Source organism: Chiloscyllium punctatum, chromosome 17, assembly GCF_047496795.1.
Source record: "Chiloscyllium punctatum isolate Juve2018m chromosome 17, sChiPun1.3, whole genome shotgun sequence".
NCBI lineage: Eukaryota > Metazoa > Chordata > Chondrichthyes > Orectolobiformes > Hemiscylliidae > Chiloscyllium > Chiloscyllium punctatum.
In genome coordinates, this window is record NC_092755.1 from 78455309 (window position 1) to 78527397 (window position 72089).

General features: G+C 40.9%; 2 protein-coding genes across 14 annotated transcripts in view; one reads left to right on the forward strand and one right to left on the reverse strand.

Annotated features, from left to right (window-relative positions):
• The first annotated feature begins 1668 nt into the window (after positions 1 to 1668).
• Positions 1669 to 51944, forward strand: piwil1 (piwi-like RNA-mediated gene silencing 1). Its single transcript, XM_072587655.1, has 21 exons — positions 1669 to 1725; positions 2464 to 2575; positions 9402 to 9510; positions 10308 to 10436; positions 13554 to 13768; positions 15072 to 15193; positions 15817 to 15897; positions 16323 to 16520; positions 17823 to 17934; positions 18074 to 18197; positions 19286 to 19403; positions 20313 to 20427; positions 21275 to 21462; positions 25113 to 25185; positions 29271 to 29471; positions 30842 to 30945; positions 35960 to 36030; positions 46517 to 46667; positions 46744 to 46869; positions 46963 to 47110; positions 48300 to 51944. Exons 2-21 carry the CDS (start codon positions 2495 to 2497, stop codon positions 48414 to 48416), a joined length of 2583 nt encoding a protein of 860 aa, XP_072443756.1. The 5' UTR covers positions 1669 to 1725; positions 2464 to 2494; the 3' UTR covers positions 48417 to 51944.
• Positions 51945 to 65062: 13118 nt separating this feature from the next.
• Positions 65063 to 72089, reverse strand: part of rimbp2b (RIMS binding protein 2b) — a 389940-nt gene continuing 382913 nt past the window's right edge. For 9 of the 13 annotated variants that reach the window (XM_072587667.1, XM_072587660.1, XM_072587658.1 and 6 more), the window contains one exon: positions 70114 to 70700. In XM_072587667.1, the coding sequence (XP_072443768.1) occupies positions 70506 to 70700 (195 nt within the window). In that variant the 3' untranslated portion in view covers positions 70114 to 70505. Of the gene's footprint in view, positions 68404 to 70113; positions 70701 to 71244; positions 71296 to 72089 lie in introns of those variants that run through there. The other 4 variants (XM_072587669.1, XM_072587668.1, XM_072587661.1 and 1 more) reach the window with 2 other exon arrangements.

Genomic DNA, 72089 nt, shown 5'->3' on the forward strand with positions numbered 1-72089 from the left:
TTGCCTCTTCTGAGACTAGAACATTCCACCCATGGTGCTTACATAGGACAAACCCAGAAATTGCCACTTGTAAAAGCGAAGATGCTTTACCAAGAATATGTGTAAAGTAATCTGAACATTCCTTTGATCTCTAACAACCAAATCAACCAAGCTTACTGTCAGGAAGATCAAGAAGAATTAGCCGTTTTCTTTTACTTCTCCACTCTTGAAGGGTGAGAGAGAAAGTCACCAAGAGATTTAGGTGCTTTCTCCGTCAAAGGCTGAATGTCTCTGCTGTGTTGTCCAAATACAAAGCTGTAACCACTCCTTTAAGAACTAATCAAGAAATTGTTACTATGCAGAGCACTCCTGATCATGATTTTAAATTAAGCATCAAAAGACAGTCACAGTGAGTTGAGATGCCTAGCAGGCTGTCTCACTTCAAAAGTAAGGCAGCATTCTGGATTCAACTCTCAACGAGTTCCAGTAAATTTTTAATAACTAACATCTTCTACACAGTTCCTTGGTTTAAAGTATCCCAAAAAAAATATAATTTAACTGCTTAAAATCAGAGTTGTTCTGGTGCAGAGAGGGGCCATTTGGCCCATTGTGTATGTCTGGCTCTCTAAATGACCATTTCATTCAGTACACATTACTGCACCGGAGGTCTAATTAGTGCCTTGTACAAGTTCAGCATCACCTTAACAACTTTGTCAACCTGGCCTGTCACCTTTAACAACTTATGCACATAACCACTCACGTCTCTGCTCTTGTACATCCTTTAGAGTAATATCCCTTATTTTACACTGTCTTGCATGTCTTCACATAAAAATACATGTTCATCAACATCCTTGGGACCACTATTGACCAGACACACCACATAAACACAATGGCTACAAGAGTAGGTCAGAGACTGGGAGTACTGCAGGGAGTAACTCCCCTCCTGACTCCCCAAAAGCCTGTCCACCATCTACAAGCCCCAAGTCAGGAGGGTGAGGGAATACTCCCCACTTGCCTGGATGGGGGAAGCTCCAACAACACTCAAGAAGCTCAACACCAACCAGGATACAGCAGCCCCCTCTTGATTGGCTCCACATCCACAAGCATCCCACCATCGCTCAGTAACAGCAGTGTGTACCATCTACAAGATACACTGCAGAAACTCACCAAAGATCCTCAGAACAGCACCTTCCAAACCCACGGCCACTCCCATCTAGAAGGACAAGAAAAGCTGTCGCATGGGAACACCATCCCCGCAAGTCCAAAAGACAGGTGAATAAATAATTCCTTCACATGAAAATACAATTGAGACAAAATAAACAATAAGTTTAAAATCTTCTCCTGAATTGACGTCGCTTCTCTTGTGCCCACGCGCTGAAACCAGCCTTTTTTCCCGCCTAACACTGCGCATGCGCTCTACTGGTGAAACCGCGCTACTCCTCTAACTTTGCACAAAAATCCTTCCACTGATCACGTGTCAAATAAATCCAGATTGATAAATAACAATTAAATCAAAATATTTATGCTTGGTGCTATAGGTATGTGCGAAGGAAATGCATTAGGATATATATTATTGCTACAAATGTGAATTGAAGCACCAACTGTGAGATCTGTGCGGAGGGATTGCGGTGATGCGGTGGTAGCGCGTGCCTGTGTTGGGGCGTTCAGGGAGAAGGCGGTTAGTCGCCACGCGGGGTGGCTCAGGGAGAGGGTGGGCTTGTTCGATGTTGTTACTATTAGTTCATGGTGAGAGCGATGAATGGTCGTTATATTTAATGATAATTTCGCCAGGGTGTCGGCGAAGACATCTGCGCGGGAAGGGATTATTGGTTGTTATTTGTTGCGAGCTTAAGGTCTGGGTGTATGGAATTGTTGCGGCCTCAGACCCCTCTCGAGTTTCTCTCCAAAGAAGTCTTATGTTTATCTCTCATGCCCTCTCCTTCTATAACTGGTCTCTTTTTGCCTCCCTTCCCCCAAACAAGTTGATCTTTTGATTCTTCTTCCATAATTCCCAAAACTTTTCAAAGTGTTCCTTTTGCTTTCTTCCTTCACTTTCCCAGATGGTCCTCTCTCTCCCTCCCTTCCTTCCTCCCTCCTTCCTTCCTTCATCCCCCAATCTCTTTCCCTTCCTCCCTTCCTTCATCCCCCCAATCTCTTGCCTACCCTCTCCTCCTCCTGTACCCCTGTGCTGGACCTCATTTATGTTCCTTCTCCTCCTCTCTTCATTCTTTGCCCACCTGCCTTACTCCCAAAACTGGCCCCATCTGAAAAGCACCATTCCTCACCTTCTCCCAACAGAGTTAGCTGATCCTTTTTGCTGGAGAGTAAATGCAAGAACTTGACATCTTGCTGTGCCATGGATGCTGACCACCAGATGACTTTCAAGAAATTTGCCTGACCTCTAACTGCGTCTCTTGAGATCTTTAACACCTTAATGCTGATGTGGGGATTTTGAGTTTACATTACTTTTCCCTCCTCAGACAGGAAAAAACTGTAGGACATTGAATTGACAAAAATGAGTGGAAGAGCACGTTCTCGGGCCCGAGGGCGGGCTCGTGTCCCTGAAGCAAGCACCCAGCCTGTTGCTCCAAGGCTGGTAAGTAAATTTGCTTATATGTGTATTTTAAATTTTGCCTAGTAATTCTATAGTTCATACCAAATGTGTTTTGCAAAACTGTTCATTGGAGGCTGTCATTTGTTCCCAGGAAAACTGATCTTTGAGGAAAAGTTTTTGAAATTCTTCAGACTTAGTTTCAGGCTTGGATTTTGCAGTCATTAGCAGTATCAGAACTTACCATTAATGTAGAAGAAAGCTGCCCACAAAAAGCCAATGACTTGGGGTGAGGACATCTTTCTCCTGATGTGGAGATGCTGGTGTTGAACTGGGGTGGACAAAGTCAGAAATCAAAATGACACCAGGTCATAGTCCAACAGTTTATATAAAACCGCAAGCTTTTGGTTTTGCTCTTTTGTCAGGTTATGACAAAGGAGCAGTGCTCTAAAAACTTCATTTCAAATAAACCTGTCGGACTATAACCTGGTGTCGTGTGGCTTCTAATTTTGTTCTCATAGGATCTCTGGATTCCAACAATAGTATGCCTTTATGTAGGCCAAATAGCTAAGCACATTTAAAAAGTTCTCCTTGCAAAGAAGGAAGTAAAAAGTGTCAATTGTCCTTGTTTATGTGACTCTTCATTAAATGTTTTAAAGGCATAAACACTACGACTGGAGGTCAAAAAGGTGATTCAGCAAACGGCAGTAAATCATTTAAAAACTCATTTGCACCTTATTCAACAAACTGTAACTTTAAAAAGTTTTTGAGTGAGACTAATGGTGTTTTAAAAATTTATTTTATCACAAAACAGCTTCCATCAGTTAATTTTGGTAAGAAGATTATCCCTGTTTCACTGCTGTAGTTTTACAACTAAATGATTTGTCTTTTTTTAAATGTGTGGTGAAAGCTTATTTTTATTTCCTCTAGAGTTGTATATTTGTGCTTTATCTTTATAGTTTTCTTTTGTCCTCCTTTGTTCTGGTGAATGAATGTGGCTTGATGTGTTCCAGCTTTTGTTTGGTCCATTGCACCAACTTGAAAACATGTTTCTCCCCCATCCTCCAATTCCGATCCTTAGTGTGTGTTTATTTTGTCATACACCCTTCTGCTTCTCAACACCCAGTCTTGTAGCTGGGATACCAGAAAGTCAAAATTGATTCTAACTTTTTAAGTCCTTGATAGAAGGTTGTGATCAAAATTAATGGACCTGAAGCATTGCTCACTTTTTTCTCCACTGATGCTGCCTGGCTTGTTGAATATTAAATCTACTTCAGATTTCCAGCATCTGCAGTATTTTTCTTTTGCCATCTTAGCATTTTTGCCTGTAATTGCCAGACTGTTATATTTGCAGTACAGTGGTTCTAACAGTTCTTGCAAATGTTAAATGCAAATTTTACTGTATGATAAGGCTTTTTAATCCATGGAATAAAACCCAGTGTAGTCCCCTTAAGTAATGGAATAAGTTCCCTATCTGAAATTGCAGCTTCAAGGCAATGTGTTGTCAAAAGCAAACCACTGTGGGAGATGTAATTCTGAATTAAAACCAAAAAGTGCTGGAGAAACTCTCGTCTGGCAGAATCTCTGAAGTGAGAAAATATTTCAAATCCAGTGTGACCCCCTTTTGGCATTAAAGTACAGGTACTTAAGTTCTGCAAGAGCAAATTACTGCAGATGCTGGAATTAGCACTGAAAACAAGAAATGTTGGAAAACTTAGCAGCTTAGGAGAGAGTGTAAAGAGTGAGGAAACTAATGTTTCAAGTCTAGATAACTGCTGACATGAAGTGTGGAGGGGGTAGCATTTATGCAATAGTGGGTGGAAGTGCTAGGGGCAAAAGGATGTTGATGCTGCAGATTAAGTGATTGGAATGTGAGAACAGTAGAACGATGGTGTGTCTAACTGCCAAATTGGAAAGGACAGATAGTGAGGGAATGGGAGAGAGGATATGGTGACAGAATCCAACAAGTAAAGCGGAAAGAATAGAGAGAGAGTTCACAATCTGAAGGTGTTGAAGTCCATATTAAGTCCAGAAGGTTGTAAAGTGCCTAGTCTGAAGATCTGATGTTCTTCCAGTTCTTGCTGTGATTCGCTGGAGCATTGTAAAACTGCTGAGGGCAGACATTGTGCACGTGACAAGGATGCTGTGTTAAAACGACTGGCTACAGGGAAGTTGGGGTCATGTGCATGAATCACAGGTGTTCTGTAAAGCAACCACCCAGTCTGCATTTGGTTTCTCCAATGTAGAGTAGACCACATTGGGTGCAGCGAATGCAATAGACCAGTCTCCTTGACTTGTCCGACCTGCCTATCTTCTTTTCCACCTATCCACTCCACCCTCTCCTCCCTGACCTATCACCTTCATCTCCTCCCCCACTCACCCATTGAACTCTATGCTACTCTCTCCCCACCCCCACCCTCCTCTAGCTTATCTCTCCATGCTTCAGGCTCACTGCCTTTATTCCTGATGAAGGGCTTTTGCCCGAAACGTTGATTTCGCTGCTCGTTGGATGCTGCCTGAACTGCTGTGCTCTTCCAGCACCACTAATCCAGTATTTGATTTTCAGCATCTGCAGTAATTGATTTTACCTTACCAGATTGGCGGAGGTACAAGTGAAATGCTGCTTCACCTGGAAAGACTGTTTTGGCCCTTGGATGGTGAGCAGGAAAGAGGTGAATGGGCAGGTGTTGCACTTTCTGCGGTTATATGGGAAGGTGGCGGTGGCGTTGGTGTTGACCATTGAGTGCAACTTTTCCTTGGCTAATCTTGCTCCAATTGTGAGCCAATGTTTGAAACCTACACTTGTTTCTTACTCCCATGTCTGTGCCAATAGTTAATCCATTATTAGTAAGAATGTTGAACTGCCTGTTTTGTATACTTTCATGGGTTATGTAATGGAATTTTGGCTTTGTCCAAAGGGTTTGGAATACTCCAATGAGATAATAATGCTTCAGTTGAACCAAGCCTTGGTCAGATTCTATCTGTACATGTTAGCAGCTCTCCTTAATTCAATAATGCCATTTACTCGGTCATGAGTTTCTACAGAGGGTCTGAACTGGCAGGATATCCAATGAGCTAGTGGAATTTGGGTTGCAGGATTTGCTTCTCCCTCTCTGCTGCTTTGGTCAAACATCAAGATTCTTGGACCTGAATAATAAAGCTTGATGGACAATTTATTGCCATTTTTACTGGTAGCAATTTGCTCCTGATCCATGCTACCATACTTTAAGAAGACCTTGTGAATGCTGTTCAAGTATTTTCTTTGACCTGCTTGGAATGCTGGTTATTTTAGGATTGTGAAAGTGGGACCTGGCAGGGTAACTGTTTTAGTCATCAGGACACAATGCTCAGTCCATCCGAGTTGAATGTGCAGGAGTTCTGTCTGACTGCTAGTGGGGATAGCTTTGAGCCTAACGTTAATATTTGTTTGGTCCTGTTGTTGAATCCAGAGAATGAGGTAGCGTCATTGTTAGTGGAATTTATCTAATGCTTTTGTGTGTTGCTAGTGCACAGTCCAGGCCTGTTGCAGCACAGGAGTGTGATAACAACAGCTATTTTGTACACTAGGACACCTGTTCACTTATAGAGGACTTTTTATCAAATACACCTGAACTCCCTCCCATAGGTTTATAGATATCTTTCATCCTGTTGAGTTTGCCTACACCACATGGACTGCAGTAGTTCAAGAAGGCAGTTCTCCATTACCTTCTCAAGAGGAACTAGGAATTGGCAATAAATGCTGGCCCGACCAGTTCCTGCCATATGCTATGATTTTAAGAAAACGTTTGCGATAGTCTGTAGAAAGCTGAGGTAGTACAGATGTTCTACACTACACCGCGTTTTGGGAAAGGCCCTGGAAAGTGGCGAGTGAGACCAGGATAATGAAACTGTGAGAATAAATTACTAGAAATGATGCAAGTCAAACCAATAATCACTTGAAATAGTTTATTTTAATTATCAAAACCCTGTTGGTTTTTCCCTTTTGTGGAATATGGATATTTTTATACAATACAACACAGGAACAGGCCCTGAGGCCCACCAAGCCTGAGCCAATTCCTAGCCCTTATTTAAACCTGCTACTTATTGTCCATGCGTGGTTTCTAACCCTCTGGTTGTCTACAGTCCACATCTATCAAGGCGCCTTAAATATTGCTAACATACCTGCTTCCTCCGCCTCTACTGGTAGTGTGTTCGTGCCCTATGTTTTCACAGGGACATGCCTAATCAACTGCTCTTCAGAAGACTCCGATATCTTAGATGTGGATTTGCCCTCAAGCAGCCACTCCACTCCACATTCTCCAATTCTTGCCTAATTCAGTTATAGTTGGCGTTCTCCAAATTTGACCCCTTCATCCAAGGTCCACTGTTATCCTTATCCACAAGTATCTGAAAACTTACAGAATTATGATCCCTTTTATTGATGTGTTCAGACACATTGATGTGTCTGGAGCAGGTGGGACTTGCACCTTTTGGTCTCAAGGTGGGGACATTTCCACTGTGCCCAAAAGCCTGTTTGTTTTTAAACAGGATAATTAGTGGTGTGCCACAGGGGTTAGTGCTAGGGCAACACTTAAAGCATACAGTAAATCCTCTATATTAATGAAATCATAAATTGTGAATTCACCCATCTGCACCCAAAAATAAATAACAAAAATCAACATCAAGGAAAATTCACATCTGCAATGCTTTTAACCATTTTAATCTATTTTTAATGAGCTCCGCTGTCATGAGTTTCAACATTTGTGGTGGTTCTCTGGAATGGAGCCCTCGTGGATGTAGAGGAATGACTTGCCTAAGGAAAGTGAAAGGTACTAAAGTCAAGTTTGCAGATGAGACTAAAATAACTGAAGATGTGAGGATGAGACAGTCTGCAGAGTTTATCAAATGGGGAAAAAACACGATGGATTATGATGTAGGAAAGTGTGAGGTTATACACTTGGGCAGGACGAATAAAAGCTGAATATTTTTTAAATGAAGAAGATATGAAGAAAACTACAGAACAAAAGGATCTGGGAGTTTATATTTATGAATCTCTCAACCAACAAGTTCAGATAATAGAGAAGGCAATGGAATGTTAACCTTCCATTTCAAGGGAAATGGAGTATAAAAGTAGTGAGCGTTTGCTAAAACCAAACAAAGCATTAATCAGGTTCCACCTGGAATACGGTAAACAGTTTTTTCACCCCTTTAAGGAAAGATATATTGGCATTAGAGGGAGTCTAATCAGTCTGATACCAAGTATGGAGGAACTGTCTTAGAGGTAGAGTACTGTACTTGTTGGCATTTAGATGAATGAAAGACAACTTTATTAAAACATAGAAGATGCTTAGGGGATTTGACAGGTTGGATGTGGAAATGTTTTTTCTTGTTGGACAGTCTTGGACCAACATAATCTCTGAATAAGAGGGGACATGTTTTAAGGATAAGGAATTTCTTTGGAGGCTGGCATTAAGTATATTCAAGATTGAAATATACAGATCAAATATGTGGGGAGTGTTAAGGGTTGTGGGGAGGTTAAGGGTATTAAGGGTTGTGGAGCAAAGGCAGCAAAGTGGAATTGAGGATTATCAGATGAACCACTATTTCATTGGCACAGTATACCACATGAGCTGAATGGCCTACTTATACATCTTATGATGCAGGATTTGAATGTAAATAGTGTAAAGAGCACATGGCACTGCAGGTTAAAACGGACAGCATGTGCTCAGTGGTTAGCACTGCAGCCTCACAGCACCAGGGTCCCAGGTTCGATTCCAGCCTGGGCGATTATCTGTGTGGAGTTTGCACATTCTCCCCGTGTCTGCATGGGTTTCCTCCGGGTGCTCCGGTTTCCTCCCACAGTCCAAAGATGTGCAGGTCGGGTGAATTGGCCATGCTAAATTACCCATAGTGTTAGATGCATCAGTCAGAGGGAAATGGATCTGAGTGGGTTACTCTTTGGAGGGTCGGTGTGGACTGTTTGAGCCGAAGGACCTGTTTCCACACTGTAGGGAATCTAATCTAATCTAAACCACCATTGGTGTATATCCAAGTCTCCATATCATGGTGAAGGATAATGAACATATAATCTACTTTGGTTAAGGGATATTCAGTTACCAGACTAGAGTGAATGAAATATAGTTGTTTGAGCAGGTTGATTAAAATAATGACACACCTCCCAGGCAGGTGGGACTTAAACTTTCCACCACCTGACTTAAACCTCCCAGGCAGGTGGTGGCAGGTTCGCCACCAATGTGCCACGCTTCTCTTTGGAATTGGGTTGATGTCTAAACAGGTTGAATAAAATGGTGACACAAATTTGGAGCAGATGGGACTTGAACTTGGCCTCCGAGGTAAGGCTCTATCATTACTCCACAAGAGCCCTTGAAGTTTATTGTTAGAGGTAGTGCTAGTACAATTCAAAATGAAATCAAGAGGAGCTATTTCTTAAAGTGGTGTAGAAACTTGAATGCCCCTCTTCAAACAGCTGGTTTTGCTGGATCATTTGAAATATCAATAGATTTTTGGCTGTGGAGCAGAGAGAATAATGGGATTAAGGTATGGGTCAGCCTCGATGCCTAAATGTCATGGCAGCACAGGCCCAGCTGGCTGATACTTGTTCAACTTTGTGACTGCAATCCATGTTCAGCTTTCTTCTGTCAAAATTCGCATGTATAGAGAAATGGGCACAAGGGTTGACAGTTTGCCTGAGGTGAAAAGATGATTGAATTCTCTAATATCGTTGAGTACAGCACTTAATATGATATCAGTTCTCCCTAAATCTGAACTTTTAAAACTGATTCCAATCATAAGCATCTAAAGGTTAGTGGGTCTATTGTTACTTAAAGCTGATTGCTTGAGAAATAAGTTGAGGTCTATTTTGTGCTTTTAGGCACCTGCTCCAGAACCAGCTCCAACAAGACCTGTCAGTACAGGGGAGTCCGAATTGCTTGGTCGTGGTCGACAGAGGGGGCCCTCTGGAGCAGTGGGACGCAAAGATGGTGAGGCTATGTTAAAATGTACATCCTAATAGACTAAATTTAATAACTTCTACGTGTAAATCATCTTTGGACAGTTGGTTATGCTTGTGAAAGGAAAATGGAGGCAGTCATGTGTGCAAAATTTGTTCCGAAGTCTCTCCAGTTTCATAGTCAAGACTGAAGTCATGTAAAGTCATACGTGCATGATGATCTGCACTTGAGAAACTTGGCTGGAGCTTTTTGGTTGATGTGAATCTTATTAATCTGTCTCATGACATTATTGCATAACTTATTCTGTTCTTGTCTCAACTAGACCATTAGTGAAGCAATTGTATTCATAAATCTTTTTGTTCCAGATGTTGTATCTTGGTGACCCCAATATTTGCACAACATGTATACCTGGTACATTGCACCTTGAAAGATTAATAAAAAACAAATACCATTTTGCCAGTTTTCTAATTTCAAGTGAAGCCAGCCAATTCCTGTCAATATTCTTTAGAAAAATATTCAGGGCTTAAAAAGAAATGCATATTGATACTTGGAGCACAAGACATTGAACTATTTCTTCTGAAATAATTATGTTGGATGTCCTTGTTTGTCGAATGTCAGAATTGCTGACTCCAGAAATTAATATTGTCGTCTGTTTATAATGAGTTTGTGCCATTCTGAATGAAGGTCGTTAAATATTTCTCTTTTAATTCGTTGAGTAGCATCCGCAACAAATGAAAAGGACTTCAATGAAATTCATCAAGATTAATAAAGTAATTCTTCTGGGTTTTAATTGTTTGACTTAATTTTGTTTCCTGTAAATATTGCAGTTGTTGAGGTGATATCTGCTGGATTTAAAGAGATGTCATTGGCAGAAAGAGGTGGACGTCGGCGAGACTTCCATGATTTTGGAGTGAACACAAGGAAGGCAATGGAGCATGTCAAAGAGTCCAAAACTGGTAAATGCTGGAGTAGAGTAGTTGAATCTTCATTTGAGATTGCTTGTGCTGAGGATCACTTTCTATAGCTAAATCTTTTATCATGTACTAAGTTTTCTTGTAACCCAGATGGAAAAATGATCAAATTTCTTGTTTCTGATCAAAAGTGGAAACAAAGAAAATAGCAGCAATAAGCCACTTAGAACAGTGAAGAAGGCGTTAGTATGCTTGCCTTGATTGGTCAGTACATTGAGTATAGGAGTTGGGAGGTCATGTTGTGGCTGTACAGGTCATTGGTTGGGCCACAATTAGAATACTGCATGCAATTATGGTCTCCCTGTAATGGGAAGGATGTTATGAAACTTGAAAGAGTTCAGAAAAGACTTAGAAGGATCTTGCCAGAATTGGAGGGTTTGAGCTATGGGGAGAGAATGATTAGGCTGGAACTATTTTTCCCTAGAGTGTCAGAGCCTGAGGGATGACTTTTTAGAGATTTCTAAAACTCATGAGGGGTATGGATAGCGTAAATAAAGAAGATCTTTTTGGGGAGGGAAAGAGGTGCGCCCAAAATTGAAGATGAGACAGGAACGATTTTTAAGAGACCTAACGGGCAACTTCTTCACACAGAGGATGGTGTGTGTCTGTGTATTGAGCGACCAGAGGAAGTGGTGGAGACAGGTAGAATTACAACATTTAAAAGGGATTTGGGTGGATATATGAAGAGGAACAGATTAGAGGGATATGGGCCAAATGCTGGCAAATGGGACTAAATTAATTTAGGATCTCTAGTTAGCATGGACGTGTTGGAATGAAGGGATTGTTTCCATGTTGCACTTGGGGGTGGCTCAGTGGTTAGCACCATTGCCTCACAGCGCCAGGGACCCAGGTTTGATTCCAGCCTCTAGCGACTGTCTCTGTGTGGAGTTTGTGCATTCTCCCTGTGTTTGTGTGGGTTTCCTCTGGGTGCTCTGGTTTCCTCCCACAATCCAAAGATGTGCAGGTGAGGTTAATTGGCCATGTTAAATTGCCCATAGTGTTCAGGGATGTGCACGTTAGTTACATTGGTCAGGGGGAAATATAGGGTAGAGGAATGAGTCTGGGTGGGTTGCACTTCAGAAGGTTGATGTGGACCTGTTGGGCCGAACGGCCTGTTTCCACACGTAAGGATTCTTTGACTCTATTCAAGCCTGTTGCACTATTCAATATGATCATGGCTGACCATCCTGTTACTGTTTTGTCCTCTTAACCTTTGATCCCTTTAGCCCTCAAAACTGTATCTAACTACTTTGTGGCTTAAAAAATTCAGCTTTTTATTTTATTTCTCTCTATTAATTTCATTTTTTTTTTCGAATTTTCTTACTCTACGGTTGTTTTAAGTTTTGACTTTGTCTACTTTTCCTAACCTTCCAGCTTTTAAAGATCTTAATGGAATTCATTCTAGTTTTGCAGGATTCAACATTAGCGTCAGTTTTTCCTTTTCCAAGGCTTTTGTGATAGTACAAACAAATTGTTTTGTCTTGCTTTGATTGCCATCAGCAATCCAGATCAAACAGCTATTACTGTAGTAGATGTGACTTGAGTCATTTTTAACTGTTTGGAGACTTAAATTCAGTGGGGGAGGATTAGAATCATGAACTGTTGCGGCACAGTCTTTTGATGCAGTAAGTCTGGGTTTTTTCCTGGCCACCTAGTGAAGATGTAGATTCTGTTCAGTGATCGGTCAATAAACACTCTCAATCGGTCTGGTTCTTTAAGACTTCATTCTTTATTTCTTACAGCCGGGTACAGAGCATCCAGAAACAGAGGTTATACACTTCCGTGTTCCTCAGTGGACCTGCACCAATGGCTTAAAACAAAGATGTTTTTATACTTTTCTTAAAGAAAGGTACAGGCTATGATTGCATTGTACATTCCAACAATTACCAATCAATGCACAATATTGCTTTATTTGGCAGTTACTTGGTCCAATGATATTTCCTGGGAACCAACGTTCAGGCCGAGCCACTGCACCTGCATCTGTCGGGTGACCAGTAATGGCTTATCTAGTCTAGTTATTTCTATGCTGTAAAGGGAGCTGCTAATCTCCGTTGAAGCAGACTGTAGTTAGTCAATTATGCAGCTATAGCAGAATTGTCAATTTGCAGCCTAGAAGCCATTTTATTGCCACCTAAATTATTAAGAACATCTGTTAAGTGGTTGTTCCTGACAAGAACTAGTTACCTCAGCCTGTATTAAGGTTGCAGATCCTCAATCGTGAAATCCATTTCTCAATCTCAAGCTATTTTTTAAGCAACTACCATTTTAAATAACAATTTATAACAATATTCACAGTTGATAACCATTCCCAATGTTAAGAATTTTTTTGAATTTTTGATCCTTATTATAATCTAATTTTAACAAGTGACAATCAAAATATTTACCTCGTTACAGCCTTTTGTTACTCTGGTTGGGGTGCCCAAAGTTGCAGGGTGTTCCTATTATGATTTAAGTCTTCTATCAGTTGAAATGATTTGCTTTTGTTTTATCTATGCCTCTTAATACAGAACCTAGAATTTGTTTATAGTGTACTTGATCCACTTTAAGCTCTACACCTATGAATCTATCTTTTTTTCTTGTGCAGTTTAATATTTATTGTATCCCAGTTCCAAGAAATATTGCTTATTTACATCTCATCTAGTCTGTCCTGAAATCTTTTATAATCCTGTACATGAGCATGTTTGTCCACGGTTTCTAAATTCAAATCCTTTATTTGTAAATCAGAAAAACCTCAATACAGATCTCTGTGACTCCACATATCAAATCCTTAAAAACAAATACCAATGTTAGAGTTCAGAGCAAAATCTAACTCTTTGATTTTGAAGCATTTTCCCATTCATTCCCGCATGTTTACTCTTTTTCCATTTAATTTTTTTCCCTTTCATTTCCTTTAGCATTGAGACAGTTTTTTTTGTTTTCCCTTGCTTTCCTTGGATTCTCTACTTTGGCACCATATTTTTGTCTCACAGCAGAAGTTATCATTCATAGCTTAAAGGGACAGAAGTAAACCATTTGGCTTGCACAGTTTCAGGTGATTAGTTCAGGCTATGAAGTATTGTTACTGTTGCCATACAGGGAGTCATTAATCTTTTATGTTTTCAGGTGTTTCTGGAAGTCTAATACGATTGATAACAAACTATATTCGCCTGAGCTCTCGCCCGCAGTGGGCTCTGTATCAGTACCATGTGGATTATAATCCTCAAATGGAATCAAGGCGTTTGCGAACAGTACTATTGTTTATGCATGACAAAATTCTTGGTACAACTCGTGTATTTGATGGTTCAATCTTATTCCTGCCTAAAAAACTGGAAAAGAAAGTAAGTTAAATGTTGAGTATTCATGACATTGTATGGAAATGTAATTATTGGTGAAAATTATAATGAAAAGGAAAACAATGGGTTGATGTTTTCTTCCTGTGATCAACAGCCCGAGATTGAATTGTAATATAAAGGAACAAAAACAAATTACTGTAGAAACTCAACAGGTCTGGCAGAATCTGTGGAGAGAGAAGTCAATATTCAGGTCCAGTAACTGTTTGGCTTTTTCTCTACAGATGCAGTAGGTAGATTGTTGGCCTCTGGGGAATTGAGGGATATGGAGAGCAAGTGGGAAAGTGGTTATGAAGCCCAAGATTAACCATGATTTTGTTGAAGGTTGTGGCAGTTTTGACTGGCAGTATAGTTTGCTTCATCTCTTGTGGAGATGTAGTCACTGTTGCAATGTAAGAAATATCAGTGTTCAGTAGCAGCATTGTATAGCATCTGCAAGGTATGCTGCAGCAACTTGGCAAGTCTCCTTTTGTCATTTTCCAATTTGCATCCTTTGCCATCTTGAATGACAAAGAAAGCAGATGTATGGAAATGCTACAAATTCGTTTCTCTCCAAGCCACTCACAATATGGTCATGAACTTCAGTGTCGCTGGGTCAAAATGCTGGATATCGCTTCCTTAAGAGCATTATGGATGTGGCTACATGGACAGCAATGGTTCAAGAAGACAGTTCACCATTACTTTCTTCAAGGCAATTGTGATGGGCAATAAATGCTGGCCTAACCAACAGAGCTTATTCTGAGAAAGAATAATAAGAAAGGCAGCTAATTTAGAGATAGCAAGCTATGGGCCTCGTGTAGAAAAGTGGGACTAATGTAGACTGTGCTGTATTTCTTACTGTAGAGTCTGTGCTGCTGTAATTGCGGAAGGTCAATCTTTGAACAGTTTAAGATAGGAATTGGTGGGTTTACTGGACAGGCTATTTTTATGGTGTTGACTGAGGGATAAATATTGGGTGGAACAGCCTGGGTGACTGCCCTTCTTTTCAAAATAGTGGCATGGAATCTTCCTGTATTCACTTGCAAGAGTGAATGTGACCTCCATTTGATTCTTCCTACGGTATAGTTCTCCCTCAGTTCTGATTGGATTATCATTGTGAGCTTGTTTACTAGTGCATTGACTTTCCAAATGCAAGCTGCTGAGTCCCAGAACCAACATTCATTCAGAAACCATTGGAAAAATGGCTTTTCAAACTTTGAAGGTATTTCTTCCTATAACAACAAGGATGTTGTTAAACATGAAAAAAAATTTGAGTTTTAATAAAACTTGTCATCTGTTCTTTAATTGTAAGGTCACTGAACTACTGAGCCAGACACGTGATGGCCAGAATGTGAAGGTAACAGTTACTTTGACCAATGAATTGCCTCCAACATCTCCAACATGCCTTCAGTTTTACAATATTGTGTTCAGAAGGTAAGCAGTTGAAAAAGTGTCTTTGACCTGCAAACTATTAAGGACTGTGGGGACTAAAGTATCTCACTCCAGTTGAACCAGTATAGGCATGAGTAGGATAGTTCCCTGTGGTTGCAATAAGTGAATCTGGGACTTAATTACACTCAAATTGAAGTGAGTGTCCTCCCTTTGGGATTTAAGTATTATCATTTTGGTACACCACTGTTTTCCAGGTGTTCAAGTATAGCCTGAAGAGTGCTCCAGTTACTAGGGAGGGCTAGGATCAAAAGTGGAGTTTGCACTAATTTTGTGCAAAACAAACTCCTACTTAGAGTATTCTATTTATAAGACGCAAGTTATGATATGCCTTCACAGCTTGTCAGATAACCGGCTGATTTTAAAAAAAATCAAATGAGCTGGATTGATCTTGTGATATTTTATAATTGAGATTTAAATAAGCTTATCTAATCTTGCAGGAAGTGTGCCTCGACAAGAAAACTGAAGTTGTAGTCTGATAGTCAAATCAACCAAATTGTAAATTTCTAAAATTCTTTTTGTACTTGCTGTTTTACACAGATTCTATTGCGTTGTCATTTCAAAACTCACTTCTCGTTCCTTAACAAAATTTATGAAATTCTTTGCAGGCTTTTAAAGATGATGTCCTTGCAGCAAATTGGCCGAAACTATTACAACCCTCAGGATCCCATTATGATTCCACAACACCGGTATGCAAAAGTAACACAGTTGCAAAAGTAGTCCACCAATGTATTATGCTCATTAATCTTCCCTTTTACTGGGTGAGTTGAGATTGTGTAGTCTTCAGTTGCAGCAGTGTTAGAAGTAAAAGATGAGTTAGGTTGTTCAAACATTCAGTAATTCCAAATACTGTTTTTTGTACTGCTGCTTGTGAATCTATTTTTTTTTTCAAACCAATCTATAATCAAACCTTTCCACCAGTGGCTACATTGCATCAGGATAGAATTGCAGATTAAAAGCCTGTCTGTTATTGCTGCAGCTAGAAGAATTGAGAAACGTGATGGGAATTATATTCAGATGTAACTAACTAAAATCAAACTAAATTTCACAAGGGAATAAAGTATCAGAAATTTTACAACCGCGGTGAACATTGTGGTATTTTCCACTACTACAGAATCATGGTTTGGCCAGGATACACCACTTCAATTCTGCAGTACGAGAACAGTGTCATGTTATGTGCAGATGTCAGTCACAAGATTCTGCGTAGCGAAACTGTACTTGATGTAATGTATCAATTATATGAGCAGTTTGGTGAACACCGGTTTCAGGAGGCCTGCTCAAAGGAGCTAATCGGAGTCATAGTTCTTACCAGGTAAGATCCGGATTGTGTTAATGAGGGTATCTGGGTGCTGTGCTTCACATCAGAGTTGTGCAGTACCATATTTGTTTTTGCTTTGGGCTGTTTCTTCTTTCTACTTGCTTTTAGTTTTAAGCATATTTTTATGATCTTGAGAAATGGTGTGATTCTATTTTCTAAATATGGAGTTAGATTTCAAGCTGGTGTCTTTTACTTTTACTTTGGAAAAAAATAGACAAGGCCATAGCGCTTCTGTGACCTAATTCAGTCTGTGTTAGAGCAAATGGCTTTCAAGCCCCTTGGATCCATGCTGTAGGGTTTATGACTAGGAATAAACATTTCAAAGGCAGTAGCTTGCTTTTGGTTTAGAATAATCAAGAATTGATTTTAGTTTGGAAACGCCCAGCATTTGAAGCTTTTAAGACTCTTTTGAAAAAGATCGGTCGGGAGCACAATATTTTTATCAAAGGATAAGCATGTCACTGGTGAGGCTAGCATTTATTGCCCATTCTTAATTGACTCTTTAATTAGGCAATCACATTGCTGTGGGTCTGGAGTCACATGTAGGCCAGACTGGTTAAAGGTGGTAGTTTCCTTCCTGAAAGGGGCATTAGTGAACCAAGTGGGTTCTTCCAACAAGTGGCAATAGTTTCATAGTCGCCTTTTAGAATCTTAATTCCTGATATTTGTTGAATTCAAATTCCCCTGTCTGTCAGTGAGTTTTGAACCCAGGTCCCCAGAACATTACCTAGGTCTCTGGGAATTAACAGTCCAGTGATGATATCACTAGGCCTCCCCATATATTCCATCCTTGCAAGTAACAGTAGGCCAGTTCAGGAGAGCTTGTTACCGCGGTGTGAAAGTTTAACTGGTGAAACTTCCATAAATTGGCAGATTATTAAGCAACTAACAAAGGCTTTCAGTTTTGAGTATTCGTGTAAGGAAGACTGCACAGAACTGGGAAAGAAGCAGTTAAGTCAAACCTAAAGAGTTGATAGAAGGTTTTTTTTCAAAACTTGAAGCACTAATTGGTGTTGGGGAATAGATGAGACTGGCTGTAGTTTTAAGATCTTTTATCAGTGTGTCTATATTTAAATAGCTTGTTTTGTTTTCCTCTGTGTAATAAATGTAGATTTCCTTCATAAGGAAACAGTCTTTTGTACATGTCATGTGATGAATGACCACCATATTAAATAAAAACAAAATCTATCGAACCACATTTCATTCTGGGGTCTGATTTGGCCAGTAGTAAATTCTACTTGGATCATAGTAATGTATTCATTCATCAACTCATTCAATCATCATGGTGACTCCTAGGTACAACAACAAGACTTACCGAATTGATGACATTGATTGGGTTCAGAATCCGCGAAACACCTTTAAAAAAGCAGATGGATCTCAAATCAGCTACATAGAATATTACAAAAAGGTACAACCATGTTGCATTAATCTTCAGTTTTAAAAAAAAAAAATTCTGATATGTCAATTTCTTTAATTTTTGACTAATATGCTGAAAGGTTAGGGATGTGAGAAAATTTGAGTTACACCTATTTTTAACTTTTCCATAGCAATATAGTACAGACATCACTGATCTGAACCAGCCAGTGCTTGTCAGTCAGCCTAAAAGACAAGGACCTGGAGGTACTACTATAGGACCCATCTGCCTCATTCCAGAGCTCTGCTATCTTACAGGTAATAGGAATTGAAAAGATGGGCTAATTTGGGGCGATATGTAATAATTATTTTGTGTGCATAACTCAGTTTGAAAGCATGTTCCGTGTCAAAGAGTGCATCTTGTTGATAATGTCACATTCTGGTGACATGGCAGTGCCTTTGAAATAATTCATTACCTTCAATTCACCGAAGCATGGTTTTTGAGATTGGCTAACTATACCAAAGAGAGGTAAACCTGTGACCTTTTGCCTATTTAGTTTCCACATTTCTCATTCTGGAAGCCGCTAGGAGGGGATGTAAATGTTGTAAACCAGACTTTTACAGTTGTAACTTAGCATTTAACCATAATTGTCAGCACATGCTGTAAAATATTGTATAGATTTGTATCAGTGGTTGTGAATTGAAGTATGCTGGCCCAAGAGACATCTAGTTTGTCTGCTGAATATTTGATCTGTACTGAAATTAGGTCTTGGTGTGAAAAGATGATTTGCTGCGAGAGCTGCACTTTCAAGATGCATAATAAGCTTCAGAGTGCAGCTTGTGAATGTAGAACTGTGTGTTAAAATCATCATTAAAATGTGGCTCCGTCCTTCTCATGCCTTTGGGGTTAATTCATATAGCATGAAGTAGCAGCTGCACTTGATTCAGCAGCGACATTCAGTATAAATATTTTGGCTGATCCTCAGTGTTGCCTTCCATGGCAGCACTTGCCTCTGAGTATGCAAGGTTCTGTCGCATACCAGGTTCTAAGGACAAAATCATCAGTGAAACTGCAATGCTAAGAGGATACTGCACTAGTGGAGGTGCAGTACTTCAAAAACCAGTGTTTAAGCAAAGGCTGACAGCCTCCTCTGGTAAATAATTTCATTGAAGAAGAGCAAGCAAATTATCCAAAATCTTTACCAATATTTATCCCTGAATCAACACCACAAAAACGTATGATCTGGTCATTTTCACTTTGCTGTTTTAGAATTTGCCAAATGTAGTTGTCTACTGTTTCCTATATTACAACAATGACGGTACCATAAAGAAACACTTCATATGCCAGAAAATGGTTTATGTGAAAGGCACCGTTGTAAATTCATGTTTTTTTTAATAATTTACAGGAATGACTGACAAAATACGTTCCGATTTCAATGTTATGAGAGACCTGTCTGTGCATACAAGATTAACACCAAAACAAAGAGAACAGCGGTTATGCCGTTTCATGGACTACATTCAAAAGTATGTTCTTAAATGAAATTAAATTTGGAAAAAAAAAATCTGGTGATCAGAAGTATGAAAATTTTTGTAATGTAGCCCATTGTCGTAAAATATTGAAGCCATTTCTTTCAGTGGGCTATGGTAAAATGTTTCAATTTGTCAATTACTTTAATTGTCTTTTCTGATTCTCTATTCTCTCTTAGGTCAGCAGATTAAAGTTTTTAAATACTTTTTAATTTCAAGTAAAAACCAGAAGAACTCGGCTGTAAATCAGACAAAAATAGAAATCGCTGAAAAAACTCAGCGGGTTTGGAAGATCTGCGAGAGAGAAATCTGAGTTAACATTTCGGGTCATGTGACCCATCCTCAGACCTGCTGAGCTTTTCTAGCAATTTGTATTCTTGTCTGTCTTTTAATTTCAATAGTTACTGCAGTCAGTTCTACCACATTTTCTTTGGCCTTCATAGTTTGAGCCAAGCCAACATTGGAACTCTCGTCTGAACCTGGTTGCACTACTTACATTAGGATGTACTGTAATTTAAGTTCTAGCTTTTTAATAAGTCTGACGTTGGGGTACACCAATTTGTGTAACTTATTCAATGTACAAGGAGTATATGGCGCAGAAATGGACCATTTTGAAAATTGTTCAATGCCAGTGTTTATATTTAGGATTTCATTCTGCTATCTGGCTCTCTACAGCATCCAGATTATTTTCTGTGTTCACTTGGTCTGCTTAATAAACTCATGAGATAGTTCTGGCTCTCTTAAAAGCAGCAGATTTTCTCAAAATAGTCACTATGATCTGAACTCTGTTACACTTTGTTTTGAATTCGTGTAGGGGAATTTCTTTTCTGCATTGACTGAAACTAAAGTAGACTTATAGATTTGCTGTTATTAGGTTACAATGATTTTTAAACTTCTTAAAAACAGGGATGATAATGTCCAGAAGGAACTCTCTGATTGGGGTCTCCAGTTTGATACTGAGTTGCACTCGTTGTCTGGTCGAGTTGTGCCTTCAGAGAAGATCCACCAAGGTGGAAAAATGGTAATGTGCATTAGAAATCTCACCCAGATTGCAAATGGCTGTAAGTTTGTTTATGTCCACATAAGAAGCTAAATTCTACATCTAAGTGGTTCTCTAAGCTACTCCATAGTACTAAATTGCTTCAGCATCACATCTAGTGATTAGTGCTAGTGGTTAAACATAATGTGACAATACCCTCTGGAGGTAAATGCATGGAGTCAAGTGTCACCTGTTTTCAACCATTGGTCATGAATGTCTTATTTGAGGCAATATATTAGATTGTCTACTGTATTGTGAGCTGCAATATGTAGCTTGTGCAAGAAATTATTGACATTAAGTGCATAAAAGTTAATTTAAGAGCAAGTATTCGTTACAATGGGCAGACTTGATGGAAAAGTGAGTGACTTTTAGAAATTTGGATTTATTATTAGCATGACTTTTTAGTTCCTTTGTTCCCAGGCTAGAGATGGCCATTCATTTCCTTGTGACTTTTTCAAAATCATTTAACTGAATCATGATTTGTGTTTGATCTTAACCTAATATAGGGCAGCAAGGGTATGTGCGCAAAGAGGGAGGGGATGGAGGTGTTGGAGGAGGAAAGACTGACTGCATTTTGCTGTCAGTGATCATAACTGCATTAGGTTCAAGATTGTTATGGACAAGGATTGGCCTGAAGTCAAAGTCATTGCCTAATTTAGCATGTTTGAGGCTTTATTCCCAAATTTCTTGGTTTTCTCTTGACTTTTTCTTCTATGATGTATAGATTAGGCATGTGTTTGGAAAAAGCAATTTTTGTATGTTTTTGTTTAGTTGCACCTTTTATGCTCTGATTTAAGTTTTATATTGTGTGGATTCCATTACTTTTCAGTTTGACTATAATCCTCAAGCAGCAGAGTGGTCCAGAGAAACCAGAGGCGCATACCTGATTAATCCTATTCCACTGGAAAATTGGGTGCTGATTTTTACCCGAAGAAATGTTGATGTAGCTAGGAGCCTTTTCCAAACTCTAGGCAAAGTAGTAAATGCAATGGGCATTAGAATGGAAAAGCCATTAATGTAAGTACTCAACCATACTTGTATGGTTCATACTGAATGCACTGTTAGTCTTCATACTCCTGACAATTCTTGGAACGTGAAAAGAAATGGACCATTTAATCCTCGAGCCTGCGGTCTGACTCAGATTGTGGCTGATCTGTGACTTGACTTGAAATATTTGCCATAACAGATTTTGCTTAAGCAAAACAAATTAACAACAGTTAAAATTAACAGTTGACCTAATTTGCTGGAGAATTCTAAACCTCTATTACCCGTGACTTGTATCATAACATGGCGGTACGCTGGTTCAGTGGTTAGCGCTGTTGCCTAATGGCACCAGGGATCTGGGTTTGATTCCACCCTCAGGTGACTGAGCAAACTCCACACGGGCGTTGTCCCCATGCCTGTGGGGTTTCTTCCAGGTGCTCCTGTTTCCTCCATGGTCCAAAGATGTACGGGTTAGGTGGATTGAGTGTGGGGAAGTTAAGGGTTACAGGTATAGGGCGGGATGGTCTTTGGATGGTCAGTGTGGACTTTGGGCTGAATGGCCTGTTTCCGCACTATAGGGATTCTATAATTTCTACAATTTGATTTAATAACTGCACTATTCACAATGCATACCGTAACAGTCCATGTCCAAATGTAGGGAGACCTGTTTGGGTTGATAAGTGACAAATAGTGTTCACACCCTCCAGGATTGACAACCCATTTGATTGGCATCATATCCACAAAAATGTACTCCCTCCTCCACCAGTGCTCAGTAACAGCGGTTTACTTTTGCAAGATTATATGGCAAAAATTCACCAAAGTTCCTTAGATCGCACTTCCAAACCCATGACCACTTCCATCTAAAATGATGACGTCAAATGACTGCAGTGGTTCAAGAAGACCGCTCTCCTGGGCATCCCCTCAAGGGATGGACAGTAATTGCTGGCCCAGTCAGTGGTGTCCATGTAGCAGCAATGCTAATGGATGAATGAATTCTTTTAAAAAAAAACAGCTGAATTCCTAAGAGATCAAACTGAGTTTTAAGTTGTTCTTCCCTTACTCCTAGGTTGCTGAGCCAGTGGAAGAGATTCTATGTCCAGTCTGTTACAGAAATAAATCCATACAAGTGAAAGCTCTTATTAGATTCTACTGTCAGTGTAACTTGTTGTCCATAAGTGCCTGATCTGCATTTTTGAACATTATCATCGATGCAAGGAAATTCAACACCAAAAAATGAAACCCAAGGGGAGGGCGACAAGCTTTGAAAGATTTGTCTCTTAACACTCCTCATCAATATCACATCTAGTGAAACAATATAAGGATTATGGTTTTGATTTTTGTATTTTAAGCCTACTCATACATTCTGAAACTGTAAATGTTGTAGCAACGGGGGAAGCAAATACTTGAAAATTTAAATGACAACGTTTAGTTTGTGCCCAAGGCAGCTCCAAGTTGTAAACATGATTAGATTTAATTTATTATTTCTCTGATGGAATGCCAAGTTCTCCATCTTCATACAGAGGAACTTCGATTATCCGAACGACACGGGCAGGGAGCATTTTGTTCGGGTAACCTAATGGTGGATAACACTGTTTAGCCAAGCATTGAGACCTTGCAATCTTGCCAGATAATCCAAAATTTGGATAATTGAATGCTGGATAATCGAGATTCCTCTGTATATTATTGGCTTCTCAAATAGTTCATTCACAACACTCTCTAGTTGTAATGAAGTGGTGTCAGTGCTAGACTCCAGCATTAGAAGACTAACATAGTTAATTAACATGGAATTAGACCCTTGCACTGGGTCTAACTTAGAATTCCTACTCCAGTGAAGAAAAATGAACATCTTTGCGTGGTTATTGGACTGAAGGGTCTTTTTCCATGCTGTACATCTCTATGACTCTATGTTGGACATGAAACAAAGGAAATTGAACAGATGGTCTGTCTTTGGAGAAGATCAATGAACAGCAACTTGATCAGGGACTATTGTCTACGGCTGGTATCAAAGTGGCTACATTCTGTCAAATTTACTTCCTCAGTGATGTCTGTTCCACTGGTGACTCCCCACGTAATTGCCTATGACCATGGGTAACCAGCTCTGTACAGCATCCAAGCTTCGGTTGGCAAACAACTTGTCGGACAATGACTACTTGTTTCCAACTAGAGAGAGTCTGAATCCCCCTATATTTTACTGGCATTACTCTTAAGTTCCTGCTGGTAAGATCCTGGGAATCAGAAACTCAACCTGAACAATTACATAATTTCCCTGTTGTGTGACGAGAACAAAGACTATGTATTTTGAGGTGAATGGCTCACTTTACTTCACATCCATAGTCATAGAGATATACAGCACAGAAACAAACCCTTCGGTCCAACTCGTCCATGCCGACCAGATATCCCAACCCAATCTAGTCCCACCCTGCCAGCAAACCCTTCCTATTCATATCCCTCCAAACCCTTCCTATTCATATAACCATCCAGATGCTGTTTAAATGTTGCAATTGTACCAGCCTCCACCACTTCCTCTGGCAGCTCATTCCATGCATGTACCACCCTCTTTGAAAAAGTTGCCACTCTTATATCTTTCCCCTCTCACCCTAAACCTATGCCCTCTAGTTCTGGACTCCCCCACCCAGGGAAAAGACTTTGTCTATCTATGCCCATCACGATCTTATAAATCTTTATAAGTGGTCACCCCTCCGCCTCCAACGCTCCAGGGAAAACAGCCCCAGCCTATTCACCCTCTCCCTATAGCTCAAATCCTCGAACCCTTTCAAGTTTCACAACATCTTTCCAAAAGGAAGGAGACCAGAATTGCAGCCAATATTCCAGCAGTGGCCTAACCAATGTCCTGTACAGCTGCAACATGACCTCCCTGTACTCAATACTCTGACCAATAAGGGAAAGCGTACCAGGCGCCGCCTTCACTATCCTATCTACCTGCAACTTCACTTTCAAGGAGCTATGAACCTGCATTTCAAGATCTCTCTGTTCAGCAACACTCGCTAGGACCTTAGCAGGACTTATACACTTAATGGTAAGATTTGTTTTCCCAAAATGCAGCACCTCACATTTATCTAAATTAAACTCTATCTGCCACTTCTCAGCCCATTGGCCCATCTGATCAAGATTAAGTTGTAATCTGAGGTAACCTTCTTCGCTGTCCACTACACCTCCAGTTTTGGTGTCATCTGCAAACTTACTAACTATACCTCTTGTGCTCGCATCCAAAGCATTTATATAAATGATGAAAAATAGTGGACCCAGCACCGATCCTTGTGGCACTTCACTGGTCACTGGCCTTCAGTCTGAAAAACAATCCACCACCACCACCACCATCTGTCTTCTACCTTTTGAGCCAGTTCTGTATCCAAATGGTGAGTTCTGTCTGTGTTCCATGATGGAATATATTCCCCAATCACCTGAATGGATGGTTGTCAGAGGAACTGACTAGAAAGTTTAACTGAGTATTTTCAACCGTTCATTTCTGTACAAGGTCAAGCCTGTACAGATGAGTAGCAATTTTGGTGAGCTTTTATAGGCATTATTAGAATTGTTACATGGGCAGGATCCTCCCGTGACTACTTTCTGTGGCTGTATTTCGCAAAGTTTGCTAATTGCTATCAATTTGATCTGGTCATTTATTTGTTTTAAAAAAAATAAACTGACTTTTCTTATTTTAGGATTGAGGTAGAAGATCGCAGTGAGGCATTTTTGAAGGCTTTGCAGTCTAATGTTACTCAGTCCACAAGAATTGTAAGAACATATTTAAAGATTTAATCCTGTTTTACCTTGCTCCTTTTAGATCAAGTTTAAACTTTCAGTATGCATGGGAATTAATGACGGGGAAATTTATTTTTTTATGGAGCCATGTGACCCTTTTGGAAAAGTAAAAAAATCTGAAATCTGTAGAAGTGGAGGGATAAATGAACAAACTGCAAAAGAGTTTTGTTCATATGACCTTAAAATGTGATTCTGTATCAAGTATACAACTAGCAGCAATGCAAATCCTGCTCATATTGCTGGTTGCGCTAGAGTTAGAATATTGTTTCTGGTCTTGGGTACTATCCTTTAAACCTTACAAGAAAAGAGTACTGAAAAATTCACTCCTGATTTTATACCAAAGCTTTTGTCATCAGATCTCAGTAATGGAGGCTTGTGAGAATTGTGATGTTCTGTAGGTTTCAAAATATTCAAGATTTTAAAGGGTTTTGATGACAAAAAGAGATGGTTGAGGGATAGGTACAGGGAGCGTTCTAATTTTTTAGTAATGGTCTCCTGTATAAAACCTCTCCAAATATTAGGTAAAATTAAATGGATTGAATAAATAACAAAGCTGGAAACAGTCACAAAGAATCGATAGAACATTACCAGCGCAGTACAGGCCCTTCAGCCCTCTATGTTGCGCCAAACTGTGGAATCAATCTGAAGCCTATCTATCATATACTATTACATTTTCATCTATATGTTTACCCAATGACCATTTAAATGCCCTGAAAGTTGGCAAGTTTACCACAGTTGCAGGCAGGGCATTCCTCGTCCCTACTACTTGGACTAAAAAAACTACCTCTGACATCTGTCATATATCTATCACCCCTCTATTTGATGCTATGTCCCCTTGTGCTAGCAATTGCTATCTGAGCAAAAACACTGTCACTGTCCACCCTATCTAAACCTCTGATTATCTTATATGTCTCAATTGAGTCAACTCTCAACCACCTGCTCTCTAATGAAAACAGCCTCAAGTCCCTCAGCCTTTCCTCATATATGACCTTCTCTCCATACCAGGCAGCATCCTAGTAAATTGCCTCTGAACCCTTTCCAAAGCTTCCATATCTTTCCTATAATGCAGTGACCAGAATTGTACACAGTGCGGCCACACCAGAGTTTTGTACAGCTGCAACATAACCTCATCGCTCCGAAACTCACTCCCTCGACCAATAAAAGCTAACATGCCATATGCCGCCTTAACAACCCTATCAACCTAGGTTGCAACTTTCAGGGATCAATGTACATGGACACAGATCTCTCTGCTCATCCACACTACCAAGAATCTTACCATTACCCCTGTACTGTTTATTCATGTTGCTCCTTCCAAAGTGAATCACCTCACACTTTTCCACACTAAACTCCATTTGCCATCTCTTAGCCCATCTCTGCAGCTTATCTATGTCCCTCTGAAACGTGCAACATCCTTCAGCACTGTCTACAATTCCACTGACCTTCGTGTCATTGGCAAATTTACTAACCCATCCTTCTACATCCACATCCAGGTCATTTATAAAAATCACCAACAGCAGTGGACCCGAAACATCCTTGCGGTACACTGCCAGTAACTGAACTCCAAGATGAATGTTTCCCATCAACCAGCCACTCTGTCTTTTTTCAACTAGCCAATTTCTGATCTGACCTGCTAAATCACCCTCCATCCCATGCCTCTGTAATTTGTGCAATAGCCTACCATGGGGAACCTTATCAAACGCTTTAATGAAATCCATATATACCACGTCAACCGCTTTACCCTCATCCACCTGTTTGATCACTGTCTCAAAAAAACTCAAGTTTATGAGGCATGACCTACCCTTTTCAAAACCACGCTGACTATCCCTAATCAAATTATTTCTCTCTAAGTTATTATAAATCCTATTTCTTAACCTTTTCCAACTTTTTTTAACCCACAACCGAAGTAAGGTTCACTGGTCTATAATTACCAAGGTTGTCTCTACTCCCTTGAACAAGGGGACAACACTGGGTATCCTCCAGTCTTCTGGCACTATTCCTGTAGATAGTGATGACATAAAGATCAAAGCCAAGGACACTGCAATCTCTTCCCTGGCTTCCAGTAGAATCCAAAGATAAAGTTCATCCAGCCCAGGAGACTTAACTATTTCACACTTTCCAGAATTGCTAACAACACCTCCTTGTGAGCCTCAATCCCGTCTAGTCTGGTAGTCTGTATCTCCGTATTCTCCTCGACAACATTGTTTTTCTTTTCCCCAGTGTGAATACTGACAAAAAAAATTATTTAGAGCTTCCTCTATCTCCTCTGACTCCATGTACAACTTCCCACTGCTGTCCTTGACTGGCCCTAATCTTACTCTAGTCATTCTGAAATAAAATATATACTTTTAGAAAGCTTTAGGGTTTTCCTTGATCCTATCTGCTAATGACTTCTCATGTCCCCTCCTGGCTCCTTTTTTAGTTCTCTTTTTAGGTCTTTCCTGATTAGGTTGCAACTCTCAAGCACCCTAACTGAGCTTTCGCATCTCCTCCTAACATAAGCCATCGCCTTCCTCTTGAAAAGAGATGCAACTTCTTTAGTAAACCACAGCTTCCCTCGCTTGACCACTTCCCTGCCTGACAGGTACATACTTATCAAGGTCATGCAGTAGCTGTTCCTTGAATAAGCTCCACATTCCAATTTTGACCATCCCCTGTAGTTTCCTTCCCTATCCTATGCGTCCTAAATCTTGCTTATTTGCATCATAATTGCCTTTCCCTCAATTATAACTCTTGTACTGAGGTATATACCTATCCCTTTCCATCGCAAAACTAAACATAACTGAATTGTGGTCCCTATCACCAAAGTGCTCACCTATCTCCAAATCTAACACCTGGCCAGGTCCATTACCCAGTACCAAATCCAATGTGGCCTCACCCCTTGTTAGCCTGTCTACATACTGTGTCAGGAAACCCTTCTGTGCATGCTGGACAAAAACTGACTCATCTAAAGTACTTGAACTATAGTATTCCCAGTCAATATTGGGGAAATTAACGTCTCCCATTACAACTATCCTATTACCCTGGCTGTTATCCAGAACTATCTTTGCAATCCTTTAGTCTACATCCCTGGAACTATTTGGAGGCCTGTAGAAAACTCCCAACCAGGTGACCTCTCCTTTCTTGTTTCAAACTTCAGCCCATACTACCTCCTAGACGAGTCCTCAAATGTCCTTTCTGTTACCTTAATACTGTCCTTGACTAACAATTCCACACCTTTACCATCTTCTCTGTTCTCACTGAAACATCTAAATTCCGGAGCTGGCAATAACCATTCCTCTCCCTGCTCTATCTGTGTCTCTGAAATGGCCACAACATCGAAGTCCCAAGTACAACCAGTGCTGCAAGTTCTCCGACCTTATTCTGGATGCTCTTGGCGTTGAAGTGGACACACTTCAGACCATCTTTCTGCTTGTTGTGCACTCGTTGACCTTGAAACCATGTTTCTGACCTCGCAACTGTCAATCTACTGGACACTGGAACTACAGTTTAGGTTCCCCCCCCACCCCCCCTGTTGAATTAGTTAAACCCTCCTGAATAGCATTAGCAAATTTCACCCCTCTAGTTTAGGTGTAGACCATCCTGTTTGCAGAGGTGCCACCTACCCCAGAAAGAGTCGCAATTATCCAGGAACCCAAAACCCACCCTCCTGCACCATCCTTGTAGCCGCGTGTTCAGTTCCTCTCTCCCTATTCTTCACCTCGCCAGCATGTAGCACGGACTCCAAACCAGAGATAATAACTCTCTATTTGTTCTAGCCCTAAGCTTCAGCCCTAAGCTTCCACCCTAGCTCCCTGAATTTCTGCTTTAAATCCCCACCCTTTTTCCTACCTATGTGGACCATGACTTGGGGCTGCTCCCCCACCCCCTCAAACACGATCAGAGACATCATGAAACCTGGCACTTGGGAGGCAACACGCCAACTGTGAGTCTCTCTCATTCCCACAGAATCTCCTATCTGTCCTCTAATGGATCCATTGCAATGATAGTCTTGAATGAAGTAAAATGAAGTATGTTAAAGTGGTAATTCTGTTTTCAAATTGCATTCTTTTGCTCACCAGGTTGTGTGTGTCCTTCCTTCTAATCGCAAAGACAAATATGATACCATCAAGAAATACTTGTGTGTTGAATGCCCAACCCCAAGTCAGTGTGTAGTTGCTCGCACCTTAAGTAAGCCGCAAGCATTGATGGCTATTGCAACAAAAATTGCATTACAAATAAACTGTAAAATGGGTGGTGAACTGTGGAGTGTCGAGATACCAGTAAGTATTTGCACTTTATTAGAACTCTCCATGCTTTTTGTATCACAAAATGGTGTATTACTTTAGCAGTTTTTTGCTAATTAAGTAAATCAGACTATAGTCTTTGATATTAAAGACTGGTTAGTTGTATTACAGCAAAAGAGACCAATGTTGTTTCATGTTTCCTGGATTGTGGATTTAAACATCCATCAAACCAAGAATGCAGTAACAAATCAGCTGTCCATAGTCTTGCAAGGCAAAATGGTGATGCTGAATTGGAAGGCCTTATGGTTTTGGTGCTAACCTAGCTATCGGAGATAGTCGGTTCAAATCCAAATCTGACTTTGTAAACACCTTTTAATTGAATGTAGTTTCCTGATCTTTATATCTGGAAAAATTAGATGAAAGCTGCTAGTCTGTTGTAGAAGCACCATTGGTTCATTGATGGCCTTCAAAGCAGTGAGGAGAATGTGAGGACTGCAGATGCTGGAGATCAGAGCTGAAAGATCCTGAAGAAGGGCTCATGCCTGAAACGTCGATTCTCCTGCTCCTTGGATGCTACCTGACCTCCTGTGCTTTTCCAGCAACACATTTTCAGCTCTTCAAAGCAATGAACCTATCTTTTTCGTTGGGCCAGACCCACATGCAAACTTAGTCCTGCACTGGTTGATTTTTAAAGATCTGCCAGAGTTGTCCACATGCTAAAGAATAATTTACTTCTTCCCTTCGCTAAATCAAACCTGTATAATAGGAACATGGTGAAATGAGGTATTGGTATTTGAGTGCTTTGTCCATTAGGGATTAGAGTATATATTACTCCTGTATAAGTACCTAATTGACTATATTGTAAGTGCAAATTCATGCCTCTTTGTTCCTCGCATTTTGGACTGGCGAGATCTTTTCCTTAAGTCCTTGAAATGAGGTAAAGTTTGGGTCATTAGTCAAAGAACCGGCTCTTAGCTTGTTATTTGAAAGCAATTCACAGACACATAGTATTCCAGTGCAGGAGGAGGCTGTTTGGCCCATCGTGCCTGCACCAGCTTGTTAAATGAGCATCACTTGAGTTAGGACCACTTCTGGATTTGACACCAGTCATTCTTGCTTGTTGATCTCAAGTTGTTCAAAGAGCATCAAAACTTGGTGATTCAATTGCTTGGAGCATACCACATGCAAATAGGATGGTCTGTTTGATTTTAAGTAAAAATAACTGTATAATAGGAAAGTTTGTGAAGAGTCTATAATAGTCTCCTTTTGTTTTTAAAAAAACAGTGGAATCTTTGGTACGGAAGTTAATTTCCCTTGTGGATTTGGGAAGATGCTCTGGTGTCAACTGATTTGGACTTGATTGCATTCTAAAGTATGGGTGACTTAATGTGGTGAATGTTTTACAGCTCAAACAGCTCATGGTGGTTGGCATAGATTGTTACCATGATAATGCTGCTGGGAGGAAGTCCATTGCAGGATTTGTAGCCAGTATTAATCAGTCAATAACAAGGTAAGTTCCAAGTGGAAGGTATCTTTAGAACACTGTTTTTTAAATTTATCCTAATTAATTACAATGAAAGCATATCCCTTCTCCATATAAAGTTGACATTTCTTCCTTAATGTTTGCATTGAAATCAGTTTAAACATGTGGGGTTTTGGGGAAGCTGGAAAGTATGAATATACAACACAAATCAAACCTCAAGGTGAAAATTGTTTTTTTTTCTTTCAGACTTTTTTCCTTTTCTCCAACCCCACTTCAGACTTCCCTATTTCAGCTTTATACAAACTCTGCAGTTAATAACTTAGCACTTCAGTTAGAATGAAATGAAATAGATTATGGCATTTCTTTGTCATTCACTTGTGGGGTTTGAGCATTGTTGGCTGGGCCAGCATTTATTGCCCTTACCAGTTGCCCTTTAAGATGCTAGTGAGATTCCTTCTTGAATCGTCTGAGATTAGGGAGGGAATTCCAGGATTTTGACCTGGTGATGTATTTCTAAGACAGGATTGGGGAGGAACTTAGAAGGGGTGGTGTTCCCTTGTATCTGCTGCTCTTGTCCTTTTAGCTGGCACTGGTTTAGAAGGAGCTATCTAAGCAGCTTTAGTGAGTTACTGCAGCACAACTTGTACACAGTGTTACTCCTGAGAGTCAGTGATTGTAAGAGTGGATGCTTACAGATGTAGTGCCAACCAAGTGGGCTATATTTTGTTCTGGATAGTGTCAAGCTGCTTGTGTTGTTGGGGCTGGACTCGTTCAGGCACACCCCTGACTTGTGCCTTTTAAGTTCATGAGATAGTAATAATAAGTTGTAGATAGTGGACAGGCTTTGGGGAGTAAGGAGGTGAGTTACTTGTTGCAGTATTCCTAGCCTCTGAACTGCTCTTATAGCCACTCAGTTTGTGGTGAGTCCAGTTGAGCGTCTGGTCAATGGGAACCTTCAGGATGTTGAGAATGGAGGATTCAGTGTCCATCTTCTTATGTGCCAGGTATGACTCCAAGCAGTGGAGAGTTTGTCCCTGATACCCATCGATTCCAGTTCAGCTCGGGCTCCTTGGTTATCAAGGTGTTTCCTCACCTCCCCTCTGCAATTCAAGTCTTTTGTTCATACAAAGAACAAAAAGAACAAGGAAAATTTACAATCCAGGAACAGGCCCTTTGGCCCTCCAAGCCTGAACCAATCCAAATCCACCTTCTAAACCTGTCGCCCAATTCCTAAGCCTCTGTTTCCCTGTGCTCCCCATCTATTCATGCACCTGTCCAGACGCATCTTAAATGAAACTACCATGCCTGCCTCTACTACCTCTGCTGGCAAAGCGTTCCAGGCACCTACCACCCTCTGTTTAAAATACTTGCATGTATCCCTCTTAAACTTTTCACCTCTCTCACCTTGAAAGCATGACCTCTAGTTATTGAATCCTTCACCCTGGGAAAAAGCTTATCTCTATCTACCCTGTCTATACCCTTCATGATTTTGTAGACCTCAATCAGGTCCCCCCTCAATCTCCTTTTTTTTTCTAATGAAAACAATCCCAACCTATACAATCTCTCTTCATAGCTAGCACATTCCATACCTGGCAACATCCCCGTAAACCTTCTCTGCACCCTCTCCATTTGGTAATGTGGCGACCAGAACTGTACAGTGTCCTAAATGCGGCCAAACCAAAGTAGTGTACAATTTTAACATGTCCTGCCAGCTCTTATACTCACTACCCCGTCCAATGAAGGCAAGCATACCATGTGCTGCCTTGACCACCCTATCCACCGGTGCTACAACCTTTCGGGTACAATGGACCTGAACTTCCAGAACACTCTGCTCATCAACTTTTCCCAAGGCTCTTCCGTTTACTGTATAATTCGCTTGAGAATTAGACTTTCCAAAATGTATCACCTCACATTTGCCTGGATTGAACTCCATCTGCCACTTCTCTGCCTAACTCTCCAGTCTATCTATATTCTCCTGTATTCTTTGACAGTCCCCTATGCTTTCTGCTACTCCACCAATCTTCATGTCAGCTGCAAAATTGCTGATCAGACCAACAGTGCCCTCTTCCAGGTCCTTTATGTATATCACAAACAACACTGGCTCCAGCACTGACCCCTGTGGAACACCACCAGTCACCTTTCTCCATTTCAAGAAACTTCCTTCATTGATCTTGGTCACTCAAAGAACTCTTGGTGAGGTACGAGCTCCCCCACACACAACCATGTTGCCTATCACTGATGAGCTCTTTCTTTTCCAAATATAAATAGATGTTATCCCTCGGTACCTTCTCCACAACTTTCCCACCATTGATGTCAGGCTCACTGATCTGTAGTTACTCGGAATATCCCTACTACCCTTCTTGTACAGGGGCACAACATGAACAACCCTCCAATCTTCCAGCGCCTCACCTGTGTTTAAGGATGCCACAAAGATATCTGTCAGGGCCCCAGCTATTTCCCCTCTCGCCTCCCTCAGCAATTTGGGATAGGTCCCATCTCGTCCTGGGGATATGTCCACCTTAGTAACCTCTAGCCTACCCAACGCATCTTCCCTACTTATGTCAACGTGATCCAGAGTAATCAAACTTCTATCACTAATCTCAACATTCATCATGTCTCTGTCCTCAGTGAACACTGATGCAAAGTATTCATTCAGAGTCTCACCCATTCTCTCGGGTTCGACACACAGCCTTCCTTTCCTATCCTTTAGTGGACCAATCCTTTCTCTAGTTACCCGCTTGCTGTTTATATAAGATTGAAAAGGCTTTGGGGTTCTCCTTAATTCTGCTCGCTAAAGCTATTTCATGACCCCTTTTAGCCCACTTAATTCCTCATTTAAGACTTGTCCTACTCTCCTGATTATTCCTCCAGGGCCCATTCTGTTCTTAGCTGCTTGGACCTTATCTGCGCTTCCCTTTTTCTCTTGGCTAGTCGGACGATTTCTCCTGTCATCCACTGTTCATGAATCTTGCCTTTCCTATCCTTTTGCTTTCAGCAGGTCATGCCAATGTTTGAACCAAGGCTGTAATGAGGTCAGGAGCTAGGTGTCACTGACCAAGTTATTGCTGAACAGGAGTGGCTTGATAGCACTATTGATGACTCTTTCCATCTCACTACCTATGATTTGAGAATAGAGCATTGTGGCGGTAATTGGTCAGGTTGGATTTCTCCTTTTTTTTTATGTACAGGACATACCTGTGGAATTTTCCACATAGTTAGGTGCCAGTGTTATAACTGCACTGGAACAGCTTGGCCAAGGGAGTGGCAAGTTCTGGAGCACTGGTCTTCAGTGCTAATTGCCAGAATGTTGCCAGGGCCCATAGCCTTTGCAGTATCCAGTGTCTCCAGCTATTTGTTGATACCACATGGTATCGACTTGGCTGAAGACTGGTATCTGTATGCTAGGGACCACAGGAGGAGGCTGAGATGGATCATCCTCTCAGTTTCTGGATTAATAATCTAGCGATAATATCACTAGGCCATCACCTCCCATCTGACCTGATGCTTTCAGGTGGCGCACCTTATGTACTGCAACCTCTAAACCAAGGAGTGGCAGATGGAGTTTAATTTAGATAAATGTGAGGTGCTGCATTTTGGAAAGGCAAATCAGGGCAGGATGTATGTGCCCTAATGGTAAGGTCCTGAGGAGTGTTTCTGAACAAAGAGACCTTCAGGCGCAGGTTCATAGTTCCTTAAAAGTGGAATCACAGGTCGGCTGGATTGTGAAGATGATATTTGGTACGCTTGCCTTTATTGGTCAGTGCATTGAGTATAGGAATCGGGAGGTCACATTGTGGTTGTACAGGACATTGGTTAGGCCAGTTTTGAAATGCTGTGTTTAATTCTAGTCTCCCAGCCATGGGCAAGATGTTGTGAACCCTAAAAGGGTTCAGCAAAGATGTGCAAGGATGTTGCCAGGGTTGGAAGGTTTGAATTGTAGGAGAGGCTTCATATCCTGGGGCTATTTCCCTCGAGCATCGAAGGCTGAGGGATGACCTTTTATAGAAGTTCATAAAATCATGGGCATAAATAGGGTGAACTGTCAGTGTCTTTTCTCTTGGTGGGGGGGGGAAGAGTCCAAAACTAGAGGGCATAGGTTTAAGATAAGAGGTGAAAGATTTAAAAGGGACCTAAGGGTCAACTTGCTCACGCAGAGGGTGGTGCATGTATGAAACAAGCTACCAGAGTTAGTGGTCAAGCTGGTTACAATTACAACATTTTAAAAGGAATCAGAATAGATACATTTAAATAAGAGAGGTTTAGAGGGATATAGGCCAAATGCTAGCAATAAGACTAGCTTAATTTAGGACATCTGGTCAGCATGGATGAGTTGAACCAATGAATTGGTTTCCATACTGTACATCTGACTCTAAATCCTCTGTTAAATATGCTATGTTCTGAAGGTTGGTTGATGAAGTAAGCAGTTAGTACATAAACAATCATGCAGTTTTTAATCTGATGTTTTTAGTGTTTAGTTCTAAGGTTGTGATTTCTTACAAATGGTCTCGTCTGTTCAGCAAGTTATTTTGACTATGGCACATGATTTGTTCATTTCAGGGTCTTTGGCAGTTTGAAATAAAAGTTTCTTTGGAGTTGGCCTAGTTGCAAACAGCATTCTTGGTTGGCATAGCAACCAAAATCTGAAATGTTGTGAGGTTGCAGAAATGCTGATGGAGTTTAGCTCTGTTCTCCTGTACTGAGCAGAATTTTCTACACTGGAATAAAATGATGTCAGTTTGACTGACTTGTCGATTAGTCAACACTTAAAAGCTAGAAATTAAACTAAAGGAAAATCTTGAGCTTTTAGTAGGAAGTAGTATGCTGTATGCATACAATTTGAAGAAATGATGCAGCAGAGTTTAACTGGAATATTTGCTTTACATAGTTTAGGAGATTTTTATTTTAATTTTGTTTTTTTTATCCTCTACACACACATTGCTAAATATGAATTTAAATGTCAATCTTGTGTGAAGGATTGCATCACCAACTTTTCACATAATAAAATTGAAGAATAATAACTAATGTGGTGGTCTTTGACCAGGTGGTTTTCTCGCTGCATCTTGCAAGAGCGTGGACAAGAACTTGTAGATGGATTAAAAGTTTGTTTACAAGGTAGGTAGATGCTTGAATTGAATAAAGATGTTCTATACTTAAAAACATTCCATGTGTAAGTGTATTACCAGCTGATGGTAATGCAGGACATCACATCCCCAGGATGAAACCTGGCTTAATAAACCATCTATTGTTTCTGCAGTTTTTTTTTAAAGAGTCTGATAGTCATTAAATATTTTTTCCAAGAGGCTGCCAATTTACTTTGAGGAAAAGAACATCAAAGGTTATTACATGCAAGGAAAGCAAAACCATCAACAATTCTATACTGTATAAGAGCTATTTGAGACAGTTTTCTTTCATGCATCAAAAAACTAAGTATTCTCAAGTTGACAGGCACTCAGACATCCATGAAGGGTCACCATATTTCCCACTTTAAAGTTCCTTAATCAGTGGGCACAACTACGCTTAGCTAATCTGTGCATTCACTCTGCTGTCGTCTTTGAGACCATTAAAGAAACAGTTAACCCTGATTACTTACTCCTTTTAACAAGCATTCTTTTAGGCTCATGCATTCAACAGCCTTATAGTATACTTCATTTCTGGCACCTTTTTTTTTAAAGCCCGGATATTGAGACAATGATAGTGAAGCTTGGTATTCATCATTGTTGCTCCTTTTTAAAGCAAATGTGTGTCTGCATGTGAGCAGTTGAGTGCAGAAATTAAGCTGATGCTGCTGTTAGTAGAACATAGAAAAGTACAGCACAGAACAGGCCCTTTGGCCCACGATGTTGTCGAGATTTAATCCTAATGTAAAATATAGTAACTTAACCTATGCACCCCTCAACTCACTGCTATCCATGTGACTGTCCAGTAGTTGCTTAACTGTCCCCAGTGACTCCGCTTCCTCCTCCACCGCTGGCAACACATTCCATGCATTCACAACTCTGCACAAAGAACCTACCTCTAACGTCTCCTTTATACCTTCCTTCTAATATCTTCAAACTATGACCCCTCGTGCCAGTCCATCCTGCCCTGGGGAAAAGTCTCTGGCTATTGAGTCTATCTATTCGTCTCATTATTTTGTGCACCTCGATCAGGTCTCCTCTCTTCCCCCTCCTCTCCAGAGAGAAAAGTCCAAGCTTATTCAACCTTTCTTTATAAGATAAGCCCTCCAGTCCAGGCGGCATGCTGGTAAACCTTCTTTGCACCCTCTCCAAAGCCCCTCTTTCCTATAGTAGGGCGATCAGAGCTGGACGCAATATTCCAAGTGTGGTCTCACCAAGGACTTGCAGAGCTGCAGTACAACCTCGTGGCTCTTGAACTCGATTCCCCCTGTTAATGAAAGCCAAAACACCATATGCTTTCTGAACAACCCTACCCACTTGGGTGGCAACTTTGAGGGATCTATGTACTTGCACACCCAGGTCCCTCTGTTCCTCCACACTGCTAAGAATCCTGTATTTAATCCTATATTCAGCAGTTGAGTTAGACCTTCAGGAGCAGCCTGAAGTCGTGGTCCATATTGGCACCAATGACATAGGTAGGAGGAGTGCTGAGGATGTTAGACAGGCTTTTAGGGAGCTAGGTTGGAAGCTCAGAGTTAGAACGAACAGAGTTGTTGTCTCTGGTTTGTTACCCGTGCCACGTGATAGAGAGTCGAGGAATAGGGAGAGAGAACAGTTAAATGCGTGGCTACAGGGATGGTGCAGGAGGGAGGGATTTCGGTACTTGGATAACTGGGGTTCTTTCTGGGGAAGGTGGGACCTCTATAAACAGGATGGTCTGCACCTGAACCTGAGGGGCACCAGTATCCTTGGGGGGAGGTTTGCTAGTGCTCTTGGGGGGGGGGGGGGGGGTTTAAACTAACTCTGCAGGGGCATGGGAACCCAGACTGTAGCTTTAGGGTGCAGGACCTGGAGTGTAGGGAGGTTAGGAATATGGCATCAATCTTAAAGGAGGGTGCCTGTAAACAGAAGAGTGGCTTGAAGTGTGTATACTTTAATGCCAGAAGTATACGAAATAAGGTAGGTGAACTTGCAGCGTGGGTTGGTACCTGGGACTTCGATGTTGTGGCTATTACGGAGACATGGCTAGATCAGGGACAGGATTGGCTGTTGCAGGTTCCAGGGTTTAAGTGTTTTAGTAGGGTCAGAGGTGGGGGTAAAAGAGGGGGGGGTGTGGCTTTGCTTGTCAAAGATAGTATTACAGCGGTGGAAAGGAAGATGGACGAAGATTTGCCATCTGAGGTAGTTTGGGTTGAGGTTAGGAATAGGAGAGGTGAGGTCACCCTATTAGGAGTCTTTTACAGGCCTCCTAATAGTCCTAGAATCGTTGAAGAAAGGACTGCGAAGATGATTCAGGAGAAGTGACAGTAATAGGGTGGTTGTTATGGGGGTCTTTAACTTTCCTGATATTGATTGGGAAAGCTATAGCTCAAGTTCGTTAGATGGGTCAGTGTTTGTGCAATGTGTGCAGGAGAGTTTCCTGACACAATATGTAGATAAGCCAACAAGAGGTGAGGCCATACTGGATTTGGTTCTGGGTAACGAACCAGGCCAGGTATTAGAACTAGAGGTAGGTGAGCACTTTGGGGACAGTGACCACAATTCGGTGATTTTTACTCTAGTGATGGAGAGGGATAAGTGTGTACTACAGGGCAAGAGTTATAGCTGGGGGCAGGGAAATTATGATGCGGTGAGGCATGACTTAGGATGTGTGGATTGGAAAAGTAGATTCCAAGGCAAGAGCGTAATTGATATGTGGAACTTGTTCAAGGAGCAACTATTGAGTGTCCTTGATAAGTACGTACCTATCAGGCAGGGAGGAAAAGGTCGTGTGAGGGAGCCGTGGTTTAATAAGGAATTGGAATCCCTTGTTAAATGGAAGAGGGCGGCCTTTGTAAAGATGAGGTGTGAAGGTTCAATTGGGGCAATTGAGAGTTATAAGGTAGCCCGGAAGGACCTGAAGAGAGAGCTAAGAGCAGCAAGGAGGGGACATGAAAGGTCCTTAGTTGGTAGGATTAGGGAAAACCCTAAGGCTTTCTATAGGTATGTTAGGAATAAAAGAATGACTAGGGTAGGAATAGGTCCAATCAAGGATAGTAATGGGAAGTTGCGTGTGGAGGCTGAAGAGATTGGGGAGGCACTGAATGAATACTTTTCGTCAGTATTTACTCAGGAACAGGACATTGTTGTCGATATGAATACTGAGGCACGAATAAGTAGAATGGATGGCTTTGAGATATGTAGAGAAGAGGTGTTGGAAATTCTGGCAAGGGTGAAAATAGATAAGTCCCCTGGGCCTGATGGCATTTATCCTAGGATTCTCTGGGAAGCAAGGGAGGAGATTGCTGAGCCATTGGCCTTGATTTTTGTGTCCTCTTTGTCTACAGGAGTAGTGCCGGAGGACTGGAGGCTAGCAAACGTGGTTCCCTTGTTCAAGAAGGGGAGTAGGGATAATCCTAGTAACTATAGGCCAGTGAGTCTCACTTCTGTTGTGGGCAAAGTCTTAGAGAGAATTGTAAGGGATAGGATTTATGCACATCTGGATAAGAATAATGTGATCAAGGATAGTCAGCATGGTTTTGTGAAGGGCAGGTCGTGCCTCACAAACCTTATTGAATTCTTTGAGAAGGTGACTAAGGAGGTAGATGAGGGGAAAGTGGTAGATGTGGTATATTTTTGGATTTTAGTAAGGCGTTTGATAAGGTCCCCCATGGTAGGCTACTGCAGAAAATACAGAGATATGGCATTGAGGGTGAGTTGGAGGTTTGGATTAGGAATTGGCTGGCTGGAAGAAGACAGAGGGTAGTAGTTGATGGCAAAGGTTCATCTTGGAGTGCCATCACCAGCGGTGTTCCGCAAGGATCTGTTTTGGGACCATTTTGTCATTTTTATAAATGACCTGGAGGAAGGGTTAGAAGGTTGGGTGAGCAAGTTTGCGGATGATACGAAAGTCGGAGGAGTTGTAGACAGTGAGGAAGGATGTGGCAGGTTACAGCGGGATATAGAGAAGCTGCAGCGCTGGGCAGAAAGGTGGCAAATGGAGTTCAATGTAGCTAAGTGTGAGGTGATTCACTTTGGTAAGAGTAACAAAGAGATGGGGTACTGAGCTAATGGTCGGATACTTGGTAGTGTGGAAGAGCAGAGGGATCTTGGTGTCCATGTACACAGATCTCTGAAAGTTGCCACCCAGGTAAATAGTGCAGTGAAGAAGGCATATGGCGTACTGGCTTTTATTGGTAGAGGAATTGAGTTCCGGAGTCCTGAGGTCATGCTGCAGTTGTATAAGACTCTGGTGCGGCCGCATCTGGAATATTGTGTGCAGTTTTGGTCGCCATACTATAGGAAGGAAGTGGAGGCACTGGAACGGGTGCAGAGGAAGTTTACCAGGATGTTGCCTGGTATGGTAGGAAGATCCTATGAGGAAAGGCTGAGGCACTTGGGGTTGTTTTCATTGGAGAAAAGAAGGTTTAGGGGTGACTTGATAGAGGTGTACAAGATGATTAGGGGTTTAGATACGGTTGACCATGAGAACCTTTTTCCACGTATGGAGTCAGCTATTACAAGGGGGCATAGCTTTAAATTAAGGGGGGGGTAGATATAGGACTGATGTTAGGGGTAGGTTCTTCACTCAGCGAGTCGTAAGTTCATGGAATGCCCTGCCAGTAGCAGTGGTGGACTCTCCCTCTTTATGGGTATTTAAGCAGGCATTGGATAGGTATATGGAGGACAGTGGGTTAGTGTAGGTTAGGTAGGCTTTGATTGGCGCAACATCGAGGGCCGAAGGGCCTGTACTGCGCTGTATTCTTCTATGTTCCAAAGTGCATCACTTTGCATTTATCCAGGTTGAACTCCATTTGCCATTTTTCAGCCCAGTGCTGCAGCCTTTAGTAGCCCTCTATACTAACGACGACACCTCCAACCTTTGTGTCATCTGAAAATTTACTAACCCACCCCTCAATCTCCTCATCCAAGTCATTTCTAAAAACTACAAAGGGCAGAGGCCTAAGAACAGAGCCCTGCGGGTCACCACTCAACACTGACCCCAGGCAGAATACTTCCCATCTACAACCATTCTCTGCCTTCTGTCAGCCAGCCAATTCTGAATCCAGATCGCCAAATCTCCCTGGATCCCAAATGTCCTGACTTTATGAATGAGCCTACCATGGGGAACCTTATCAAATGTCTTGCTGAGGTCCATACACACCACATCCATTGCTCGACCTTCGTCGACTTGTCACCTCCTCAAAGAACTTAAGATTTGAGAGGCATGACCTGCCCATCACAAAGCCATGCTGACTGCCTTTAATTACACTGTGCTTTGCCAAATAGTCAAACATCCTATCCCTCAGAATTCTTTCCAAAGCTTTGCTGACTACAGACGTAAGACTGACTGGTCTGTAATTGCCAGGGTGTTCCCTATTCCCCTCCTTTAAAAGAGGAACAATATTTGCCTCCCACCAATCCTCCGGTACGACTCCTGTGGAGAGTGCGGAAGCAAAGATCTTCGCCAGCAGCTTAGCAACCTCCTTTCTCACGTCCTGAAGCGGCCTAGGATAAATCTGGTCTGGCCTGGGGACTTATCTATTTTAATATTTGCCAAAACTTCCAGCACATCAACTTCATCAAACTTGATCTGTGCAAGCCTGTATCCCAGCTCTTCAAAGTTCTCATTCACAACAAGGTCCCTTTCCTTAGTGAAAAGCAAGTAAAAAAAAAACTTATTTAGGGTAACAGCGAATTACTGCGGATACTGAAATCTGAAACCAAAAGAGAAAATGCTGGAAAATCTCAGCATGTCTGGCAGCATCTGAGAGAAAAGAGCTGACGTTTAGAGTCTAACTGACCCTTTGTCAAAATTTATTTATTCCCCTATCTGCTCAGACTCCACGCACAAGGTCCCTACGCTACGCCTGACCGGCCCTACCTTCTCCCTGATCATTCTCCTCTTATTCCTCATGTATGAATAAAATGCTTTTGGTTTCTCCCTAATCCCTCCTGCCAAGCCTTTTTCGTGCCCCCTCCTGGCTCTCCTGAGTCCATTTCCGAGCTCCTTTCTAGTACGCTTGTAATTCTCTAAAGCTGTGCTAGATCCTTGTTTCCCCCACCTTATGTAAACTGCCTCCTTCCTTTTGACGAGAAGCTCATCTGTTCTGGTCATCTAAGGTTCCTTAATCTTACCCCTTCTTACCTGTCTGAGGAACAAATTTGTGCATCACACTCAACAACTGCTCCTTAAAATAGTCTCTGCATGTCTGCTGTGCCCTTTCTGTGGAACAATTGCTTCCCATCTGTACTTCTCAACTTCTGCCTGATAGTTAATTGGGGAAAAGGAAATTATGATGCTACTTTCCCTCAGTAACTGCTCCTTTCTCTCTAAGGCTATGGTAAATGTGAGACAGTTGTGGTCACTGTCAAAGTGTTGTCCCACTGCGAGATCTGACATCTGTCCTGGCTCATTGCTGAGTGCCAAATCCAAAATGACCCCTCCCTTCGTCGGTCTGCCTGCATACTAAGGAAACCCTCCTGAACACACCTGACAAAAATGGCTCCATCCAAACCATCTGCACTAAGGAGATTCACTAACCTACCTACCTGCCACTCCACTTCCAAGGAACTATGAACCTGCACTCCATTGTTTCTTTGTTCAGCAACAGTTCCCAGAACCTTATTAAGTGTACAAGTCCTGCCCTGATTTGCCTTCCAAAATGCAGAATCTCCCATTTATGTAACTTAAACTCCATCTGCCACTTCTCAGTCCACTGGCCCACTTTTGTTTTAAGATTAAATTCGCTACAGTGTGGAAACAGACCCTGCAGCCCAACAAGTCCACACTGACCCTCCGAAGAGTAATCCACCCAGACTCATTTCCCTCTGACTGACTAATGCATTTCACACTATGGACAATTTAGCACGGCCAATTCACCTGACCTGCACGTCTTTGGAATGTGGGAGGAAACCAGAGTAGCTGAAGGAAACCCAAGCAGTCATGGGGAGAATGTGCAAACTCCACACAGTTGCTCGAGGCCAGAATTGAATCTGGGTGCCTGGTTGTGAGGAAGCAGTGGTAACCACTGAGCCACCCTGCCACCCCCCTGTTCAAGATTCTGTTGTTCTGAGATAACCTTCTTCACTGTCCACTTCACTTCCAATTTTGGTGTCCTCTGCAAACTTACTAACTATACTTCCTATGTTCACACCCAAATCATTTATATAAATGGCGAAAAGCACTAGAACTAAGACCGAACCTTGTGGCACACCATTGGTCACAGACCTCCAGTCTGTAAAGTAACCCTCCGACACCACCCTCTGTCTTTTACCTTTTGAGCCAGTTCTGTATCCAAACAGCTAATTCTCCTTGTATTCTGTGAGATCTAACCTTGCTAACCAGGCTCCAATGAGGAACCTTGTTGAATGCCTTACTGAAGTCCATATATATCATGTGCACCGCTCTGCCCTCATCAATCCTCTTCATTATTTCTTCAAAAAACTCATTCAAGTTTGTGAGACATGATTTCCCCCAAAGCCATGCTGACTATCCCTCATCAGATTTTGCCATTCCAAAAACATGTAAATCTTGTCTGTACAAATACATGTAAATACAAACCTTCTCAAAAAAAAAATCGTTAACATGTAAATCCTGTCCCTCAGGACCCCCTCCAACAACTTACCCACCACCGATGTCAGGTTTGCAAGTCTATAGTTCCCTGGCTTTTCCTTACCACCTTTCTTAAACAGTGGCACCATGTTAGCCAACCTCCAGTCTTCTGGCACCTCATCTGTGACTATCGATGATACAAATATCTCAGCAAGGGGCCCAGCAATAACTTCCCTAACTTCCCACAATTCTAGGGTACACCTGATTGGGTCCTGCAGATTTATTCACTTTTATGCGTTTTAAGACATCCAGCACCATCTCTGTAATATGGACATTTTAAGGTGCCACCATCTACTTCCTCACATTCTATGTCTTCCATGACCTCTTCCACAGTAAACAGTGATGCAACATACTTGTTTAGTATCTCCCCAAATGATTTGAGTTATTGATGCAAGGTTAAAAGGTTTTTGATTTATTTCATCATTTCTTATTAAGCAAAGCATCACGTTAGCAGATCTTAGTACAGATGACGAACCAAGAACATGGACTAAGTGGGAGAAAATTGCCTGCAAAGATCCAGTGATTCCATGTGTCCAAAGCTGTGCTGTCATCAAGTAGGGTTTGGTGTTCCAGTCTGCTCATATCACTAACTCAGTTTGGGGGATGGGGAGAAAACAGGTCTGGACATTACTAAATCCCTTCAGTAATTTTTCAAAAGGAACAACTGGGCACAGGTAGCAAAATACCAAAATTTTAAAAAGTGAAATGGTTATTATTTTATATTCAATGTTAAATTATTTCAACACCATTAATAAAGCACTTTAATGTTAATTATTGATTAGTGTTAAAATAGAATTACATCTTACTTAAGGGTACATAACTTTAGAATTTTAACACTAACAGTCTTGTAAATTATGCCAGATTGGTCATTTCTAATAGGTTTGGAGAAACCGCAACAGTACAGCTTCTAAAGCAGCCGAGAGGTGCGAGGGAGGAGCAAAAGAATTCTGGGAAGTTTTAAAGTGGGTGAGCTCTAAACCAGAGACCTTACACCATAGGGTCTCCTTCCAACTCACCACCTCCAACCTTACTAAGAGTCTGTAAACTAGTTAAGTTTTCAGATTTCTGTTTTTTCTTTTCTTCCCTTGTGTGGGCTATCAGTAGAGAGATATGGATGTTAGGGCAGTTGCATGTTCCTCCTGCAGAATGTCACAGGTGAGAGAAACTTCACATATCTCTGCTGACTACATCTGCGGGATGTGCACTCAACTCCAACTCCTCAAAAACAGTTAGGGAACTGGAGCTGGAGCAGGGTGAACTACAGATCATCCGGGAGGCTGGGGGGAAATTGAGAGGATGTACAGGGAGGTGGTCACTCCCCAGACACAGGGTAAGGAATCAAACCAAATTAATTCATTGAATCAAATGTTTATTTGGTGATAGTGGCCACAACTGTCTCACATTTAGCATAACCTTGGAGAGGGAAAGGAGCAGTTACAAAGGGAAGATATTTAATTGGGGAAAAAGAAATTATGACGCTATCAAACACAAGTTGGGAAGTACAGACTGGGAGCAATTGTTCCACAGAAAGGGCACAGCAGACATGTGGAGACTGTTTGTTTAAGGAGCAGTTGTTGCGAGTGATGCACAAAATTGTCCCTCTGAGACAGCTAAGAAGAGGGTAAGATTAAGGAACCTTGCATGAAGAGAATAGAGGAAATTCTCATCAAAAGGAAGAAGGCAGCTTACGCAAGGTGGAGGAGGCAAGGATCTAGCACAGCTTTAGAGGATTACAGGCTTGCTAGAAAGGAGCTTAGAAATGGACTGAGGAGAGCCAGGACAGGGCATGAAAAAGGCTTGGCAAGAAGGATTAGGGAGAACCCAAAGGCATTTTACTCGTACGTGAGGAATAAGAGAATGATCAGGGAGAAGGTAGGGCCGGTCAGGGATAGCGGAGGGAACTTGTACGTGGAATCTGAGCAGATAGGAGAAGCCCTAAATGAGTACCTTTTTTATTTCTGCTTCGGTTTTCACTGAGGAAAGGAACTTGTTGTAAATGAAAACTGAGAGGAGCTGGGATACAGTCTTGACCAGATCAAGATTGATGAGTTGATGTGCTAGAGATTTTGGAAAACATCAAGATTGGCAAGTCCTCAGGGCCAGACCAGATTTATCCTAGGCTGCTCTGGGAAGTGAGAAAGGAGGTTGCTAAGCCGCTGGCGAGGATATTTGCTTCCACACTCTCTCCCCAGGAGTCGTACCAGAGGATTGGAGGGAGGGGAATGTTGTTCCTCTTTTCAAGAATGGGAATAGGGAAATCCTTGGCAATTACAGACCAGTCAGTCTTACGTCTGTGGTCAGCAAAGTTTTGGAAAGAATTCTCAGGGATAGGATTTATGACTATTTGGAAAAGCATAGTGTGATTAAAGGCAGTCAGCATGGCTTTGTGAGGGGCAGGTCATGCCTCTCAAATCTTAAGTTCTAATCAAGTTGACGAAGGTCGAGCAGTGGGTGTGGTGTGTATGGAAGTGACAAGACAAGTCGACGAAGGTCAAGCAGTGGAGGCTGGTACAGTTACAACATTTTAAAGACATCTGGATGGGTATATGAATTGGAAGGGTTTCGAGGGATATGGGCCAAGTGCTGGCAAATGGGACTGGTATAGTTAGGATATATGGTTGGTATGGACAAGTTGGACTGAAGGGTCTGTTTCCATGCTGTACGTCTATTTGGATCATATGTTAGGCACAACATTTGATTTGCTTAAATGCAAATTTGTGGATTGTCCACAAGTAAAACTGTGCAATTTTGAAGTTCAGTCAATGTTTTTAGGTGATCTGGTGTTAACAGTAAGTTTGCTTAAATTTTCTTTGGGACAATTAAATGTATTCTACCTGTAAGTTAGTTAATTAATATTACTTCATTTGTTGAACTTTGATTTCCTCAGCTGCTTTGAAAACATGGCATGCTCACAATAAGTGCCTGCCTGGTCGTATCATTGTGTACCGTGATGGAGTTGGTGATGGACAGCTGAACACAGTCGTAAATTATGAGGTTCCACAGCTGCTAGATTGTTTGAAATACCTGACTGACTACAAGTGAGTTGTGCAAATTCTAAAACTCTCAAGTACAATTTTTATCTGTTGGTACCTCTAACAAGTGTTTCTTTTTCAGTCCAAAGCTGTCAGTAATTGTTGTAAAGAAGCGTGTTAATGCAAGGTTTTTTTCACAAGCTGGTGGAAGATTACAGAATCCACCTCCTGGCACTGTCATTGACACAGATGTCACACGACCAGAATGGTAAAGTATTGTTAAACGTTTTGAGCATAATTTTTGAGTCGCTTATTGGATTTTAAACATTTGACTCTTAACTGTCTGCTTTTCTTGGGTCAGGTATGACTTCTATATAGTCAGTCAGTCAGTGAGGGTTGGTACAGTTACACCGACACACTACAATGTAGTGTATGACAGCAGCAACTTGAAACCAGATTACATGCAGCGACTAACCTACAAGCTGTGCCACATGTATTACAATTGGCCGGTGAGTGAGATAATCTCCTCTTTCATTTAATAGAACTGATCATGCTGGAGGCTTGGCTCTTCCAACGTTTTCAAAGTAGTTCTACCTTAAATCTAAATTAAATGCTGTTCAATCTTCCAACTACCAGATTTTTGAGGCTACTGTTCACCAAAGGGGGAGACACTACAAACTGAGTTTGAAACTGGACTGTCTGCTTATATTCTGCAAACCTTAACATCCATTTATCACAAAAGATTTGAATTGTAGTTTCTTGATGAACGTTTGAACATTGAGCCATGTATTTTAGTTTTGAACCCTGGTGTTGTCGTAATCATTCATTCATTCGACCCCTCAAATATCTTTAGCTGATGTTTGTTGAGAACATGTATGCAGTTAGAAGTTACTGGCAAGATCAAAGTTTTTTTTAGAAAATGTAAAAAGGAAAAGACAAGTTTTACATTCAAACTATATATTAAATTAATTCAGAAAAATTGGGCCAGAATATGTAGTTCGAAATTGAAATAGAAAGTAAATTTAAGGGTCTCTTAGACAGCTGTTTGTTTTATGTTTGAATAATATGCTGGGCAGAGTTCAGGCCAAGCATTGATTGTTTCTAATACTATCCCACTTAGACTGCTTTACACAAATGAACATTTCCTGAATGAATTTCAACATTGCTTTTCTTAATATAGTTGTTCAGCTAGAAAACTCCCAATTAGAATTATAGAATCATATCTTGAGTGGTTTCGAAAATTGGTTACATAGCTTATTAAATTTCTACTTACTTTGTCTTAACACATTTAATACAGGGATGATGAAAAATGTTGTCTTATTTGAAACTGTCTTACTCAAAAGTAGTCCAAGTTGAGTTTTTGAATATTTTTAAGGCAGAGGTAGATTTTTGACAAGTAGGTGGCTAAAGGGTTTTGGGTGCAGGGTAGGAATGCTTTCTAATCAGATCAGCCTGTGAAATCAAATGAGAGAGCAGGCTTGAGAGGCTGGGTGGCCTACTCCTAATTTGCATTAATTTTTAAACTCTCCCTTGAGGTGGTTATGAAGGGATGGGTGGCACTTTCTTGCACTTCAAAAAGTGAATGACTACGTTTCATAAAAATAAGTATTGACATCTCAAATACTGAATGTAACTTGGAAGTTTTGTGCTCACAAGGACCTAAAATGTTTGTAAATAAACTGTTTCTTTGTTTTTTAGGGTGTTATTCGTGTGCCTGCCCCCTGCCAGTATGCCCACAAGCTTGCATTCTTAGTGGGACAAAGTATTCATCGGGAACCCAGTCTGGCATTGGCAGACCGACTTTACTACCTGTGAATATAAAAACCATCATGTTTCCTGTAATGATTACTACTTTAAAAAAAACAACTGTATAAAATGAAGCATTTTCCAAACATGTATTTTCTAGACCAAGTAAACATTTAGATTTCTGGGTAGTTGTGTGAATGGAGAACAGCACCTATTCTTGTAATCAATCCAGCTGGATATTACTTTGTTTGCACACAGTCTCTCGCAATTTTCAAAACACCTGATGTTTTCTGCATCCACAAGCCAAGGCAAGAGTTCCTCAGGTGTCAAAAATTCAAAATGCATGACATGCCTTCTCCTCTTCCCAATGCTTTGTCTCAAATCCTTGAACAAGGTAAGTTCTCTGAATTAGGGCAACCAGTAGAATTACAGATGTTATTGAGCCCCAGGTTCATTGCATTCATGATACTAAAATAAATTCAAAGTACAACAGCTGCTGAAGAAACTCAGCAGGTGTGGTAGCATTTGTGGAGAGAAATAGAATGAATTTTTAAAAGTCTGGTTTGATGACCTTGGAGTCCATCCATTTTGACCCATTTTCTTGTCATCCCACACTCACCGTTGACTCTTCTCTGATACTGTCAGACCTGCTGAATTGCTTGTACCATTTTCTTTTTGTGCTATGATTTCAGGCTCTTTGCTTAATCCCCTTTCATTATTTCCTTTTTTATGCACAATCCCTGTGTTCCATATCCAAGTAATCATAGAATTTTATAGCATTGGAAAGCAGTCATTTGATCTGCCTTTATCCCCGCTGTCTGTATTTTAAAATCTTTATCAAAGCAAAGTGCTGTGGATGCTAGAGATCTGAAATCAAGACAAGATGCTGGAGAAACTCAGCAGATTTGGCGGTATCTGTGGAGAGAGAAAAAGCATTAACTTGGAGTCCAATTTGACTCCTCTTGGGCACCCTATCATTTTGTCCCATTTCCATGCCCTTCCCCAAAACCTGTAATATTTTAAAACTTTTGTTCATTTTTCTTTTTAAATGTTATGGATCTTGCTTACATTACTCTTGGGAGAGAAATTCCAAACACAATATGCTGTATTTGTGAATCTCTTCATACCTATGGTCCTGTGTTCTGTTTTTCAACATTCACTGGATGTGGGAATACCTGGTAAACCACCTTGAACTGCTACAATTTGTGTGGCGCACACAGTTCTATTCGATAAAGAGTTCCAGGATTCTCAGACACCTCTCCAGACTTTCTTTAAAAACGTGTTGAGTAATTAATGTGGCTTAACTAAAGTCTGGTACAAATTCAATATTTAAAGTAAACAATATATCACCCCAACATATAGGATTACAGAATCTTTGTTTTATATCAGCATTCCAGTTTAAAGATTTGTTCATCCACATGTTTAGCTCACTGCTGTTGACCATCTTGCTGCTTTGGGTAAACAGTAGGCTCCCACAAAGTGTATATGATCCTTCAATGCTTTTCAGTACATTACACAAACATCACTGCTGTTCCAGTTTTCACACCTATAATTATCCTTTTGTGCGATCCTAGATGGTCAATACCTACAAAATATTTGATCATGAAGCATGTGCAGCTGAGCCTGAGCCTGGTCCTGCCCTCTCCTGACCACCTTGTATGTCAATAGCAGGAGTCACCAAATAATTTGAGAACTCCAGGAAAATGTCACCCCCACACCATGTTCTAGTTGGTTGTGTGCCCTAGCTGAAATCAGTCACTTCAACACAGACTTCTGCAGTCTAATCTGGACTGTAAACTGCTGTGTCTTTCCCTGATCAGCCACTAATTTCAGTTTCAGGGTTAATTTTGGATCAGTTTTAAAGAGTAATGTCTTTTTTTTAATGCAAAGTTGGAGTGTCAGTACAAATATCATTTTTCCCCATCCTCTAGGTTTCTTTCTTTAGGTGAGTGCAGTAGTTTATTCAAGTTTAAGCCAAGATGAGGGTGGGGACAATATCCATTTGTGTCATCTGATGCCACTCCACATGCCATGAAATGATGTATAAATGCTGACTAGTGATCTTCCCTAATCAATGGGACGACCACTCGCCTGGCATTATGGGCAAGGGTCCCTTCTCCCCTCTCTCCATAATATAATGTATTGGATCCCAGATTTTTAAAAAAATCAAATACTGTTTTTAAGCGCAGTTTGTCAAGTTGAAGCTATGTCAGGATTACTTTGACATTTTGCAAACTATTACAATAAGCTGAGTTTACTGTATTAACAAGTATCTTGTCCAAGTGAGCATCATTTATTTACTGTAAGTAAATAATTCAGGTTTTCATTATAACTATGTTTTTGATCATTTTGAGTACCTGTGATCTGCTGATCCACTGACTTTTACTGGACATTGAATGTCAACATGAATTCAATGATCTAATTTGGTTATTTAAAATTGCATTTTGAAGTTTTTTTTAACAATTGTCAGTATTGGACAATTGAATTTGTCGGGATGCTAATTGCTGTTGATGTTTTTCTTTGAGAAACTTAATTTGTGTTCTTCCAAAGTCTGAGTATGTGGCAGGAACAGCCTACAGATTGTGAGCAAAATATTCACATTTCTGATTTTATTAATGTTGCAAGAGTTTAACATTGGCAGGACTGCGAACATACATTGTAGTATTGCATGTTTATCTTAGCAGGGTGGCAAAATTAAGAGCTTCACATCTTCAGATAAAATTGGTATTAGAATTTAGTTGACTCTATCAGCAGCCAAGAAATGAATAGATTTCTAGAAGGCAGATTCTGCAAACACCATGCATTGTAATAAATGTTGTGGTTTTAGTATACAAGAAACTATGGCCTAATGCAAATTAAAATGGACCCCAGTTTGCTAATACCTAAATGCTGATCTCTGGAATGATAAAAGACGTTTCTTGACTCTTATTTTGTTTGGTTCTTGTGCAAAAAAAGGTTTGAACTATATTTAGTTATTGGAAGTTTTGAATATCAACTAATCAACAGCATTAAAGTCCTGTCATGAATATTTACCAAATTCAGTGTTAAATGCACAAGATAGATTTGCACTTTTTTTAAAAGGAAAGTTGAAGTGTACCTGGAAAGGATCTACTGCTTCCTCTGGATTGTGTATGGCTTTATTTAGCTTGGTGAAAATATCTGTGCAAGATCTAGGGTGTAGATTACTTTCTGTGAGGGAACTCTACTATAAGTATCCTTGCTATATGTACTGTGTATGCTACCAACATGTCAGGTCCTTTAGCACTATTTGCACCTCTAACATGGTGAACTGCATTTTCTGTGGATGTGAATTATGACACTTGTCTAATGCTCAACTAAATAATTTTCTTCTTTTGGAACGTGGGCAGCATTGGTTGGGCCAACAGTATTTACCCAGTCCTAACTGCTCTGTGGATGATGAGCTGCCATCTGGAACCATTGCACTCCATATGATGTAGGTACACGCATGGTTCTCAGGAAAGGAGTTCGAGGAGTCTAATCTTTTTGCTGCATTCTTGGTTTATGCAGCTATAAACTTGCTTTGTATCATTTTGTTTTATTTCTATGTGCATTGGATCAATTCATAGCCAATTCAAAATAAAGGTGTTTGAGGTTTATGAATTGTGTAATATTTTTTCACACTTGAAAGTGTAATTATGCACCAGTTGAGCTTTGCTTGAATTAGGTCTCACTGCTTGAAGACCTGTTTTGCAGTTCAGACAACCATTTGGGGATTTGTGACCCTGTAATCATTTTGGTATCCACTATGTTGCTGATACAACCTTGTTCCTACCCTCTTTACACTCTATTTGATGCTTTGTTTGATTTATTAGTGAATGTTGTCTTTTGGTCCCCAGTTTTGGATTTCTTTACAAATGAAAATATTTGCATCTAATCTTTCAAACTGCTTCATAATTTTAAGACCTCTATCTGATCTCTCTTTGTCTATGTTCTAAGCTACAGTTCCAGCCTGTTCAATCTCTTCCCCCTCCCTCTCCTCCCCCTCCCTCTCCCTCATCCCAAATTGCACAGTGGGTTTTTTTCTGAAAATCAACAAGGAATTCATGGTCATCACTAGACTCTTCAGCTTTTAAAATTGAATTCAAATTACACCATCTGCAAATTCAGGCCTGCATTCCCTTGAACTTTATCTGGGTCTTTGGGTTAACAGTCCTGTGATTTAGTACATCATCTTGTTTGGAATGGAGTTGAGAGCACCAGATTCTTTTTAAAAGGAGAACAGACTGGTATTTGTTGAACAGGCCTACGAAAATAATTGCAGGTTAATTGTAGTTGTAAGATATTGCAGATGTTTCAGCACCAGGATATGTTGTGCTCAGGGAATGTAACTAGCTGGATGTGGTAATAGCCAAATAACAAGAGGCTGGTGCTGACCTTTTCACAATGTGGAAAAAGCAGAAACCATGGATCAAACTGGTTCTTTGGGCAGAATGCTGTGTTCTCGGAAGCTGCTGGATTTGGAGGCTGTTTTTTATGTTTAGTTTAAAATGTTGAATGTTCTGAGAGAGAATCCCAGTTCATAAGAAATGTGAATATTCATCAAACCTGCTGAAAGCTGCATTGGCTGGTGACTTCGGAATTTAAGCAACAACACATTGTTAAAAGATTCCAGTTAGAAGACTCAGTACTCATTGAAATGGTTATTGAACTAGAAGATTAAACTTTATTTATTTCTTAAAACTGAGAGGGAGTTGTGATTAGAGATTGGATTTAAATCATTAATTAGAATACCTTATTTAGCTTTGCTCTGCAAGAGTTACAGAATTAATAAATTGTTAATTTCTGTTTTAACAGCCATTAGACACCAAAGCTATAATTTATAGCTAGTTAGGAGCAGTTGGTAATTTTGAAGGTCATCCAATGGATTTGCGTCACAGTAGAATTAAAATAATGTTAATAAGTCTGCTTTGCTTTAGCTTGCTATTCCCCTGTCATTACAGTAGCTATATCTTTTCAGTTCTTATTGTGTAAAATCTCTGGCACTTTCTAGTGTCAATGTATCATTTTTGTGCAGTTCTGTTTATTTCATCCCTATAACAATAGCTTATCATGGATTCAATAAAATAAATCAAACTCTCTATTCCCACAGGGAATGTAAAGTATGAATGAGACTGTTCTTAAGTAGTGTTCACACTGCAGGGAAGCCTCCAAGCTTTGGTTAACCATTAGCAAGGTTGTTCTGGAATCTGCTACATTCCATCACCAGCTCCTCTCCATCCTTCAATTTTCTGTTATGTTACTTGTCTACAATGTGCTTTTGGGAGAAATTTAATAACTAAAATGTTGGGCAGACTAAAGGCAGTGCTACAAACTCCTACCCCCTTTGGAACAACTTGCAATCTTGATAGCTGAGCTGAATGTCTGACCCTATACAAGAACAGAAGATGCTGGAAAAGCTCAGCCGGTCTGGCAGCATCTGTGCAGAGAAATCAAAGTTAACGTTTTGAATCCGGTGACCCTTCCTCAATCTCCTCTGACCCTATATGCTCAACCTCGCAAAGACTGCCTTCTTCCACAACTGTTACTCTTTTAGCCTCAACTTGGGTCACCTTTTAAATCTCCTGTCTATGCTGTTGTTACCTGTGGATTCAACTATTACAATTTCTTTACTATGCAGTCTGTCAACTTGTATGCTTTGTAACTTTGAGCTTGCCCAAAGATCCTGTGTTCCAACTGAGGGAAAAATAAGATCTATCAGTCTTGTATTAACAGAAATGACTGCCAGACCAAAATACTGTGCAAGAACTGTAACAAACGCTACATTAGTCAAACAGGCAGAAAACTAGCCATCAGGATACACTAACATCACTAGCCACAAAAAGACATGACCCACTCTCACTATAGTATCCTTACATACAGATAAGGAAGGACACCACTTCAACTGGGACAACACATCCATCCTAGGACAATCCAAACACAGACGCTCATGAGAATGCCATGATAGACTTCCAACTGGAAGTCTATCAACAAACACATTGACCTGAATCTTTTACAACACCCTGAGGAAAAAGAACAGGAAATGGTATTAACAACCCAAAGAAACCCAAATGTATAAATAGAAAGCAGGAAATATCAGCAGTGCTTTGTCTGGAGGTTCACTGAAGGCTTACCTAGAATGGTGATGAAACGTCTAACATAGAACCTTCCAACTCCAGAACCTCAACCTGAGCTACAGATCTTCTCAAAACTTGCTCTTGTGTTAACTACTAATGTTGACTGGGCATATAAATTTTCATCTGTTTTAAGAGTCCTTTTGAGAGCCTTTTTTCTCTATTGCTGAATCTGCAATAGCCTGTACTCCACTCTGATTAGATTACTTACAGTGTGGAAACCGGCCCTTCGGCCCAACAAGTCCACACCGCCCCGCCGAAGCGCAACCCACCCATACCCCTACATCTACCCCTTACCTAACACTACGGGCAATTTAGCATGGCCAATTCACCTGACCTGCACATCTTTGGACTGTGGGAGGAAACCGGAGCACCCGGAGGAAACCCACACAGACACGGGGAGAATGTGCAAACTCCACACAGAGAGTCGCCTGAGGTGGGAATTGAACCCGGGTCTCTGGCGCTGTGAGGCAGCAATGCTAACCACTGTGCCACCGTTATCTGTTTATCTTTTACAGTTTTTAGAATTTTTACTTTGAGCACAGAAAATATAAGCAGAAGAGTGCAACAGAAATTAGAACCAGAGAGTGGTAATGGTTTAAAAAGTCACAGCCTGAAGTTCCTTTCCAAATGTGTTTACTTTTCATAGAATCCCCAGATGAGTTAAAGGCACAAATGGAAATAAGTGTATAATTTGATAGCTATTACAGATCTGGTTGGAGGGGATTTGGAAGTTTTAATAAGTGGGAAGGAGGTGAGAGTAGTTTTAAAGGACGCTATCCCTATGCTGGGGAGTAGTGATATCTGTGCAACAGATCATGTGGAATCCAGTTGTGTGGAGTGGCATGTGAAGTCACAGACTGGAGTCCTCTAAAAGCTTTCAAAGAATTGGACCATAAGAAATAAAAACAGGAGTAGACTATTTGACTGCTCAAGCTTGCCTCCACCATTCAATAGGATTATAACTGGTCTAGCATCTTTCACATCCACATTCCTGTCTTCCTCATGATCCTTGACACCCCTGTTGATAGATTATTGATCAATCTCAGCATTAAATATACAGAATGACTCTTTCACCCTCTGCCCCCACAGCAAAAAGTTCCAAAGACTTCATGCTCAGAAGAAATTACTCCACATCTGTCTCAAATTGTGACACCCTTTATTATAATACTGCCCACTACCCCTAAACTCCCCCAAGAAGGGAAGCATCCTCTCAGCATTTACCTGGCCAAGCCCCTTAAGAATCTTTTTGGCTTTAATGAGAGCACCTCATTCTTTTAAGTTCCAGTGAGTAGAGTCCCAGCCTCTTGAGCCTTCTTTCATAAGACAATCCTTCCATGCTGGGGAGTCATCCTAGTAAACTTTCTCTAAACTGCCTCTGATGAAACGATACCTTCCCTTAAGGCTGCTGCCAGTACTCCAGATGTGTTCTCACCAGCACCTTGTACAATAAGGCTCCTCCCTTTTGACTCCAACTCCCTTGAAGTAAGGGCCAACATTCCATCAGCCATTTCCATTCCTGATTACCTGCTGCTACCTGTGTGCTATCTTTCTCTAATTTGTGCATAAGTATACCCCAGTGTCTGTGTTGCAGCTTTCTGCAGCCAACATCAGGTCAAATAGCCTATGTGAAATAGAAACAGATGGCCTGCATCTAAAGTTTTAAAGGAAGTGGCCTGCAGAGATAATGAAGGCATTGGTCAAAATATTCCAGAATCCTGGGAGAGTTCCAGTCGATTGGAAAGCTGCCAATGTGATGCCTCTGCTCAAGAAGTGAGACAGAGAGCAGGAAGCTGTAAGGCAGTTAGTTTAACATCTGTTGTTGGAAAAATGCCAGTGTCTATTCCAAAGGAAGAAATAGCAGGTCATTTGGCAAAGCTTAATGCAATCTGAGTCAACATGGTTTTGTGAAAGGGAAATCATGTTTGACATTTACTAGAGTTCATTGAGGAGTAAAGCTGATAAAGGGGAACTTGCAGATGTAGTAGAGTTTGATTTCCAGAAGGATTTTAATAAGGTGTCACAAAAGGTTTTTGCACAAAAATGAGCCCACAGTATTGGGAAATATGTTGGCAATGATTGAGGATTGGTTAACAGGAGATGGAAAGTCTGGGTGAATGGGTCATTCTTCTGACTGGAAAGACATCAGTGTAGTGCCATGAAGATCAGCTCTAGGGTCTCAATTATTTCCAGTCTCCAATTACTTGGGGGAGGGTGCAGAGTATAATGTCTCAAAAAGTGCTGACAATGAGAGGGTGTGTCATGGTGAGAGCTTAGGGGAATCTGCAGGACAGGTTGAGTAAACTATATGGATAGGAAAGGTTTAGAAGGATATGAACAAAGTGCAGAGAAGTGGGGTTAGTGTGGATGGACATTATAGTTAGCATGGAACAGTTTTGGCTCAAGGCCCTGTTAATCATGCTGTAGGACTCTGACTCTAAATGGGCAGAAATTTGGTAAATAACTTGCTATGGTCTTGCATTTCCCTGCATCAGAAAGCAGATTGTTATTTAAATGGAGAGACAGAGTGACATGTTCTTGTGCATGAATTGCAAAAAAAAGTTAGCGTGTAAGCACTGCAAATATGAAGGCAAATAGAATTTTGACTTGTAGGAGGTTGGAATTTTAAAAAGGTGTGTTGGTGAAGCCATACCTGGAATACTGTGTACAGCTTTGCTCTCTCTGAGCAAATCGCCCATGATCTTGTTGAATGGAAATTGGAAGGGGAGAAAAAAAGAGAGTCAAATACCCCATTCTGATGAAGTCACCAATGATAGTTGTACCTTCATTATTCAAGCCCTGAGTTCAGGAAAATGTATCCCTAAAGCTTTTACAACTCTTTCAACAAAGCAGCTAGCCTTAGTTTTTGGTTCTCTATGGCTATTGTTAATAAAGGAACAAGAGTGGACCATTTCACACCTCCATTTTTTTTTGCCATTGAGACCATTTAGCTACTTTTTTGATATCCTAAGTTAACAAAAATCTATCAGTCTCTGATTTAAAAGTATCAGTGGCTTTGTCAATTGTCATTTTGTGGAGGACCAATCTCTTTTTACACTCTTCATGTGTAGAGGTTCTGTAATTTCACTCCTCAAATAGCTGGCCCTAATTTTTAGATAAAATGTCTCTGAATGGAGATGACTTAAGAACAAAGAAAACGTACAGTCCAGGAACAGGTCCTTCAGCCCTCCAAGCCTGAGCCGATCTAAATCCACTGTCTAAACCTATCACCCAATTCCTAAGGATCTGTATCCTTCTGCTCCCCACCTACTCGTGCATCTGTCCAGTCTCACCTTAAATGAATCTACCGTGCCTGCCTCTGCTGGCAATGCCGTCCAGGCATCTACCACCCTCTGTGTAAAGTATTTTCCACGTGTATCCCCCTTAAACTTTTAATCTCACCTTGAACGCATGACCTCTCATTATTGAATCCCTCACCCTGGGCGGGGGAAAAACTTATCTACCCTGTCCATGCCCTTCATGATTTTGTAAACCTCAATCAGGTCCCCCCTCAATCTTTTTTTTTCTAATGAAAACAATCCTAACCTACTCAACCTCTTCATAGCTAGCACCTTCCATATCCTGAAGAAGGGCTTATGCCCGAAACATCGATTCTCCTGCTCCTCGGATGCTGCCTGGCCTGCTGTGTTTTTCCAGCCTTCCGTACCCGGCAACATCCTCGTAAACCTCTGCACACTCTCCAAAGTGTTCACATCCTTTTTGGTAATGTAGTGACCAGAACTGTACACCATATTCTAAATGCGGCCGAACCAATGTCTTGTGCAATTTTAACATGACCTGCCAGCTCTTATACTCAGTACCCTGTCCAATAAAGGCAAGCATGCCAAATGCCGCCTTGACCACTCTCCACCTGTGCAGCCACCTTCAGGGTACAATGGACCTGAACACCCAGATCTCTCTGCTCATCAACTTTTCCCAAGACTCTTCCATTTACAGTATAGTTTGCTCTAGAATTAGACTTCCCAAAATGCCTCATCTTGTATTTGCCTGGATTGAACTCCATCTGCCACTTCTCTGCCCAATTCTCCAGTCTATCTATATTCTCCTGTATTCTTTGACAGTCCCCTATGCTTTCTGCTGCTCCACCAATCTTCATGTCATCTGCAAACTTACTGATCAGACCAACAGTGCCCTCTTCCAGATCATTTAAGTATATCACAACAACAGTGGCCCTAGCACTGACCCTTGTGGAACACCGCTGGTCACCTTTCTCCATTTTGAGAAACTCCCTTCAACTACTACTACTCTGTCTCCCTTTGCTCAACCAGTTCTTTACCCACCTAGCTAGTGATGGTAACACCATTGAATGTCATGGGTTGCTGGTTAGGTTGTCTCTTATTGGAAATGGTTATTGTGTAGCATTTGTGTGGGATAAATATGTACCATTGTCAGCTCAAGCCATTTCTTGACATCATGTAGAGTGAATCAAATTGGCTGAAGACTGGTATCAATGATGCTGGGGACCACTGGAGGAAGCCGAAATGGATGAGCCACTCAACACTTCTCGCTGAAAGTTGCTGACAAACCTTCAGCCTTATCATTTGCACTGATGTGCTGGGCTCTTCCATCATTGAGGATGGGGATATTTCTGGACAATTTTAATTGTCTATTACCATTCACTGCAGGGCTTAGATCTGATCTGTTGGTTGTGGGATCGTCTAACTCTGTCTATCTTTATGCTGTTTGGCACATAAATAGTCCTGTTTGGTGGCTTTGCTAGGTTGATACCTCATCTTCAGGTCTGTCTGGTGCTGATCCTGGCATGCCCCTCCTGCTCTCCCCATTGAACCAGGGTTGATCCCGTCTTGATGGTAGTGATTGAGTGGGGGATATGCTGGGCCATGAGATTACAGATTGTACTGGAGAACGGTTCTGCTGCTGTTGGCCCACAGCGCCTCATGGATTCCCAGTTGAGTTACTGGATGTTTGAAGTCTGTCCCATTTAGCATGGTGATAATGCCACACAACACTGAGGATATTCTCAATGTGAAGGTGGGACTTTGTCTCCATAATTACTGTGTATTGATCACTCTTATCGATACTGTCATGGACAGATACATCTGCAGCCAGCAGATTGGTGAGGATGAGATCAGGTATGTTTTTCCCTCTTGGTTCCCTCACCACCTGCCACAGACCCAGTTCAGGAACTATGTCCTTTTGGACCTGACCAGCTCGATCAGTAATGCTGCTGCTGACATTGGTGGTGGACATTGAAATCCCCCAGCCAGATACATTCTGTGCCCTTTCAACCCCCAGTGCTTCCTCCAAGTGTTGATCAAAATGGAGGAGTCCTGATTCATCAGCCAAGGGAGGGCAGGATGTGATAATCAGCAGGTTTCCTTGCCCGTGTTTAACCTGAATCCATGAGACTTTGTGGGGTCTGGAGCCAATGTTAGGGACTCTCTCAGAGCAAATCCCTGCCGACTGTATCTCCCTCTGCCCGCCCCCTCTGCTGGGTCTGTCCTGCTGCTGGGACAGGACACATCCAGGGATGGTGATGGTGGGCTCTGGGTTAGAGTCATACTCATTGAAACATACCTTTATAGACCATGTCAGGTTGTTGCTTACCTAGTCTGCGAGTTAGTTTTCCCAACTTTGGCACTAGCCCCTAGATGTTTGTAAGGAGGATTTTGCAGGGTGAACAGGCCTGTTTTCTACATCATTTCCAGTGTCTAGGTTGATGCCAGATGATCTGTCTGGATTCATTTCTTCGAGTATTTGTTAAATGCAGCTGCTTACATATTTATACCAGTAGCTCCATACAAAACAACAAGGAACTGAATTCTTGCTTTTGCATTTAAGCTTTATTTGTAGTGACACTGCACAATATTTAGATTATGGAATATGGGAACCTGAATCTCCATTTTATGGACTAGGGACATTTCATCTGAACCAAACATTTGTGTAACATTTTGGAAAGTCATTAATTTAAACAGACTGTATGAAATATCAAATTTTAGCTTCTAGATACTTATGGTAATATGCTTTTCTGACTACCTTTCCATTTGCTTTGAATATTGAGTTTTAAAGCCTTTTATATTTCAATAAAAGAAAAAGGTTTGAAATGGAGGTAGTTTAAGATGTTAATGGACTGGTGTTGTATTCTCAGTGCAAAAGGTTGGCAATTTTACATAGCATTGTGATTAACAAATGCTTCATACTCATTGGGTTGGAAGGTTCCCCCCCCCCCCCCCCCACCGCCAGATCTGCACAGTAAGTAAATTAGTGCATTACTGATGTATTAATGTTAACAAGCTAGAAGCAGTAAGGCTTTGAGTAAGTTGGGATGCCGCACAGGAGGATTAGGAAATTGGTTCTGATCCACTTGAGTGGTGCAATACAGCATTTATTATTTTTGTTTAAATTGGGTTGTCTCAGTAGAAATAAGTTAATCTTAGGAAGTCTACACGTGCAACTAACAGAAATAAAGCAGCTTGCATGTTCCCTTGGAATGGTATAGTGGTATTTAGGGCCTCTAAGCTGGTAAGCTTCATCTTGAACTGTTGTAATCCAAATAGAGATGAAGGAACAGTGAAATGTTTTGCGTGAGAATGGGTATACACCTTGCTCATGGCTTCCCTGTATGTGTATCTGCTGCCCTCATCTCCACTGGTGATGTTTGAGCAGTAAATGTTTTACAGTACACTGTGGTATCACAGGGGGACTGTAGAATCAATGATGAATGACAATCAAGTGGACTGCTTCAGCCTGGATATGTCAGGTTTCTTGAGTGAAGAGTAATGTATCAGCCAGTCACATGAGTGTTCCATTACATTCCTGCCTTGAGCCTTGTAGGTGGTGGAGAGAGTTTAGGAAGCACTGCTTCAGTAGCCATGGCATTTACGTAGCTGACATTCTGACCAGTGGAGGATTTCTTTCGCTCGCGCTCTCTTTCTCATGCACTGTCTCTCACTCCCCTCCCCATCCCCCGAATGTTGATGGGGATTTAGTGTATGAATATCAAACTGATGAAGTTAGGCTTTTTATTAAATGATCTTTGCTTGTTTATTATGTATGTTACTTGGAAGTTATGGAAATCCAATTTTGCTGCTTGTTGATATGGACTCGCTCATTATCTGAGGAATGAAACTAAACTCATCAGTCATCAATGAATGTCCCCAATTCTAACCTTTTTGGAGTGAAGGGAAGGTTGTTGCTGCAGTAGCTTTCTTTTCCCTGAAGGTGGTCAGACCTAGGACACTGCTTCGAGGATCTGAGGCTGCAATAGTTGTTTTCCCAACAATGACTGCCATTTTCTTCCCTGCCAAGTATGAATGAAATGGTTCCCATGGATTTCAGTCTTAGTGGGACACCCAGTGGCGCACACAGTGCAACATGGCCTTAATGAGAGTGTAGTCTCTGGAGTTTGGCTGTAGATGGGTTTAAGGAGCATCTTAAAGGACACTGGGAAATGGAATAGTGCAGAGGTTTAGGGCCCAAGTAGCTAAAAGCATTTTCTGTACTAGTGAGTTATCAGGAGGGAGTTGCACAAATGATTGAATTTTGCAAGTGGATATAATGTATTTTTGTAGCTGTACCGAAACATCTTGGCCAAAGGAGCAACTAGTTACCTAGTACTACAGCTGGGATGTTGTTAGAGCCCACTGCCTTCACTACTGTATTTCAGTTCACTTAGATTTCTAAAGACAGTTAGTTGAGGTCTAGCACATCAGATGGGTGGGGAGGTTGTATGCTGAAAATTCATCTTTTTGACAGGTTGGCTGCAGATGGATGTAAATGTTTCAGCCTTGTCTTTTGCACTGATGTGCTGGGCTGCACCATCATCATTAAAGATGAGGATGTTCAGGGAACTGCTTTCTCTCATCAGTTGTTAAGTTGTCCACTCCATGTCTGGATGTGACAGGACTGCAGAGATTTAATCTGACTCATTTGTTGTTTTTTAGTGATTGTTTAGTATGCCATTAGAAAGATAAAGCATGATGAGCACAGAAAATACACTAACCTTCCTGATCACAGGATATATAATCAAATGGTAGTGCAACAGGTAGCCATTTTGTGCATTTTGCTGGTCAGTTCCTTGATAAGCTACCCAATATTCCTACTAGCCCTACACTATTTTCCCCTTCAACTAATCCTAACTCTACTCCCTTTTGAAAGTGAGTGAATTTGTTTCTCGCACACTTACTGTTAGTGCATTCAAGGTGGTCACTTTTTCTTTTTAAAAAACAAATTGCTCTTTTTTGGTTCTTTTTATGAATGGCCTTGTATTTATATAACTTGTAACAACACACTGCCCATAGATATTTCAACACCTTAATTTGTTCTGTCACTTAAAAATGTGTGCATGTGACACACACTGATATAATCTGCTGCGCTGTTGTGTTTCAAAATAAATGACTCAATTGAATCTGCTGTGTCTGCCCAATCATCAGTTTGTTTATTTTCTCCAGAAATGTCACCACCATTGTTTTCACTGTTTTACATTTTAATTTTGTCATCTGCAAACTTTGAATATCCAAAATTAGATCATAAATTAATACCTAAAGAGCACCAAATCCTGGGGTTAGAGATCACTTCACTGCTGTGTATGTATCTCACCAGCTTATAAAGCAATTATTCGTCATTACAGTTTTCAGTCCCTGAGATGGTTTTGCTTCCGTGGACCTTCAGTCCTTTGACTATTTTATTATGATAATTTACCAAGTGCCTTTACTCCCCATAATTTATCAAAGATTTTCATCAAGTTCCTCAGACACTGTTGCCTTCAACAAATGGGTTGACTTATTTTAATCAATGATTTTCCACAAGTTAACCTGGATTGTTGACTCCTTTTTAAAAATAAAAGTTTCCCCACCCAATGAAATTAAACTGACCTGTACATTTTGGGTTTATTCTTGCCCAGTTTTTGAGCAGCTTTCAATGTTTGTAAGCCTTTCGTCCTCTGGCACTGTGCCTTGGCCAAGGAAAACTGACTATGACCATAGCCTTTGTAATTCCTCTTTCTGCTTCCCTCAGTAACCTGGAATATAGCCAATTCACAACAAGACTTTACTCTGAGCGACAGTCTTGAATACCAGCCTCGTTTGATCCAACTTCCCTACTGCTCCTTTGATATTCCAATATGGCGGCATCTTCTGTAAAGACAGATACAATGTGCGTTGTTTTACTGTCACAGAATCGTCTCCTTTTTTTTGACCCTGATCAATCACACTTGGACATACTAATTCTCTTTTTGTATACACTTGTTCCTCTCTTTTTTTAAAAAAAAATTCAGTTTTCTCTGAATCTGATATTTATTCTTTACTTGTTTTCTGTTTGCTTTTAAACTCTGAAGCTTTGTATGCCCTTGCTTACCCAACTTATGGAATTTGTTTCCACTTTATGCAAATTATTGAAGACCTCCCATTGCTAATTTACTGCTTTACCTGCCAGTCTGAGATTCCAATCCAACTGAATCAGATTCCATGTCTATTTGGAAACCAATTCCCTCTTCCAGAAGAATCACCTTCAGCTTCTGCTGTTGAGATGCCATCAATTGGGAGGACTAATTGATTCCCTATAAAAGATGTTTACATGACCTTAGAGGAATGGATGCTGCTGAATGTCAGAGGTAGCTCTGAAATTTCCAAGTGATACTCTGATAAGTTTTAATGTTCTGAACCAATTAATGTAGTGTTCAGTCCAAAGTGAGTTTTGTAACTACACTGACAACTTCCCCCACAATCTCAATTGGAGATGCAACCAGTATAATTGGTAAGGTTAATTACTTTATGGTTAATGTGAGTAAGCTCACCTATGAAAGGTGTTTGCCAGTTAATCCCAAATCTGGTGTACTGTACAGGCAAGTGTTCTTCAGGATGTCCAGTTTCTTCAGCATTGTATTATCAAGGGTGTTGAAGCAGTTCTCATTATGAAACGGTTTGAAGGTTGTTCATGTATTTGTGTTGTTTAAAAGAAGTTTCCAACAAATTCCTAGGTGCAACATGGGAATTGTCATTCACCCAAGCTCAGTGGCAATGGCAGTACCTTTGCCTATGAGTTAGTGGAATCCAGATTAATCTCCATGTAGGACTGAAGGGTTGTTGCAGGCGCCGTCTTTCAAAATAGAATCTGCCTGTTTTGGGTCCATTTCATTATGTGGGGAATGGGAGAATTCTTCCAGTGGGTTGGGCCCATTAACTCTCAACCAGCCTCATTGCAACCATTCAGCTGGCCATTTACCTGGGTGTCACCCAGATGCTTTTGCTTACCCTTCGTAACTGCAAAGCTACATTTCACAGGATTTGAGTGCAAAGTGTATTGAAATATTTGGAAAGGTACCAAACAAATGTAGAGTTCATTGTTGTTTCTGGGCAATTCCATCTTGTCACTGTCTACAATCAGTGACCTTCAAGTTAGGGATCTGTCACAAGCTCCTCCAGTTTGTGAAAGAATCTTTTTCTGATTGGATGCATTTGTCTCTGCCGCTGGTGACTGGTTACTGGTGCTGGGTACGTATGTCACGATAAAACAAGAGTGGCTCCCTCTCCCTCTCCCTCTCCCTCTCCCTCTCCCTCTCCCTCTCCCTCTCCCTCTCCCTCACCCTCACCCTCACCCTCACCCTCTCCCTCTCCCTCTCCCTCACTAATTTAAAAGATAAAGGAACATCCTGTGAATGGAGGCACCTGGTCAGCGTTGAGTTCAGCTTTAGCCGAGTGACTCCTTATATTGTCAAAGCCATCGCCTCCTAACCCTATCGCAGGGGCCTTTTTACTAACTAAAACTAATTGATCTGGTCTCCGGGCCCAATGTTGCTTGTGGGATAGATAGTGTGAAGAGGCAATTAAAGTGAAGTAACCATCGTCATAATTAGGGGGACTTTGCTGTTGGAGTGTTCTAATAATCAGTTTTGACCAGCTCAGGGGCAGACCCGCTCCAAGCAATCTCTCCTGGTGTAGATGGAAAATTAAATTCAATTCCATAACCACTGGAACTTTCTGGTATGGCACTTTGCAAAGCAGGCTGAGTGTAGAAAGCATGTTTGTGTTCTCTCTCTCTCTCTCTCTCTCTCTCACGTCTCCTGTGCTTTTAAAGGGGAAGAAGCAGTACTTATGACAGTTTTCAATAGTACACAGGAACCTCGATTATCCGAATTTTGAATTGTCCAAAGATGATTTCACAGAGGTAAGTGTATCTGATTTATCTGTCCTGAAGATGTGAAAATGCTGGGAAAAACCAAACCACAAGCAGCTCAAGCATCAGTGACTGGATATTTTTTAGGTAAGGGTTGTTATACAGCCCTTTGCAAAAGTAAGTGTTTTACAGTACAGGGTCTTCTCGTCACTTTACTGGGCCGATCATTTTAAAAACAAGGCCAAGAATGTAAATGCATGTGCGAGGTGGTGCTTCTGTCTTTCAGATTACATTACCTACAGTGTAGAAACAGGCCTTTCAGCCCAACAAGTCCACACTGACCCTCCGAAGAGTAACCCACCCAGACCCGTTTCCCTCTGACTGATGTATCTAACACTATTTAGGCAATTTAGCATGGCCAATTCACCTGACCTGCATGTCTTTGGGCTGTGGGAGGAAACTAGAGCACCTGGAGGAAACCCACGCAGATACGGGGAGAATGTGCAAACTCCACATAGACTGTCACCCGAGGCTGGAATCAAACCTGGCAATGTGAGGCAGCAATGCTAACCACTGAGCCACCATGCCACCCCAGTCTATCATGAGACTGAGTTCCCAGAAACTGACAAATGCTCTTGGGATTGTAGAAGCTGTTTGGTACCTTGTTTAATACTGGGATTTGATATACACTATTTATGTAATGGTAAGTCCACATAAATAATCACATTTTTACCTGTAATTTGCAGACTGCAAGGAATAGTTTTAAATGGCAGATTCATTAAAGTTATAGATTTAACAAATTCTCTGGTAGAGCACAGTGCCAGATCAGTATGGCTTCCCTTCTTTAAGATAAAATTGATTATCCAAACAAAATAGTGCCTGCCCATCTCATTTGGATAATCAAGGTTTCTCAGTATTGTTGGTGATCTTGGAGCATTTATTCCAAAAGAAAGTTGGTAACTTAGTTTTGTGGTATTGTGGGATTGAGACTAATTTTCCTAATTTATAACACTTGCAGCAATAACTGGGTTATGTTCACCCTTGTGTAAAGTTGCTAGAAGGTAATTGTATATCTGCTGTCCTTGATGTGGACAGACTTCAAATGCCATTGCAGTAAGAGATATTTAGAGTTTCTGCCTTGTGTTGAAATCTTCAGTTCTGTACATCCCTCTCCCTAGCGCGGTATGCTAACATTATAATGCTTTAACATACAGTAGAGTTTTTGTAAACTTGGTGGCCAATGGAATCACTGAAAGAAACTCTTCAGATTTAGAATGTGCCTGAGTGGAAGGTAAATTGTGAAAAGGGCCATTTGGGTTTGGATCAGAACTGGGTGTCTTGGATGTTGACTCGTGGATGTTTCCAGCACAGTGAAGGCCATTCAGCCCATTATGCCTGCCCAAGTCAACAAGGAACTGTCAACACACATCCCCAGGGGTTATGGAAATTCAAATGAATATCTAAATATTGTTTAAACGTTACAAGAATTTCTGACTCCACCATCCTTTCAGGCAGTGTGTTCCAGACTCGTTCTACCATCTGGGTGAAAATATTTCTCTTCAACTCTCCTCTGAGCCTTCTCCCTCAAATTTTAAATCTGTCAGTCACCTGGCTATTGACCCCTTCACTAATAGAAAAGTGCCTTCCTATCTACCCTAGCCTGTACTCCTCTATCGGGTTCCCCTCCAACCTTCACTGCTCCAAGCAGAACTGCCCGGTCTACCCAATCTTTCCTTATGGCAGCATCCTGGTGAATCTCCCTTCCAGTGTGTGCACACCTTTCAGATACAGTGTTCCTGTGTTTTCTTGCTGAGAGCATTATTGATATTGATGCTATTATAAAGAGGCATTCAGTCCATTATGATTGTTCTCATTCTTTGAAAGAGTTAAGTTAGCCCCCCAGCTGTCTCCATAACGTGGCAAATTTGGTCCTTATTTAGTTTAGGGATCGTTGGAGGGGGCGCAAAGTGAAGTGCGGTGCAGTTGTTTTAAGTTTTGTCTTAAATGAGCATTTTAATCTACAAGAGATACCAAGCATTTAAAGTGGGGATGAAGGGAACTAGCTTAACCAAAGGAGTTCCTTAAACTGGGGAGGATGGTTCAGAGTAGCCCCATGATGTGAGCAATGTCAGTGTGGTGCCAAAGTCAGTTTCATCAATTTTTCGTTGTTTGAAGATACAGAAGATGTGTATATATGGTTCCATCACTCAACATGTGAAAGCATGGCTCTTGCTGTGTGCTGGACACTTCTATCCTTGCTGAAAGGAGGATGGAGGTTCAGGGAATAGCAATTATTTAAACAAGGGGTTATCCCTTCACTAAGCAACTTTGTAATTTGGCTGACTATTAAATTCACTCACTTTTTGCAAAGGTGTTCTCTTTTTGATGGCATTAGTTAAAGAACACAATAGCACAGGCATTACCCACTTTTAAATGCTCCTGTCCGCAGGTTCACAGTATTTGCAGTGTTGATGAGATGAGCAGGGTCTAGCCCCTGTTGCAGATTGAGCTTCACATCACAGATTGTGATCCTCTCCCCACTAGATCCATTGCTCCATTTGAGTTGAAAACAATTGCGTTTGAAGGTTGCCGGAGAAATTTGTAACAAAAATATATATTTTTTAAAACTGCCTTTTTAAAAAAAATTAGCACCTTCCAGAGGGGATGAAGAAATCCTCGATGCAGACCCAATTTTTTTAATTTTAAAAAACAAAAGAAAAGGTGGTTCCTTCGCATTTTGCAGAGGCATGGCAGATCAGAAGACATTTCTGCGTTGCTGTCCTGTGGACTATATTCTCGTTGACTCCTGCCTATTAGACAGTCCCATCCACCTAAAGTGAAAGAATTTCAGGATTAGTGCAACTAATCAGAAAGGGCACAAAAATGTTGACATTCTTAAAACATATTAATTTTTGATTTAAAATGTATCACAGTTGAAAATCATTTGAATTATGAAAAGCAATGAGGATTGATTGTGCTGCATTGGTGAAGTGGACCATGAGTTTTCATTGTGTCATCTCTACATGTTATTAAACTCAAATCTTTCTAAAGCTGACAGAAATAAATGGTTACATGTATTTTAATCTTGATTTTGTAACTCACCATCGATTAATGTATGAATGTTTGTCAGGGCAATTGGGATTAAGCTTCCACTGAGATGTTCTATAGTTCCCAGAATGGAAGACCCTGCTGCTCCTCAGCTCCCTCTGTCAGTCATGGAAAGCCACATTAGCAGTAACCAGTCACTATTCCTCGCTGATCTGATTATTAGTTTCGATCTTGGTGTGCTGCCCAATGAATCAAGCAGCTGGCCTTTCACCCTGACTGTTCACTAAGGGAAAATGGTCCTCCCCACTTCTCATTAATAAGGTACTTATTAACATACACCCTGATCACAAGCCTGTCAGGTTAATTTATCTTCACTTGTTTTCCTAAATAGTCATTGCATTTGTAATTCTAAGCAACTCAGTTTCCACTTGGTTCATGAGAAATCCTTATCTATTGCTTTAATGTATTGTTGGCTGTTGTAAAATGATTGTTCAAATCTTTGCAATTATTGATAGAAATCTTACTCTTGTTTGGGAATAAGATGACAATGCGGTTGAACAGCAACCATTAGCACAGGCACAAAGGGCTGAAAGGCCTCAAGTACTGTAATTTTGATCAGCGAACCACCAGCATTATTTGTAATTTGAAGTCAGTGTCAAGCAAAAACTTTGAGGGAAATGTCTGTTGACATCAGTTTCCAACTTAGGAACAGCATTTGCCAGTAAATATTCAAGCCATAACATATACAATAGAGAAGTTGGATATTCTGCAAAAAATTGAATTATTTATTTATAAAAACTTTTTACACATGAATAAATTTACACATGCATGCACCCACATCTGTTACCACAAACATATTAAAGGCTGGTTAGCTCTTCAGTAAGGATAGCATGTGAATACAGCAATAATTTACAATACTTTACACTGTAGTCTGACTGTTGTAGTCACAACCTGGGGAGGGAGTAGCATCATTTCATTGGAAGGACATTTTACAAAAAGGAAGGCAATCTGTAAATAATGTATAAAAACAGTAAAACCAAGAATTTACAAATGATCCAATGTACAAAAGAGAAACATCAGTTAAATGTCATTATATTAAATTAAAGGCATGTAGGAAATCTGTTTAATTGGCTGGTTAATATTTATTAGCATACTTCCATAGCCATACCTGGTAAGGTCTAAAGGTCAGTCGTGGTCAGCATGTGAAAACACATTAATCAGCCAATTATAGTTTTTGTTGTAATATAAAACTGTGTTGCTCTTAAAACAACCCATCAACTGCAATTTCATGGGGAGATAAAACTCTATCAGTGAACACATTAAAGTATGGTTTCTTGCACTGGCTTGTTTTCTTGCATGCCATTATTTTATCAAGAACATATACCAATTTTAACCAGTTTCAGACACAAAAACTGATATCAAGTATACATTTTGAAGGAAATGCATGCATTTTCATGTATGTGGTATGAAATGCATCAGGTGGCAAAGAGAGGGGGGGGGGGGGGGGGGGGTTGCTAATTGTTTTCCTCTTCAGTTGAATGCCACTTTGTTGCTCAGACAATGATCACTGTGAGATGGAAACGTAGAGCCATAGTTCCAGAGTGTGGGGCGGCGGGGGGGGGGGGGAGAAGGTGAAAGAAAGGGCAACACTGGACACTGACCCAGGTAAGCAAACACAAGACTTTCACAGCTTTAAACTAATGGCTTTTTGGTGGTGAGAAGGTTAATGAATACAGACAGCACATACAACGTATACCTTCTCTTACTGAGTGGGTTTTAAAAATAAGATCATTGTGCATATCTAAGGCAAGGATGTAAAGGGCAGCTATGACATCATGTGGAAATAAGACAGTGGAAGTGCAGGATTATTCCGAATCCACAAGAATCACTTCACTCCACCAAGCTTCCTCAGCAGTTTCTTTCCTTTTGATAACAGTCCCTTTTTCTTTTTTGAAGCCATATCTCTGGCCCACATTGGGCTGTCTGGCCCGTCTACTATACCAGCTCCAGAATGATGGTGATGGTGGTGGGGATGTACGGTTGGAGACGGTGCCCTCCTTGGAATGTTTTCACCAGGGACCTAGTGTGCATCATACGATTTGATTAGTTTTTATTAAAAAAAAATGTAGAAAGGGATTGCGTTAAAGGGTAAATGAAAACCAGAAGCTGCACACTGATTTTAAAATGCACAAAGGACTACTCTGACTTAATTATAGCACCCAAATATCACACACCTGAAGATACCATAGTGCAGATTTGTCTAATGCATCCAGCAGCTCAAACTGAACAAGTCTACTCAACTTAGTTCTACAAAGAAAACAAATATGAGGTTGTGAAAGAAAAAGTCTTCCCCAAAGTCTTGAATTTTTGCTTTTGAACTAAAACAAAAATAGACCAAGGAAATAAAATGCTCATGATAGCAGTTAACTCATGACCTCTGACAAATGAAAATGCAAAATCTTTACAAAAAAATTATTTGCAGTGGATTTAGTGTGGGACTAGTGAAGAATTTTCACAATCACTTTTGGGGAGGAGTGTTTTTCTTTCGCAAGTTTCTAAATGTGGCTCAGCTGCATCAGACCCAGAGGAGCTCCTGCTATTGGTATCTTCAGTTGGTCACTTACGTGAAGAAGGTTACAGTGCGTTTATTAAGGTGTAAAATGAACACTCTTCTTCTGTTCCCAGCAGATGAGCAAAGAAACAAAACAGAAAAGATTGCAATGATGATACTGAAATGAAAGGACTAAAGCCCCAAACAACAATGTTACTCACTTGAGAAAAAAGCCTCAAATTTCACTTGTACCTTAAAGGTTGAGCTTTAGTTATTCTGAGGGATAACATTTTAATCTGGATGTTAGGTCCAATCTGGTACAGCACTAGAATTTTCTTCTTTCCAATTGTAATTGTTTAAAATTTGGATATTTACTGGCTTCTTAAATCCTCCTTTTAATACAATTTTTTTTAAAGCTTGCATTTTTGAAGTGCAATGCCTTTTCATCATCTTAAAAGAACAGTTTCTAATTTATGCTGAGTTAGCGCTGCACCTTATTTCATGTCAGAACCATTTAGTTCTGTAGAATTTTATGGAAGGGTTACATTATAGGGCCCATTCAATCTGTCATAGGAGGAACACCTCATCTTCCACCTTGGGACCCTCCAACCACACTGAATCAATGATGATTTCACCAGTTACCTCAACTCCCTTCCCTTTGGCCCCAACCTTATCCCAGATCCAACCCGGCACTGCCCTTTTGAACTGTCCATCTTCCTTCCCACCTATCTGCTCCACCCTTCACTCCAACCTATCACCATCACCTTCCACCTGCACTTACCTATCGCTTTCCCAGTTACCTTCTTCCCCCACCCCCCAGTTCTCCGTCCCTTTTCCTTCTACTCCACCACCCCCCAACATTCCTGATTGAAGGACTCTTGCCCAAAACGTCAACTCTCCTGCTCCTTCAATGCTGCC

Coding starts and splice junctions, on each gene's coding strand:
- piwil1 (XM_072587655.1), top strand. CDS start 2,495: ATGAGTGGAAGAGCACGTTCTCGGGCCCGAGGGCGGGCTCGTGTCCCT. Junction 21,463..25,112: donor AGAATGGAAAAGCCATTAAT/GTAAGTACTCAA, acceptor TTCTTATTTTAG/GATTGAGGTAGAAGATCGCA. Junction 46,668..46,743: donor AAATACCTGACTGACTACAA/GTGAGTTGTGCA, acceptor TTTCTTTTTCAG/TCCAAAGCTGTCAGTAATTG.